This window comes from Acomys minous (genome assembly GCF_964271855.1).
Source record: "Acomys minous genome assembly, chromosome: 4".
NCBI classification, from domain to species: Eukaryota; Metazoa; Chordata; class Mammalia; order Rodentia; family Muridae; genus Acomys; species Acomys minous.
In genome coordinates, this window is record NC_140486.1 from 83,552,127 (window position 1) to 83,624,215 (window position 72,089).

General features: G+C 39.6%; 1 long non-coding RNA gene across 1 annotated transcript; it reads right to left on the reverse strand.

Annotated features, from left to right (window-relative positions):
* Positions 1 to 14,670: 14,670 nt before the first annotated feature.
* LOC311595921 lies at positions 14,671 to 58,449 on the reverse strand. Its single transcript, XR_014778617.1, has 4 exons — positions 58,348 to 58,449; positions 23,771 to 23,871; positions 18,695 to 18,886; positions 14,671 to 15,097 (listed from the first exon to the last, which is right to left on the reverse strand). It is a non-coding gene; the product is annotated as an uncharacterized lncRNA (long non-coding RNA).
* Positions 58,450 to 72,089: the final 13,640 nt, after the last annotated feature.

The window sequence follows — 72,089 nt, forward strand, 5'->3', positions numbered from 1 at the left end:
CTTCTGGTCCTCAGACTGTGTGTGGTGCTTCCCATATGGTAACTCAATTAGGACAAAATACGCAGCATCGACTAGCCATCCTTTGAAGTTGAGGCTATGAAGCCAGTGAAACTTAGAGTTGTTTTCTTGTTGCCAGTGTTCTAACACTGTTCAAGGGAAATACTGGAAATGTGTAGGTTTGAAACCTTCCTTTCAATGTACAGGTTATTTGGGGCTCTGGATATGAAGTGGGGTGTACCTGGGCAAGGATTAAAGTGGTAAGAAAATCCACTTCACTTTGGAGATTAAAAAACTCAATGCCTTTGCCCCCAGGAAAATGTTGTGGTTTGCTTTCATTGTGTTCTGTGGAGCTCCGTTTGCTTGCCTATGTACCCTTCCTTCTCTTTGGGCCCCGCAGCACCTAGGTGTGGGGCAGGCACACGGTGCAGCCTAACAAGGATCTAGGCTTGTGTTGAGACACTCTTAAGTAATCCTTGGGTTTCAGAATTTGGAGAACAACAATCAAAGAATAACTCCATCTTCCAACCACGCCTCACATTACAACGTTGACTTTGGTGACCATAAATAGCTGCTCTGTCTGCTCTTCCCATGACCTCTCCCTTTGAAAATTACCAGTTTGGGACAACCGAAATTAAAGATAGGTGCAGAGTGAATAGTAAACACAGATGGCTGATGCCGGTGTTTCAGGGAATGCCAGTCATTAATTTGGTTGGCACGGATTTAGGATGCAATTTGGTGCCACTCTGTGAAGTGGCTATTTACCTCAGGATTCCTCTGCAGGTTTCTGTTTTAGACTCATCACTCTTTGCTGGATAATACACATGTAGTTGAGAAATAAACCAGTAAGTTAAGACCATTGTTTTCCACATGGTGACTGTCATCTCTACCCATTAGGAATATTACGTTGGAGTACGTTCTAACAGAGTGTCTCTGGCAGTGAAAAGTTCTTCTTTTTCTTCAGTTGCAGAATGGCATTGAATATCTTATTGCTCTACACTTTAATGGGTTTCTAAAAGCTCTTGCTCTCGTGCACTTGTGCAGACACGCATGCATGCATGCAATGAAGGGAAGATAATTTTTCCTCTTGTGATGCTATTACATGTCTTTTTTTCCCCCACTGTGAATGATCCACGTGGCCCCGCATAAGGCTTTTGCCAGGCAATACAGAACGAGGCCAGCAGTGGAGGAGCCGACTGAAGTGAAAGGCCATGGGTAAGGGACGTCAACCTAATTATTGATCAGTTTACTGTGTCTATTTAGTAAGTCAGTCAGCTTCCAGATACTTTTGTAGTCTTTAAAGATGACAAATGTTCACAGTTTGAATATCCCTAAATATATAACAGATGAACAAGCATGCTTTGGTGTGTAAATGCTGCATAGATTCAGAACCATCAAAAAGCCCCTCAAAAATGGTTTTCCATCTGCTGCTTTTAACTACATATCGCACATCCTGGCAGCGCACTTCACAGTGGTGTGAAAGATAGGTTCAAAGCCAACCTGGCAAAATCTATTTATCTTTTTTTTTCCTTTCCTAAATGTGTTTCTTTGTGCAGCTAAACTAGCAAACATATATAGGAACAAGGTGCCAGGGTAAAGGAGGCACTTGTCAGGCCCAAATCAGTCAGGAGGAAACCTGTTTCATGTTCTGCCTGAAAACACTTGTACCAAGCCGCATCTTTTTTATGCAGTGAGGGCTAGAGAAACATCAGATCTGAGTTCCCCGCAAAACTCAGTTGTGAGCGGGATGATGCCAGTGTCCAGGGGGATTGGGTAGCATGCCCAATTACATCTGTGGATGAATAGGTTTGAAGAGCCCGCTGCCAAAGTGTGCATCATTTCCCTGAGAATAGAGTGACCCTGCTCTCACAGAAGTTATTGCATGCAGTAACTGCCTGCAAGTTATGAGAGAAATGCTCTGAGCTCTCTCTCTCTCTCTTTCTCTCTCTCTCTCTCTCTCCTCTCTCTCTCTCTCTCTCTCTCTCTCTCTCTCTCTCTCTCTCTCTCTCTCTCTCTGTGTGTGTGTGTGTGTGTGTGTGTGTGTGTGTGTGTGTGTGAAAGAGAGAGACAGAGACAGAGACAGAGACAGATGTCAACTTCAGACTTCTTCCTCACTCAGCCTTTAACTTACTTTTTGATACAGGTTTTCTTGCTGAACCGTGAGTTTGCTGATTCAGTAACCCCCAGAATTCCTCTGTCTGTACCCGCCTAATGCTAGGATTCCAGGTGCATGACCCCACACACCCAGCTTTTTATGTAGGGGTTGGATATTTAGCTGTAGACTGTATGCTGGCGCAGGAAGCACTTTACTGACTGGATTATCTCCTCTGCTCAGGAAACATTCTGCTTCTTCTTTTTATTTTCTTTTTTACAAGGTGGATCATGAGTAGTCTTTCTCAAGCACTGCTCAGAACTGTGCATTCGTAAGAGCCATGTGGCAATCCGTAGCGGTGCATCCCCCTATCCTACTAAGTCATTTTATTTGACATGGTAGAGGTCAGTTTCTCTAGATAACGAATGTTCTTACTTCTTGGGGAAACATCTCCAGAAAGGAAATGCTTATAGCTACCTTTCAGGCAATGGTCCAATTGTATTAGTAAATCCCATAGAACACCTGGGTCTGTTTTGTCAGACCTCCCACTGGTGATTGCTTCAAGGGGACAGGAGCAGAGATCAGGGTTGTAGAGCTGATGGCTCCTCCACTTACAATTTACCCAAGGGCAGGAGAGCGCCCCAGATGGGTTATGAGGAGTGACACGAGAGGAGCCCCACAGTGCATTTTAACCACCGCAGCACCATTACAAGAATTGTTCGCAGATGGTTAAACCAAACAGAGTTAAGGGAAGAGTAAGCTGATGCAGGAATTGTGAGGGATGGAGGTATCTTAGCAACCATTTTTTTCTCCAGTCACCTGTACTCTGAGCTTCATGTACTGTGGTTGCAAAGGATTAGTAATTAAGACACTTGGGGGAGATTGCTGAGTAGGAAAGTTGGTAAGTAGGCAGTATATTTTATGTTAAATATTTAGCATGCTTTTAATCTTTATAGAGAAACATTCAAGATCAAATAAGTGAACAGAGTATATAATTTGTCGTTATACAAAGAATACATAACCCATCAGTTTAATAGCAAACTCAGCCCTCCCACTTTATATCTTTGGTGGAAACATACGCCAGAAATGATAGTCTAAATGTGATTTTATAAGGCAGCCTACAGCCTCAGGTTGGGGGACACAGCAGAGAAGGTTAAAATTGTGTCACTTCTTTTTCAGCAGTGATATGGTTGCGACTTCGTGGATGTGGCTTCCCTGGCATTTCTAGAAGACCAGCCTCCTAGTAGGCATCTTGTTCCTCTGGCGCTTACAGCCTTCCCACGCCCCCTCCCACAGTAACAGACATGATAACACAGAACGTGGCAGTTTCATGTGGCCTGAACCCGAGAAAAGGAATGACAGGCAACTGAGGAATGTGGAGAGCTAGAGAAATTGTCTTTTCCAGAAACAATACCCCAATGGCTTATCCAATATCAAGGAGTCAACTCTGACACTGTGCAGATGTTAGTAACATTATATGGACTGAGCATTGTATTTATAAATTTACGTGAGTGTGCATGTGAGTGCGCATACACATACACACACACACACACATGCATGCACACACACACATGCATGCACACACACACCACATACCAAACTGACAAAAAATAAGAATGAAGAGGCCATATGCCATGAATTTGAAAGAAAGCTAGAGAATTACATGGGAAGAATCAGAGGGAAGAAAATGAAAAGGGAAAATGAGCTAAATTAAATTTTAATTTCAAAAAACAGTAAAAGAAAAATAAAAATGCTATAAAAATTGTACCAAATATTGCAAAGGACCCACCAAATAAGGCCAAACATTTTTTTAGTTCCCACTGAGATGTACACACTCAGTGTTGCTATGTTGCTAGAACATTTGGAAAGTTCAAAAGAAGTTTCAATCCATATTGATAAAGGATCTTGATAGTTTTGGGTATGCTGTCTGAATATTTTAGGTATTTTGCTGTCTCTGTATAGATCAAATTTAGCCCAGTTTGTAAGTAAATGGGATGTTGAGTCTACTTTGAAAGAATCCACATTTTTCTGAAGGTTGTGAGAAAACAAACTAGAAAACACAATATTTAGTTTATTTGAGGCAAGTTGTTACTATTAGCTATGGAAAATTCTGGTAATTATTCTAAATTCCAAGTGTGTAATGTAAAACCTAGAATAATAATGGTAGAAACAGAAGGTAGCAAATTTCACAAAGATGAGTTCATAGTGTGGCTCTAACACTCAGGAAGACATAAGTACTTCGAGTCAGCTGAGCTCTTCTTAGAAACATAAAAGTTATCATTGCTTCTATTTTGAAAAGAATGTCGTATGTCTCTGAGGTTTTTGAAGACCTTATCTAATTATTTTACCTTATTTTTCTATAGAATCATATCTATCTGTTGCACCTAAGATGTATATTCTTGTGATAAAAATAGACTAGTAATAGATATGACCATGATTTGATCAACTAACAGTTAACCTGTATAACTTATCTATTCTAAAAAGCCTGCAATAACACTTTCAAAGTATTGGAAGTAAACCTTGTATAATAATTGAGTTATATGGGTACAATACCTCATATTAGAGTAGAAATATATATATATATAATATGTAAAGAATAATCTTTTGAATTCTATACCAATGCATCTAAAATTAAACTTAGTTTGCATCTACATACACAATTCTATACCAGTGAATTAAAAATAACCTTGTGAGTTACGATTGAGGCATTAAGTCAAGGAGTAGATTCACTAATCTACTTTTTCTTCTACCTTCCCTATATATTTATATATTGTCCCTTCTCTCAGAGACATACAGAACATAGCATTTAAAGATGCTTTTATTAAATTTTAAAGATTCTTTGACAATGAGACATGTTAACTCCTGGCAACACCCAGCCTACCTCAAAGAGGATAATGAGCATTAAAGAACCTCCTTATGGAGATGGCTTCAAGTATGGCAAACTATCCACTGGGAAAAATGTCCTTGTTTCTACCACAAACAGAATTCTTCCTTAAAAAAGGGGGCAAGCTTGGATGCAGGCAGAATCAACAGCCAAACTCTGCCAAGACAGGGTAAGCAAGTCCTCAATAGTTTCTGACTCACAAATATGTCTGTCACATATACTGGGTCAGAAGGCTGAAGAAGATGCTCCAATGTTATAGAGAATTTTGGGTGACTATTTGGGTAGCAAACTGTCTCTGTCTTCTTCTCATTTGGAAAGCTACTATCTTGCACTCTCGGTATACTCTGGTAATCAATTTTATTTCTTCTCAAGTCTCTGATGGGGTTGAAGACCAGATAGCTTAGTTTTGCAATTAAGCTTAGTTATTTAGGGGTTAAGATGTTTTTAGGTCTAGATAGATGTTTTAAGTTGATAGAGATGAGATATGATAGATATTGATTTACATTCAGAATTTTAGACTCACCAAGATAGGAAAGATGTTTTCTTCAAGGTTGTTAAATACAAATAGACAAAAATACTATTAATGTAACATTTGTATAATTCCTAATGTTCAATGGTTCTTCTAGATGTATGTAGTTTATTGTATATATGTGTAATAGTATAAATGTATATGTAAAAAATTAAAAAAATATTTAATAAAAATAGAAATGATAAAAAGGAAAAGAGAACTGACGTAGGGAAATGAAGATGAGTTTGAATCCTCTGTCTGACTGTAACCTCCGCCCAGTCTTCAACTGGGACCGTGGCGATGATACCTTCTGAATGAGTGTAACATTAGGTGGGTGGTGAAAGTCAATGCCTGGCATTTAGTAGTGCATTAATAGATTGTAGATGTGAAGTTGCTGCAGTTTGTGGTTTTATAGCCATTGGTCTCTTGCACAGTAACACATGCACTCAGTTTTGTAAGAGTGGTTGAATGGCATAATTTATGTTAAATCTCAAAGACAGCGCATACAGGACCTCCAGAGATACTGGTTTTGGCTATGTGATACGAGACCTGCCATTTTCCCAGTGCTAAGCAGAGTAGCTGCATACAAATGTGGCTCTAGTTTAATCAAAAGTGCTGACAAAACAAGGCAGTACCTAATGGTCATAGTTTTATGGTTTGCAGAGAGGAATGCTGCAACGGGTCTGTGGATGGGACCTTTGCTAAGGACTGCTCTGACTTTCATGCCTAGTAAGGATCAAATTGCCAGTAGACTTTCATAGACCTAGATTTCACAGGATTTGATCCGTGTGTAAAGAACTTATTTAGAGAAACAGTAAAATGTTCCGTTTTAGAAATGACACTTCTAGAAGTTTCTACTTTGCAGAAACCAGATCGGCTATTTTGATACATATTTTACAACTATTACAAGATGTACTGGAAAAGGCTCTTTTCCATTCTGTCTAGACACCTTTTCCTAGACAACATCCTGGCATATAAGAGTAAGCACGAAAATGAACATATTACATCAATCGTGCCACAGAGAGGAATGATAAGTTTACAGTTTCCTATGTGGGAGGATATTGATGGTAATTACCTTGCCTCCCACCTCACTTCGCTTCACAGACTGCTCTCCTGTGGTTGGGAGGGCCTGGTCAAGCTTCACCACGTACTTGAAGAATGCTTTAATTGGTTGGAAGTCTTCTGTGGCTTGCAGGGAGGGGATGTTAAAGAGAATTAGCATTTTCCTTGGTGAGTAAGCTGAGCACTGCTCGTAGCTAGTACTCATGGGAAATTTATCCTCACCAGAATCTTGTGGCGATCCCACGCTTGACAATAATAGAGTAATGTTCAATAATAGGAAGAGTTCACGAGGATATGTAAGTAACTACAGAAGAAATTTATTCATCATGGCAGGCTTAGGTTTTTGCTTAGTGCATAATATGATTTTAAATTAGCCAAATGCAAGGTGATGTGGAAATTAGACAAGTGAAAGCTGACATGGAAATTCCCTGCCCTTCCAAGTCCTTCTTTGGCTGGAAGACATAAGATGTCAGTTGTCTGGACCCAGATTTTCTATGACTCTGGGAGGACAGCCCTTGAGTAGAACCTGGGGTCTTGCTAAATATTGAAAGAAGACAAGAAGTTTACACAAGCACTTAGACCTGTTCTTGAATCAATGCTTAAAATCTGACATTCAAATATTACGAATTTGAAAACCTCCTGTATACTGCATCTAACATAATAAAGATCTATGATACGTCAAATATCCTCCCCAAACAAATTAATGATTTTTTTAATCATACATTTTGTGTAACCATACATTTCTAATAATTTATAGGCAAATTAGTGATTTGTTTAATCATACATTTTGTGTAATCATACATTTCTAATAATTTATTGGCAAATTAAATTACAATTAGAAAAAAAGAATGGGGTCATTATTTACAATTTTTGTCGCTGAGGTAAATATAGTGGATATCTGAGGAAAAATATTGTAACTATAAAAGTTAACATATGGCATTTCTTTTATTGTTAGAAGAAGATCCATCTCTACATAGACACTTTAACTAATATGTTACTTATATAATGTACCTTTTTAAAACTTAACAACATTATGAAAGACTTTTTATCCCCACTTATTTCACATGTATAGAGCATATATAGATATGTATTTACATTTGGAAGATACAAGGTATTACATGTAAATCATACTTTATATCATAGTGATGATGAGTTAGAACTTAGCATGATGCTACTCATGTTCTAAACATCCAAGGATACTAATTATTTCAAGTAGAGAAAATACATGTCCACATGTCCTGTGTGTGCATGTGCGTGTGTGTGCCACATAATAATACAAGAGAAAGAGCCTGTCAACGTAAAAGTGGCAGGCTAAGAGCGGAGGGGGACAGGCTGTAGGGAGGGCACCTGGAAACAGCTGGAGGGCTAACAAGATATTATTCTATTTCACTCGCAAACATCTTTAAAAATTGGTGAAGAAATTTAGCTAGGCCAGGGCTGGTGTATAATTTAACACATCCACTGACATTATGTGTTTAGGGTTTTCATGCACATGCTTATCTACTGCCCCCTCAGCTCTCTTTGGAATTCATTTATAATAAAATGCTTGCTGCAGATCCTGTCACATTTCAGGTTTTGGTTCCATGGAAATTATTCTCAGCTAAAAACATATTTTTAGAGTTGTAGTATCCCTTCTATTTTTGGTGAATGTTGAAGCTCCTCCTGTGCTTGGCTTCACTTCATGAAAATTTCAGTGGTGGCCCTGACCATGTGCCCTGACTAGACCAGGTTCTTATGGCGATGTCACCTGTCCTAAAAACACCGATCCCTTAAACTTAACTAAAATTCAGTGATAGAGATTCTTGATGAGTTGAATTTCCTACCAGCTGTCTTGAACCTGATCCCAGGTTAGGTAAAGGAAGAATTCTTATCTGTGCATTCCATATCTTGAAACCAAATACCAGGCCAGACTCCCCATAGACCCCATCAGAAATAATCCCACTTCAGAAAATGATGCTTGGGAGGCAGGGAGAATGATATTTTTATTAGGTGGTATCTGGACATCTTTAAAACTGACTAAAAATTTTCACCCTTTTTGTTGAAGCTGGTAAAATCTCCAGGTTATTGTTATGAGTCATAAGTGTCTGTTTAATACAGAGAACAATGCTGAGTTTGTTTGTCAAGCAAAGTGTGTGAGGAATTAGCAGTGTCCACGAATTCAGTAATGACGAAGCCTCAGATGTAATGTTTCAATTAAAACTTAATAAGCATGCATGAGATGTATTTACAGTGTATGCTGAGCAGTGGTTAAAAAAAACTTGTTTTGCCCACTTTTGCAAACTGGTAGATAGAACATATTTGTTTACTCGTAACATGATAATTCCTGGAGGTGTGAACACTGGGGTATGGGAGAGGTGAAGAGACAAACATTGTAACAGGTATTCTGCAGAAGTGTCAAGAGATGCAGAATGTTTCAACACAAACAAAAGATGGCGAATCGAAAATGATCTGTCCAGGGGTTGAACGAAAGCTCTAAAAGTGGCAAATGATCACAACCATGTCGCTTGACTCATGAATTCAAGATGCATTCAAAGTGGAACGCTGGACTGGAATGTTTGAAAAGACGTTTGGTTATTAATCGTAGTGTTAGGGACAGAGAACAGGGAACACACACTGTCCCGTCACATGAACAAAATGACTAGCGGGATTCCACCGATCCAGCTGAATGCCTGTGCTACGCGATAGGTGAAGAGACCACGCATGTAAGTAACGCTGGCTTCTCATGCTGCAGTTGCTTAAGACATTAAATGATATTTGAATAGACAATATTGTAAAAATAACAAAGCCAGTACTCTTCCTTCTAATCTCAAAGGCTTTAAGAACCATAACTTCAAATGAACTGTAAACTGTCCCTTTCATCTTGAAACGCCATAGCCAGTCTCACCCATTACCTGTTTAGTAAAACACTAGACTCAGAACACTACGCCCGTCACTTCAGCCCACTGCTCTTTTTAGTTTTTCAGTGTCCTGAAATCAATTTCAAAAAGCCAACTAGTTTGGGGAAAGTTTTTACTTTTGCTTAAATTTCATGTCATTTTCTCATTTTGTGATGTACATCAGACATTTAATTTTGAAGGAAGAGCATATGTTTAAGAAAAAGGACAAAATCTTACTATTAAATAAGCATGTTTCAAAGATAAAAGGGATGTTGCAATATGCCAGGGAAGTATCTGATTTAGAAAGAAAATGCAGCTATTTTCTTCAACTAATTTAGTCTTGTGACAAAATGTTTCAAAAGACTAATACTTCAATTCGTATTTTACCTTAAAAATCCATGAAATTAATTCAGTTAATAAAGCAAAGATTTTATCACATACATGATCATATGCATATATGTCAACAGCAGAGTTTTGATATATCAACAAGATATAAGAAGTCAACAAGATTTTGTAATATTAAAGAGTATTTGTCAGGGTAATAAGAGTTTTAATATTCTTAGTGTAAATATTTGGTTATTTTGGAGTAATAATCTTAACCCTAACATTACCTTAAGCTATTTTAAAATTACATAAATATATTCTGTTGACAAACTATTTCAATGAAAAAAATCAAACTACCTACATGTAGCCAGACTACATAGACAGGGTAATGAATGGTTCCTCATCAGGCTTCTCGGCTAAACATGTTCAATTGTTTCAGTTAAAAAGTTTTGACATTTTGTTTAGTTGTTTCTTTCTCATTTTGATAACTTTTATTTTCTGGAAATCCTTAAGAATGTTCTTATAAAACATTACAAAAACAACTTGTTTAATTTTCAAAATTCAATATCAAAACAGAAAAGAACAAATCAAATGAGAGAGCAGTTAAATATTTTTAGAACAGTGTAGTATTTTACCATCACATATCATTACTGTATAATTACTGAGAAAACAGAAGAAACATTTAAAAATTTGCCCTAAAAACAAGTAAAAAGGATTTTGTATTATTAAAGAGTATTTTCTGGGGTAATAAAGATTTTAACACTATTCATGTAAATCTTTGGTTAACTTAGAAGAATAATTTTAACCTCAAAATTATTTTAAAATCTTTTAAAAACATTTTAAACAGAAATAGGTTAAAATTTACATGGCTTTTCATAAAACAGCCTCTACTATTAACATATTTTTCATTATTTTCAGTTTGATTTCATAAAGAACAACTTTTGGTGCTTTTCCTTACTTCTTGAGAATATGCACACATATTCACCCCAGAAGCATGCATTCACATGCTAGCAGCACAAGCTAACACCTAAAACACCATGTAACATGTTTCTGTATCTTTGCACACTGTTACGCAACATGTACTACTCTGGATGGAACACTAAAAATAAAATCAAATAAGTAGTCTGAACTAGGTAGAAACTTGTTGGTGATGCTGTTGCTTTGTCTTATGTCTATAACAAGGATATATTTGAGTGGGAAAAAAACAACCAATAGTTAAAGTCATAGTAAATTACAGATATGACATTGTCTTAACATTCTTACTGTTAACACGGAACATGCACTGTCTAAAAGAAATTCAGGGGTGCATCTACCATATGCTGCCATCTGCTAACGGTGACAAATATTTGGAAATATCATTTATTTTTAATGATTATTAGATTGAGGCAGCTTTAGAACAGCAGATAAAAACCTTCTGGTAAGTGTCATTGAAAAATTGATCCTATTATGCTAATAATTACCAGCATTCCAGGCAGTTCTCCACAACTCCATGCAGTGTCTGTCGTGGAAAGATGTAGTGTGAAGTTCTGGGCCACTGGAATCTTGGGGTGCCTATCCAACACCTCTCAGCTCACCGGCCCTGACATCCCTGAGCACTTACCAACAGGAACTCTTCACCAGAAGGTCCAGCTCTTACCTCTGAGTCAGGGTTACACCAATATTCCTAATGGGTGTTCTGTCTAATACCAGCGATAATGATCTTGGTTTAAGTATTAGTTTTACCATATTAATAAATGATAAATTTTGAAAATTAAAATTTACTTCTATATTTCTCTCTGTCTCTGCCTCTTGTGTGTGTGTGTGTGTGTGTGTGTGTGTGTGTGTGTGTGTGTGTATGCGTGGTGTAAAAGCAAGCACACATACACATGTGCATGGTATATTTGTGTGTGGTGTATACATGTGAGTGTATACATGTGCATGCCCGTGCCAGCACATATAGAGGCCAGAGGGGGATGTTTGGTGTCTTTCTCTGTTGCTTTCCTCCTTACTTCTTTGAGACAGGTTGGTGAGCTATGAAGAGATTTTTGCCATCTCTTTGTCATCATACAGATGTTACACGTGTGTGCAGTCATGGCCATCTTTGTATAAGCATGCTGGGGACTTGAACTCAGGTACACATGCTTTCACAGCAAGCATGTCAACCACTGGGCCATTTTCTTATCCTGGATTTTCACTTTTGAGTGACATTTTTAATAATAAGACCTTATTTAAGACCAGAGTATTGGTCTCCTTGCCTTGTCCCTGTGATAGGTAAGAGACAGTCGACTTCAAGAAGCTTTTTTCCTCTCTCCATAAACCACCCTAAGAAGCAACAAGAACACTAGAATTCTCCTCCTCAGAATGCTGTGTGTGACACTCAGGGCACGGAGTCGAAGATGAAACTACCTGATGTTTCTCTTGGACATTTGGAGTTCTTGGAAGCATGAGAAGTGAATGCTGGAGGGTTTTACTTTTTGCTGCCATTTTCTGTTTCAAAAATAATAAATACTAGACAATATTCATGAACAAAGCTTAAAATACGTAGCGCATACCTTATACTAGACACTGATCCAGGAGAGAGGCAAACAATTTTTTAGTCTAATAGAGCTAGAGACGATGGGCCAGAGGCACCAGGCCTGTTGTAGCTGTGTTCTTAACCAAGGTGGTGTTACAGAATTCTCAAAGGTGCTAATCCAACTGACCCATGAGAAGACACTCTCTGGAAAGACAGACCTGCCCCAGAAGTGTTCTCACAGAGCACTTTTCCATGGGTACAGTGGAGAACCCTGACCTTTTAAGAGCATGCGTTCTGGGGTCTGTTTTGTATGGGTGGCCTTGAGCACTGGGCAGTTTTTCTCTAATTTTCCCCAGATGATGAGCGCCATGGTCACTGGCTGCCTATTTTAGCTCTTTTAGCCAGTGCAGGCATTGAAAGCAACGTAGTCCTTGGTTGTACAGCTTTTATCGTGCTGTGTGGGACTCAGAGCGCACAGCTCCCACCACGGTCTTCAGCTGGAAGGCGACTTCTTGTGAAATCAGCAGGGTGGGCAGCTGAGGAGCGTGTGAATATTGTGCATCTGTAAATATCTGAGCACATCTGCTGAGCTCCCTCCTAACAGACCACTGGGGAAACCCGTCTTGCATTGTGCCATGCAACGCTGTTACCCTGCTCTAATTGTCAAGTCTGTTGAGTGTTTTCCTCATGCACACAAAAATTAAACATCACTCTCCTCATTCATGATTAATTCAGCTGCAGTGCCGCACTGTGTCACACTGCATTTTTTAAAGTAATTGTTAAATTCGACCTCATAATGAGAGCAGTTTTAATTAACTTTTTGTCAGTTAATCTTTTTTTTTTCCCTCATACATTTTCCATATCTGGTGTGTATACGGTGTGTCTCTGCCCAGGGGTTTGCAGACCCTTGATATGAATGCTTAAGCTGGGCGAACGCCAGTGGGTGTACCACATGCGGGTGGGGCCAAGAGAGCCTCCCAGGCACCATTGGGCTCAGCTTGTCTGGCCCTGGCTGCGTCTGTTCTTTGAATTAACCAACTCCTCTACAGTTGAGGTCATTTAGGATCCTCCAAGCTCAGCTTTATTCCCCCCTTCTCCTAGATGTGCTTTGTACATCTGCTAGAGAGTGGGTAGGCAATAGAAGTGGGAATGGTTGTACGCATCACACAAGGGTCAAGATCCAACTGCTGAGTAGAATGTGTCCAAAGCAAGGCATTGGCCATGTTGAAGGGTCTCTTCACAACTTCTTGTAAAATGAACTTTCCTCAGCCTGCTTCTTCAGGGGATCTTGATAACATAACCAAAGTCACTTATTTGAAGTGATTTGTTCAGTCTTTTTTTTTCATCAACTCTGTGTACTTAATCGGTGCATGTCTCTCTTCATCCACACACTTTTCTCCTACAATAATTTTTCTCCAATGGACATCCAATTCCATATTGAGTAATACATATCCATAATGTTTTCCTTTGCAAAATAGTTACATTTTATAGATTTTAATAATAATGCATAGGTTTTCCTGAAGGCTAAAAAAAAGTGGTCAGATTTTTCTAATAGTGCTACTGTTTCCACCTCTTTGAGCAATATCAGCCATTTTGGGGACATGTATTGGATATATTTATAAGTTATTGTTTCAGTTTTCCTGTGTTAAAAAGCATAGGATTGAGGAAGTAAGATCTGACAATTCCTGTTTTAGAATTTTAGGATAAGGCATTGAGAGGTTAAATAAACACATACTGACTTTGCTAATCAAGTATTTAAATAGAGTGCAGCCATGCCCTAGAAGAGGGTGCGAATCATCTTGAATTTATCAGTTGACATCTTGTGTCCAGTTTCTCTTTAATAACCTTTGCTATTCGTCAACATTACAGTGAAGAGATTCCAACTAGAGAGACACATTAGAAAGAGCAATCTCAAGAGACTGTACCTTGTATAAACCGATTTGATCTCCAAGGGATTAAAAAATCCACGTGATTCAGAATCTGTCAAATCTTGAATGCTGGAGTGACAAGCAGTTTCTATCCTGGACTGATGGAGAGACTAGAAGGACCATTTTTTTTCTCACCTAAAAAAATGTAGGATAATTGTTGTATATTACAGTGATTTTTCTAATATGAAATTATTTTAATGTATATAGCCCAGTGTAACTTATAAGTGTACCTTGGCTTGTCCTGTTCTGTGTGTCTGGTATGAGCACATTTTTGTCACTGTGTGACACAGCGCAATACAGTTGGAAACCTATTGCAGCTTTCGTCAGGGCCTATTCTCTGTATCTTCCAGGAGGAAGCACCTCTCTCTGAGCTCCTGGAGGACTCCTGCTTTAGTTACTTTCTCCTCTGACCCTAGCTCACTGTCCACATCATATGAGGGCTTAACAGATTATTGTCAAATTGAAAATAAATACACTGTTTTGTTCTTTTATTCATTAAGCACTCTTTACTGAGTCATTGCCTGAAAGAAGACCGAAGCATACACTGTTCTCGTCTTCAAGCGTTTTAAAACTTTCAAAAGTGAGTAAGGAAGGACCTACGTAGATAGATACTCCTTGAGCTTTACAGACAATGCCTATTGGGTTTCTCCAAGGTAGAAAAAGACTTACAAGAAGGCTGAAGTTACTTGGATCTTGAATGTGGAGTTTTACCCAGATTGATGATAATGCCAGTGAGCGTGTGTAGGTGAGGACTCTGGCACACAGCAGGGTCAAGACTAGAGGTCTGTGGCAAATGTCCCACCACCGTTCCACCGTCCAGTTACTTCTAAGTCCATGCTGAAATTCCTTAGCCTCGTGGGAGTCAGGTGGTTGTTTCACAAGAGGATGAGGTGGGAGAATTGAAAACCAGCGCCGGGAGCTCTTGGATAATGCTGAACGAACAGAGGAGGAAGTAATGAGTAGAAAGATGGGGGTGGATTTAAAGACTTAGGGGTAACAGGTTATGGCACAGCCAAGAAAATGTCATTTGCTATCCATAAAACTCGTATTTCCCCATGTTAAGCCTTTTGTTGTATGTGTACGTGTGGAACGTAGCCTTAATTCTGCTGCTTATATGGTTGAGAAATTCAGATCAGTGTTTATGCTTTCCCAGAACTCGCTTGCTTGCTCTTTGTCTCCAGTACAAAGTGGGATGGCTGTGTTCCAGTTCTGACTTGGAAGCCAAGTAGGATGGGAGCAGAGATGTCATAGCAATGTGTCCAAATTTGCTTTATCTTTGAAATGTCGCGAATCTGGTGCTTAAAGTGATTCATCGGCGCTGTACATTTTTTTTCCTGACATAGAATCATCTTATAATACCACTGTCTTAACTCGAGAGTCCTAATGTAAAACGTGCAAATACATAAACTTTGTTAATATGCAATTTCTTGCACCACTTTACTCTATAATAATGTCTAAGCTTGTCATTTGAAATACATATTAAAAGATACTACATAAAAGCTACTAGCCACTTATCAATACTTGAGAGCATTTGAATTTCCAGAAATTCCCTGTGGTGAGAAAATTGCTGATAAAGTACAGGGCAAATAGGGTAGAGTCCTAGTATTCATACCATTGAATTCCAAATTAATGTCACTGTGTCATAAAGTACCAAATAATTTTGTATTGCATTTGTAACCAAAAGCAAATGGCCATTTAATCAGGCTGCTAAATTTACAAAGTAATTTGTCATGAATTCACATAATGTAAAAATAAACAGAAATAAAATAAAACACACACTGCTATTTATTTTTACTATGTGCAAGTACTTCTAGGGAGCTGATTTAAGAACTATTTTTCAATGTTGGACATTTATAACCTGAGCTACTTTTAATTTTCATAGCTTATTAAAATAATTTTAATTATAACTGAAAAAATGAAAAAAAATGTTGTTTGTAGAGGACCATGGCCGTATATGACTTGACCACAAACTCAATAATAATATAAATTACCGAGAAAGACCTGTAAGGATATCTTTTTGGAATTAAAGCCCACAGTGTGCAAATGCACTTTGTAATTGAGTATTTCCAAACTAATATCTGGTAGCAAGGTTTTAATTAGTGAGCATAAGAATAGAATGTCTTTACAGAAAACTAAACTGGAATTTGAGGAACTCGATTTTAGTCTCTTTTCTCTCATAATCATAATGAAATGTGATTAACATGAATTTCATTATTGTTCCACTGAGAAGATATTTTTAATGTTAAATTTGTAAAACCAAACAAAGCAAAACAAAACAAAAGCCCTGCTGAAGCATATACGTGCCTATAAAATGGCTTTACATTGAATATTGTTTAGAGTGGAGAGAGCTCAGCTTAGAATCCAGGCTGCACCTCCTCAAAGGGGTTGATTCGGAACAAGAGCAAATGATACTTAGAATGTTCCTTCAATCCTAAGTTTCAGAATCCAACTTTCGCTCGGGCTTTGGACACTCGCAGCAGTTGAAAAGAGAGCAGCCTCCCTACCCGAGACATCCCCTTCCAGGATTGATTAAAAGTGTGTGAGCTGTTACTATATGGAAGTGTCAGCCAAGATTAGAACAGACAACAAAAATAAAGCAGCGATTGTTGGGAGAGAGGCGGATTTCAGAGTCAACTGTAAGAAATAAAAGGCTCTGCTGCTTCCTTCTGTATTCCACGGAAGGCACAGTTTGCAGAATTTTTATTGGCACCCTGCCATCCTTATTTTCATTTATCTGCCTCAAAGCGCCATTTCGAAAAGTGCAAAACCATGTTGTTGATAAAGTAGATTGTTTATAGCCGAATTGGAAATTTCCGAACAACGCGTATTGTCATAAAGTGGGGGAGGGGGTGCACGGAGAGTGCACCTGCAGCTGTTTGAAACCTCTGTCGGCACCACTGAAAGGAAAAAAAAAACCCAACAAGGAAGATGTGTTAGTTTGTCCTACAAAATTTAATAAGCAAATTTTTATAAACTGTATTAAGTGACAGGCATTACCAAAGCCATAAAGTCCTCCGAGGCTTTATTTCTTGAAACGCTTTCCCAGCACGTTGTCCCCATATTGCAGTCCCCTTTATGGTGTTGGGTTTTGTAATGTACTCAGCTTCACTGGGTGATTTCAATGATAGTAAATCCTGGCCTGATGTGTCCCCATGTGTACCATAGTCATTTTAATACTTCTGCAGTTAAGTACTGTGGGGCATAAATTTTAGCCCTAACTTCAGTTGCTTCGCGGTATATTTTCTTGTCACTGTTTTAACAAAAGCGTAGTCAATAGCTATGAAATACAAATATGCCTGAACAAACGAAAAGTCCAAGGGAATGCACATCCCGTGACTATACAGGGAAGCATCATAGCTGATGAAGGTATCATACTTAAGTCTTAGTAGGTGACTCTTTATAAATCATTAAAAATAATAACTTTAATAAAGTGGATTTCTCTGATCACTAGGACTCTACAGACATTAACTCGGATTATTGATAAAAGGAAGAAAAATGTGGGAAAGTCTAGGATGAAATGCATTTAAGAAGAACTGTTTGGTAGTTAGAGTTAGGCTTCCTGTGTGGCTGTGTGGCCATTTGTGTCTAATAAGCAGTGCCGCTCCCCAGGATCTGTCGCACACTTCTTTGTACTTGTTTTTCTGTTTTATCAATGGGATGACTTCATCAACATTCATCTGAAAATTCTTTTTCCTCTCTGTTCCTTCCGAGTGCTATCCACCTGCTGACAATAGGACCTCTATTCTCTGGGCCATTTAAACCGATTTTAGAATGTGTCTTCATGCATTTCCAGGGTCTTATAATTCCAGCTCTTTTGTTTTGGTTTTTGGGACAGGGCTTCTCTGTGTGGCCTCGGTTGTCCTGGAACCAAGCTGGCCCTGAACTCATGGAGCTTCACCTGCCTCTGCCTTTCCATTACTGGGATTAAAGGCATGCGTCACCACAGCTGGCAATTCAAACTTTTTAAATGTAATTATTTGTACTTTAAGTATATCCACTCTCTTTAGTGTTTGTTTAGATATAATGATCAGGACACTTAGTTAAATTTTAAATGTTAGGTGCAATTAAAAGAATCAGTGTGAGTCTGTCTCGTTTCATTACTTAAACCATTTTGGGTTTACATATATACATGCACATGTGTGTGTCTGTGCGTTTATCATATATATATATATATATATATATATATGTATATATATATATATATATATATATATATGAAAAGCATGATTACCTAGACCCCACCTCTATTTTATTTTATCATTATGTTCCACCTGATTATAGCATCTATGCTGCAGTTTCTTAGGTTTTAGTTTTGCTTTGGTTTTGGCCTCTGTGTTGCATTACCACTGACAACATGGATTAACATGTAAAATCTTACCTGGGTTTTGTAAGAAGCAAAACTATTGTTCGGTTTGTTTGCTTATTTTCCCATTCTTCCATGGCAGGGCCACCATGTTACTATGAATTGGAAAGACTAGGGCTCAAGAAATCACACCTAGAAGGTTCTTCATAGGTGAAACTGTGCTCACCTACGTGGGGGTCTGCAAATATACCCAGCTCTGCCCAAGGAGTAGAGAGGAGCTAGCTTGCTGTCACTCAGGCGTGTGGAGGGGGAACCACGGCCATACTGAAGAATCAAGACACTTTAGTTTCCTGGAATTCACGATGGGTTTTTACTTCGTTTATATTTATTTGTTGACGTGATCAAATAGTACAGGTGCCTGTAGAGGAAAATAAAGTAAAATATTTTGACATTAAATTGACATTTTCCAAGACTCCACAGTACTACCTTACAGGTTAATTATCGGGATAGGTATCCAAGGTGGCTTGGGAAAGACAAGGCAGGTTTATGTGGAATATGGGCAAACCACTCAACACAGCGAAATGAGGAAGCCTGCCAAGGTACGCAAGTACCCCTGCAGCAGATGAATTGGAAATTTCTGTTTGCAGAGCTGTCAACATAGACCCTCTCCTAAATACTAATTGCTTAACAAACAAGGTATTAAGATCTTTAAAATAAGTGTTTCTTTGTCATATATGTGTATTTATAAACATAGAAAGGAAATCTCTACATGCAAAATATTTAGAGTTAGATGCTGTTGTAGGTAATTAGTGAGCAAGGCTGTATGTTTTCTCATCCACCTGCTGGTAGAAGCAGATGGTAGCTTATTTCTGCCCATGTGACCTACAGATTCTTCAGGTTTACCACAATCCTGTGCCTATGGTAATAGCATTGTTTCCTTCCCAGGTATGGCTAAGATCCTGGTGTCTATACATAGTTTGCTTTCTTATTGGCCCCATCTCAATCTTCTGGGAAACAATATCACCAGCGAGGGTGTGGGTCTTGTCACATCAAAGGGCATTTGAAAAGATGTTTTTAGAAGCTTATTTTTTTTCTTGCAAAAACAGTTACAATTACTGCATTGCTGTTATTTCCAGTTTTACAATGAGAAGGACCCCTTTGTGGTTTACATCCTGTTTGATTTTAGCAAGAAATCAGACCCGCAGTGCAGGGCAGAACTTCCCTTTAAACCTCAACCGTTACACTCTTCCCAAGCTCTGTGGCCATGTTAGATGCTCAGCTTTTTACCTTTACAACAAAAGAGTGCACTTTATAAATGTATTAGTTTATTAAACCTAATTATAAAATGCTTATTCATCATGTTCTTAAGTTTTATTGGCATAAAAAACCCAACAAAGCAAAACCCCTCAAACACAGTAAAATTTTCCCTTTTAACTACCCATACCTGGTTGTGAAAATTGGTATTTAAGATAAAAGGTAATAAAAATTACAAATGATGTCCTACATCATTTTAGGGTAGGAGTTAAAAAATGTGTTAATGAAAGTAATAAGATAAACATAATTCATAAAATATACCAGGTGACAGTTCTAGGGAAATTTAACTTTTCTTTTAGACTAGCCCCTTTACTGTGTGAATTGCAGCATTTGAAGCTGCCACAACTCAACTAATTTTCCAGTTATTACTCAGGCAGCTCATATTTTCTTAAAGGATTTTTGCAGGTGATTTTTTTCTTGTTTCCAACCAACTCATCTGAAGTTTTGTGAAGTCCCTTGAGTCAATTCTTCAAGAGCTACCTAATCAATGGTTCTCAAACTACAGGTCAAGACCCTTTTAAGGGTCACATATCTGATAGTCTACATATCAAATACTTACATGATAATTTATATCAGCAGCAAAGTTGCAGTTATGAAGTTGCAATGAAAATCACTTTGTGGGTTGGGGTCACCACAGCACCAGAAACTATGTTAAAGGGCTGCAGTGTTAGGAAGGTTGAGAACCCCTTCTCAACTCTCTGTGATGCTGGTTTCTATGTAAGATATTTTATACAGGCTTCATTGTACTGTTGCTTAAGGCATACATTTTCTTCGTTTCACCAAGCTGAAGGATCCTCACCTGGTCAGTTGGTTGCACCACACAATTTCAGTGAAATGTTCTGAAGACCTAGTGAGTAACTTGAAGACCTAGTGAGTGATTCAATGGGATCGGCCCTTCACTCTCCTAACACCATGAGCACAGATATCCATCAGAACACGTCTGCAGCTCCTCCTCTGGAGATTGGTAAGACCTTATTTCCCTTTGATCAAGGATGGTTTTGGTAGAATCAGAACCAGTTCACACAAAAACCAAAGAGAATTTGAGCCTTTCACTCAGTGTCTCATCTTGGATCAGCAGTAGGGGCAGCACTGGGAGCTTGGTGCTCACTCTGAAACAGAGGCCCAGGCCAGACTTAACAGAATTGGACTTGCATCTTAGGGAAGACTGTGCATGAGTGTTAATTTTTAAGCACCGAAAGACAGCCCTTAGAAATGTGCATGGCGGTGCCCTCTTCGTTCAGATGAGGACTCAGCCTAATGGAGGCTGGAATGTGCAGCCTGGTTTGAGCTCAGGTCTGTTGGAAACTCAAATTCACACGTTTTTACCACACTTCGTTGCCTTCAGTGCACGTAGCCAGCTTTTTGAAGACGAGTGAAAAATTGTCACCAACCCCCTCCCCCTGTTTTTACTAGCTATCAAATATTCTGTCGATGGTGTCCAGGGGCCAGGATGAATCTGGATGGCAGTGAAGTCAGGCATTGCTGGAGGAGTAGTCCAAATTTGGTGAGAAGATCGATAGCACAGATTCTTGTGGCTTTGCACAGTTCTATTTTTGAACGTTTGGAGGATTCTATTTATTAGAGTGTGTTTGCAGAATCTGTCAGTAAACATCTTTTCCCTGTTAATATTTAACCCACCAGCTCTTTCAAGCTTCCATCTTTCTGAGCCTCCCGGTCCCACATGCTTTTTAATCCACTAATAGCACCAAACTGTCTCTCTGGTGCAATAAAAGTCTTCTATTTTATGACTTCCTTGAATTACTACCATAACTTATAATTTGCCAGATTTGTTTTGCCTTCAAATCTCTTACTTCACTCTAGCCACATGAAAAATGTCACACCCTAGCTTTTTTTCTCCCCAAACTCTACTGCTTATTTTTAATATACTAATAGTTCTTTCCGAGAAGAATTCCATCCTGCTGCCAGCCATAATGTTTTACTCACCGTTCAAAGGAACTTTTAGAAACTTTCCCTATAAATATTGGGAAACACTTAAAATAAATTTTAATTGTAATTAAAATCAAGGAAAGATTTATTTGATTACATAATTGAGAAAAGCATTCAAAATGTTTATAAAACTAAAGAAAGACTAGAGGAAAAATTGGATTCTCAATTTCAGTGGTTTCTAAGGTAGCTTTTTAATGACTCATTGTAACATGTCTGGAAGTCAAGACACAGGGCTTTCTTTCTTTCTTTCTTTCTTTCTTTCTTTCTTTCGAGTGGCAGCCATAAGTATCTTGATCTTATCTCAAACAAAAGAGTATAGTTTGAGGTGAAGATAATTTTATTTTCATTGTATTTATTTAAGAGCTATAAGGTGGGGTCCAGTTCAGTTTATAGCTTCCTGTCCTAAAAAGACACTGGTAAACTAATAAATACGAACAAGTGATTTTCCTTTTATCAGAGAACAAAAAACTGATATCAGGTATGTGTGCATGTGTATGTGTGTATATAAGTGTGAGCATGTGTACATATGTGTGTATATGTGTGCATATGTGTGTGCATGTCTGTATGTGTGTATATAAGTGTGAGCATGTGTACATATGTGTGTATATGTGTGCATATGTGTGTGCATGTCTGTATGTGTGTGTATGCGTGTGTGTGCATGTGTGTATATTAGTATGTCTGCTGTGTGTGTATGCATGTATGTGTGCATGTGTGTGTGTGTGTGTGTGTGTGTGTGTGTGTGCACACGCACTGTGTTTCTACAGAAAAACACTACACAGAGGGATGGATACTGCAGAAGATGTAGAGATGCACATCTCTCCCTCTTACTCATTTTAGAATGTCACTTGTGTCATTGTTGCACTCATCTGTGCCTAACAGGCTCTGGTCTCTGAATAGGAACCTATCTGATCAGTAACTCTTTTGTGATTGTCGGCATCATCAGAAATTCTCCCACATGACGTAGACTACCTGAGCAGTTGGTAAATTAGCATAAAATGTATGTAACTCTTGTATCTTTCACTGCAGAAGCTGGGAAGCCATACTAAATTGTACACAGTTGAACTAAACACAAACGTTCTTTGGAGTTCTAAGTTGGATGTTTCAGAGCATGTAAAGAAGTGAACTGACAGGAGGGAACAGCCAAACTTGCTCTCCCACATGTAAAGCAGCTGTTAAGTAACTGAACATAACATCATACAGATCCAATTACTGGGAGAAATGCTTGTAGCCTCATAGCTGGATGTATCAATCAAAATATACAAAGGAAAGTGGTGTGTCATCTAACTCAGTTTACTTCTGGAATGGAGAGGGAAAACATGAGACATTCATTTGGAGATGTCTGTTGACCAGCTATTGACACTGTTTCATAGAAACCTCTGTGGTAATTGATGTTTTGTAGGCTTAGAACCCACTGTGAAGCTTACAGTTGTAAGGCAACACTATTTCATTGTACAACATAGTAATGAAAATGTTAGACCCAATGTAAGATTTTTCAATATAAAATTTTGATTGCAGGTATTGACACAATCTTTTGAATAAGTCACTATCTCAACATCTGAGAAACCACAACTTGTAGGTGAGAAATAGTGTTTTTATTGGCGAATAGTATAATTCAAGAAGATAATTTTTACTTTGTTTCATTTGAGAGTTATAAAACTAACTTATTTTAATTTATCTTTATAATATTTGTTCTTATGAAAAGAATAACATGCAAAATGAATTTGTCTTACTCAGTGCTCTTTTTCTATGAAGAGACACCATGACCATGGTAATTCTTATAAAAAATATTTAGTTGGGTCATTAAAAATAGATGTTGAAGAAGTCTGCAAAGAGAAGGGAGGTAGAGGTCTACACACTTTTCTCTGCTGTCCCCCCTGTGCTAGGAACTTTCTAGAAAGAAGTAGCAAATGGGATAAAAAGGTGATCAGAAGTTTCAGCATATTGATGTGCTGTGGGGAAAGGAATAGAGTACAGTCTTCTTCCCAGTTTGTGTCCAGACTTCCGAAGGGCTATCTTCACTTTAAGTAAGAGAGAAACTCACCAGGGAGTGACATGGTGACATGCCTGCAATCCCAGCAACTGGAGAGTTGCCTCAGGAGGAATGGCACGTTGCTCCATCCAACTTAAACAGCAAGAGGTTGTCTCAAAAACAAAACAAAAAAATACATCACTCTTTTTCAGAACTGAACCTGGAGTTCAAATCAAATCCTAGTCCTAGACAGAATTAAAGTGATTTCCCATGCATACGTGAAAATAAATTCTGTTTAAATGAATATTGTTTCTATGCTAATATAATATTTATGACTTATTAAATAGTACATGATCAAAGAAAAATAAAACATTGATAATCCAGATTAAATGGCTAAAAACTAAGAGAAAACATAACAATCATCTAGGAGAAACCTAAATGCTGAAGCTACTAGACAGAATTGATAAAAAAAAAAAAAATAGCTACAAGTAATGGCGCACACCTTTAATCCCAGCACTGGGGACGCAGAGGTAGGGGGATTTCTGTGAGTGAGTTCAAGGCCAACCTGGCCTAGAAAGTGAGTCTATGATGTCCAGGACTACACTGTCTCAAGAAAAACTAAAAAAAAAAAAAAAAAAAAAAAAAAAAAAAAAAAAAAAAAAAAAAACTAAAAAAAAAAAATTACATGTAATGCAATAATGCATGAAAAACAACAGATATTAAGAATTTTACTATATAATTTGCATATTAAAAAGAATCAGATGGGCATTCAGTTCTTAAAAGAGGAACTGAAGTTATACACAGACATTTTTAGTAATATATCAGATGAAGTTAAATAAAAGAGAAAAAAAGATTAGCTCTCCTGAAGACAAGGGGACACAAAGCATTCGGAAGAAAACACAGAGAGAAAACCAAGCTTTATTCGGGGTTAGAAGTGACAGAGATATCTATGGCATCAAGGGGCATTCCATGTCTGGAGTCTCCAAGAGAGAGCAGAAAAAGAGGAAAAACACTGTCTCAGAGATAACAGCTGAAATAAAAGTTAACAGTAAATGAGTTTAACAAATATTCAGAATCCAAATGCAGTTATGAACAATAAAATCCATACTGGGGAAACACAATAAAACATCCAAAATCAAAGACAAAGAGAAAAAAAACCTTTAAAGTACATAGATAAGGAAGAAAGAATGAAGACATAATTTCATAAACACAGACCAGGAAGTACTTTTTCCCTTTCCTTTCCCCTTGATAGCTACAAGCTGAAGTTGACATGTCCTTAATCTTATTTACTTATTTAGTTTTTCCTGTTCTAATTCTGGTTTAAGGTGTGGGAAAAGAGAGCCCTAACCTTTACAGGAGAAAAATAAAATCCCCAGCTTTACTCTCATCTCAGAACTTGGTCAGCATGTGTTTGTAATGGTTGCCGCAGGGCCAGAAGCAGCGAAGGGAAGCAATAAACATGTGAAAATATGTGATCGTAAGAAAACTGGTCCCACAAGAGCAGGGAGAATTTCTACCTCTTGCTTTCTCTTCCCTTACACTCAAACACTTAACCCTGGACATAGGCACCATGAAGAGAGAATGAACTACCTATGGCCCCAATCCTGCTGAGGGACAAGAAGAAAGAGGAACTTTGGAAAAAAACTAGAAAGTAGAGGGCAGGGGGACAATTGGAAGAAAGAGGCTTAGGGAAAGGATCAATGTTACTACAGTCTTGGGGCCAGCCCTGAATTGTCCGTCCACAGATGTAAGCCCAACCCATCCGCTAAAGCCTTTAAAGAAAAGAACTAAAGAACCCCAGCACATATCCGTGCCACCACAGCATTCCAGACTAAGCACTGATTGGTACAAGCCAAACTGTGATGCGCTTCAGTCTCTGAAAACCATATTGACACCCTGAAATGGAAACAGGCTGCTCAGAGCTTGCAGCTTGATGTTAACTAGCCTTTGGTGTGTTAATACAAAGAAATTGGTATTCTTTGTGGATTTTACAAGTGCCCGGGTTCCCGTAACCTCAAACTTAAAGTATCGTGGATATACTTCAGAATTCCTAACTTACTAACCACGCAAAGAAGAAATGAGACTGGTATGTGTTTGTGCGCAGGTATAAAGTAAACGGAAAAGTTTTCACCGGGGTGGCAGTGCTTTCTCCGGGAGCCAAGACTATCCAACAAATATCACCATGTTTCTCACAGAGACTGGGAACCCCTCATCCAGTTGTTGGTTAGCGACATCCAAGATACCTTCAATTTCATTGCCATTGTACTCGGTTGCCTCCCAGAAGCCAAGGGAAAGACCCTTTAAATTTTTTTTATTTAAGTAATTTACTCAGATTACATTTCAATTGTGATCCCCTCACTTGTGTCTTCCCATTGCCCCCTCCCTCCCTCCTTCATTCTATTCCCCTCCTCTAGGTCTGCGACTGAAGGGGACCTCCTCCCCCACAATATGATCACAGCCTATCAGGTCTCATCCTGGTAGCCTGCTTACTCTTCCTCTGAGTGCCACCAGGTTTCCCCACCAAGGGGAAGTGGTCAAATAGGGGGTATCAGAGTTCATATCCGAGTCAGTCCTTGCTCTCCTCACAACTGTGGAGAATGAGCTGTCCATTGGCTAGATCTGGACAGGGGTTCTAGGTTTACTGCATGCATTGTCCTTTCTTGGTACAGTAGTTTGAGCAGACCCTCCCCCCTGGGTCTAGGTCTGGCAGCCTTAATGGTCTTCTTGTAGGTTTCTAGGACCCTCTGGATCCTTCTATTTCCTCATTCTCCCTTACCTTTCTAACCTGGAGTCCCAATAGCAAGCCCCACATCTGTCCCAATCTCCTGCTAAGTGAAGACATCCAGGGGACATCTCTGTTGGGCTACTGTCCAATTATAAGTGAGTATAGACCATGTGTAAATTTCTGGGTCTGGGTTACATCACTCAGGATGATCGTTTCTAGTTCCATCCGTTTGCCTGCAAATTTCAGGATTTCCTTGTTTATAATAGCTGAGTAGTATTCCATAGTATAAATGTACCACAGTTTACTTATCAATCTGGCACTTTCTTAGACAACTGGGAACAGGGCTACCTCAAGCCCCAGCTATTTGACTCCTTGGAATATAACCAAAAAATGCTCCACCACACAACAAGGACATATGCTCAACTATGTTCGTAGCAGCCTTATTTGTATTAGCCAGAATCTGGAAACAACCTAGATGTCCCTCAGTCGAAGAATGGATAAGGAAAAGACCATTTTACTGAAGACAACACACACTTCAGTCACAGGACTTAGAGGCGTCAATCTGACTGCAGATACAAGACGACCACAGGTCTCTTGCTCCAGCAGCCACGCCTTCCCTACTTGCAGCAATATCTTTCCTGTTGCAGCTAGTTTACTGCAATAATAAATCTTTTCTTTCTTCAATTGCTTTTCTTTGGTATTCTATCACAGCAATGAGGTCAGGGCATTAAAAACTAGTTATATATCTATTATTGTTCATTAATAATAAATAAGAATCTAAATGTTTTATGTATATCTTACGGTAGCTAAAAATTGGAGAAATATTTGTATATAAATGTACTAAAATGTGGCTACATTATAAAGTGAGGATATAGAAAATCAAAAGAGAGTTCAATAAGTCAAAGAGATATGCTATGTCCATGGATTGGAAAACACAAGTTAATAAAAATGCCAGTGTTTCTCAAGATAGCCAAGCAGAGTTGATATGACATTTTTACACAGATAGTATATGATATATATTACAGTACATATCCTAGCAAGCTGCTTTTTGTCTATATAAGTAAGCTGATTAATAAAGCCAAAAGGAACTACCTTCATCAACGTGGAAGGGGAAAATAAAGTGGAAAGAGTTGTACTGCTCAACATAATACTTATAATCAAACCGTATGGTATTGGTAAATGGATAGACATGGTATGGTCAAGTGGCCTCCAGGTCCTTCTATTCTTCCCCCCAACTCTACCACAAGACTTGTTGCCCTCCTCCCAATGTTTGGCTGTGAGTCTTAGCATGTTTAGATCTGCTGCTGGGTGGAGTCTCTAAGAGGACCACTATGCTAGGCTCCTGTATGTAAGCATAGCAGAGTATCATTAATAGTAGTGTCAGCGGCTGGCTTTCTCCGATGGGTGGGTCTCAGGTTGGACTAGGCATTGGTTGGACATTCCCTCAATCTTTTCTCCATTTTTATCCCTGCACATCTTGTAGGTAGGGTAAATTATGAGTTGAAGCTTTTGTGGATGGATTGTGATCCCCTCTCTCTACCAGAAGTCTTGTCTAGTGGCCCCTTCAGTCTCCATGAGCCCTGATATGAGGAGTCTCAGCTAGAGTCATCACCATATCTTCCCAGGAGCCTACCCTGTCTTAAGTCCTCATCTTGTCACAGAGATGTCCCTACCCATAGCTTGTCTTCTCCCTGTAAGCCCTCTGCACACACACTCCCCGCTCTCCCCAAGTCTGATCTCCACCCTCAGTCTTCCTTCTCCTGTGCTATTCTCTTTCTTCAATGTCCCCATTGTCTATTCTATTTCCCCTTCTCAGTGAGATGTAAACATCTTCCCTTGGGTCCTCCTTGTTACTTATCTTCTTTGGATCTGGTAACTGTAGTATGTTTATCCTGTACATATGGCTAAAATATGCTTATAAGTAAGTACATACCATGTGTGTCTTTCTGGATCTAGGATACCTTACTCAGGATGATTTTTTCTAGTTCCACCCATTTGCCTGCAAATTTTGTGATGTCTTTGTTTTTAATAGCTCAGTAGTATTAAATTGTTCAATGTACCACAGTTTCTTTATCCATCATTTGGTTAAGGGACATCTGAGTTTTTCTCATTTTGGGTTATTAGGAATAAAGCTGCTATGAGCATAGTTGAGCAAATGTCCTCATTGAATAGTGGAGCATCTTTTGTGTACATTCCCAGGAGTAGTACCGCTAGGTCTTGAGGTATTCTCAATTTTCTGAGAAAACACCAGATTGATTTCCAAAGGGGTTGTACAAGTTTGCACTCCCACCAGCAGTGGAGGAGTGTTCCCGTTTCTCCACATCCTCACCAGCATGTGCTGTCACTTGAGTTTTTGATATTAGCCATTCTGATGGGTATAAAATGGAATATCAGAGTCGTTTTTATTTGCATTTTTCTGATGACTAAGGATATTGAGGATTTCTTTAGGTGCTTCTTAGCTATTATAGATTCTTCTGTTGAGGATTCTCTGTTTAGCTCTGAACCCAATTTTTAATTGAGTTATTTCATTTGGTTGTATTTAATTTCTTGAGTTTTTAAAATATATTTTGGATATTAGGCCTTTGTCAGATGTAGAGTTGGTGAACATCGTTTTCTAATCTGTTGGCTGTTGTTTTGTTTAATAAAAAATGTCCTTTGTCTTAGAGAAACTTTTCAGTTTAATGAGGTCCCTTTTATTAATGGTTGATCTTAGAGCCTGAGTTGTTGGTATTCTGTTCAGGAAGTTTTCTAGGGAGGCTTGCAGAGACTAAGACACCAATGAAGGACCATATATGAACCTAAGCCCTCTACACAGATGTAGCAGACGGACAGCTAGGTCTTCATGTGGGTTCCCTAGTAAGGGGGGTGGTAGATGTCTCTGACCTGGACTGTGTTGTCTGCTTTGAGATCACTTCCCCCTCTGGTTGGGCTGCCTCACCAGACCACAGGGGAAGATGATGCACTCAATCCTGATGTGACTTGACTTGATGTGCTGGAGTGGGTTAGTTGGAGCTGAGGGGAGGGCTCCCCTTTTCTGAGAAGTAGGGAAGAGAGGACAGGAAGAAGAGGGAGGGTGGGAAGGGGCGGAGAGGAAGAAGGGGGCTATGATTAGCATGTAAAGTGAATAAATAAGTAAATAAATAAATAAATTTTAAAATGGCTCAGTACACAGGAATGATGCTCATCCAAGCACACGTAAGTTAAACTCATAAAAAACAAAATACTTTGCAACTTACTGAAAAGGATAACATTTTAAAATATGATATTATGAAAACTGAGCATCTATATTTAAAAGCAACCTTGACTTAATATTTTCTCCAGCTATAAAAAAAAGTAATACAAAGTAATCACAGTCACTGAGGCCAAATGTAAAACTTTAAAATGTACAAACTTGAAGAAATATTTAAAATGTACACATCCAACAAAGCAATTGTAGCTAAATATTTAGACAACCTGGAAGCTCCAAAGTGAAATCCAAAATAGCTCAAAATTTAGCAAAAATTTTGAACAGCTATTTCATTAAAAGTAGTATATAAAGAGCAAGTGAAAGGAGATTAGGCATTACTAGCACCTAGAGTATTTAAGTTAAAACCAAGATAAGACAACACTTCATGCTTCGTAGGACACACTGTTTAAAAAGATAGGACTGAACCCTTTGCTCTTCATTGAATGGAGGAACCAAAAATACTCAGAATTCAGGCATTTACTTTTCAGGAATGTAAACTTGTACAGCTATTGAAAAATTATGATGGATTCTTCTAAAGTAAGTTTTTCCCCCCCCAGATATGAACTAGTAGTCAAACACCTAGCAATTTCAGAAATCCTCTACCACAAATTTTCACATGGGTCTATCCATAGTTACTCAAACACAAAATAGTGCCAAGTAAAAGAGCAGGTGAATGGATTCATAAAACAGAATATAGTGTTTAGTGAAACAATGAAAAGGCTGCTGATGCACATACCCACACACACTTGGATTCATCACAAAAAACATTGTGCATAAAAAGAGTCTGCGCTATGTGACTCCAGTTTAATAATGTTCTCAAAATGGAAAAACTACAAGGATTGATGGAAAATGGATTAATAGTAAGAACATGGGAAGCTGTATATATTATCGATTAAAGTGCAAACCAATCTGGAAAAAGTTTTTAATAATTAATAGATAATAACCAGACCTTTTAATGCAATCGCCCCAATTCTAAACTTTCACCTAAAGAAATGAATGTGTCTACATGGACGTAGTAGACACACACACACACACACACACACACACACACACACACACACACAGAGAGAGACAGAGACAGAGAGAGAGACAGAGACAGAGAGAGAGACAGACAGAGACAGACAGAGAGAGAGACAGACAGAGAGAGAGACAGACAGAGAGAGAGAGAGAGACAGAGAGAGAGAGAGAGAGAGAGAGAGAGACAGAGAGAGAGAGAGAGAGACAGAGAGAGAGAGAAGCACCATTCACAAGAACCAAAAGTTGAAAAAACCCAAATATCACCATAAAGATACAGGTAACGTTTTGGTGTATTTATACCATGGAAGATTGAATAAAAGGGTCCTGGTTTAAAAAAAAGTGCACCCTATATGTATCAATCTATGGAGAGAGTAAAATAGCCAAATCAACTTAAGGCATTAGAAGTCAGCATAGTAGATGCCATTGAGGAGTGGAGGAGTGATGATGTCTGGGAGCAGAAGTCTGGATGTGTCCTAGATCTGCTTTATTCTTTAATCAGAATTGTGGGTACAGCATTGTGTTCACTCAACTTTTATTGAGCAGAAGAAATGATTTGTAGATTACATATTTTTAAAGAAAACAGTACTTTGATAAAACATGAAAACTAATCTATTGGGATGTAATTTCACACATAATCAGTTACAGGGATGTCCAAAAAAGGAAATTTAAGAGAAATGAACATTTAAGGCAATATATGGTAGCCAATTAATGACAATTCTCCAAAAAGTTGGAACTTTCTTCAGGGTATGAATCAAAAAAAAACTTTTATTGCAAGATGGGGCAGGATAATAGGGAAAGGAGAAAAGAACTTTATGGAGAATCTTAGGTCTTTTGTATTGTCAAAGAAAATGTACCAGATATTATTTAGGACATCGCAACAGAGATGATTACTGAAGAACGTGAATAAAGAGAAAGGAGTCTGCAGCTTCACAGCCCAGACACACAAGAGAACCTCACCTAAGCTGCACGGGAATAATGAGAAAGGACCAGGAAAGATCCTAGTTGACACACTGAACAGGGGACAGTATGTATTGACTCTCTGAATAGCAAGGGTATGAAAATCATTTACAGTTAGTCATTTCTGAGCCACCAAAAGGTCATGGTGTTATTGCTTAACCTCTGATTCCATTCTGAGACTCAGGAATCAGGTTCAATTAAATCTTTAATTTGATATTCAGATAGACCCTAATATGGGTCATCTTTATCCCTATGTCATAGAAAAGACAAAAGTTGACATTGGAAGGCACTGACTCAACCTTTTGAGATACTTAACAATTGGAAAAATTTCGTCTCAATCTCAAATCGCTATAGTTTATGGCATAGATCTGGGTAATAGTTAAGGACCAAATTTTAATTTACAATTTTTGTAGATGCAGTTAACAAGGAAATCTGGAATAATCATGTACAGACACATGCACAGAATACATCAGGCCAGGTCTTATCAAAGTTAAGAGAACCTGTGAAAGCCTGAATCAGGGACTCTTATTTAATTTAAAAGCCATTGTGAGAAGATGGCCTCTATGAAAAAAATTCTCAAGGAATTGAATATACATGAGAATGAGAAATTCAATTCCTCCCTGCATTGTGGCTGCTCCTAACTAGTGCCTGGGTACAGATAATAACTCCCAAATCTCAATTAAATCGTCCTGGAGGCCAAGACAAACTCCTCAAGGAAAATCATTGGCTCCTCAGTGATGGAAAAAACATAATACTCCTTAAGTCCAATGTGTGTGAGATGTTTGATTACATTTGTAGATTCAACAAACTTAATAGCCATGGTCCTGGCCCTGAGAACTCTCATCCTAGTGGTAATTATGAAAATACATGGCAACCCTAATACTAACAGGACAGTCAGTAGAGGCATCCACAATCTGCCTGGGCATCATGGTGGTAGATTAGGTCTACCTCCTTGTCAACTTTTCAGAGTGTCAGTGCTGAGGTGTCAAGCCAGCTCCCTGTCAATGTTTTTCAGAAATGTCCCTCTTCTGAGGAAGCTTCTGAGGTGCTACCATATTCCTAATGGGGACACTCAACTCTGGTAGTAAAAACTAAATAAAAGAAATACTGAGAAAATAATTAAATGCTTCAATAGCCTGCAAAGTAAGACAAAGTAAAAGGTTCTGTAGAAACAATTGTGTCAATAAAGTCGAGAATTGGGTTTGTCTGTAGGATGGAGACAAAAGAAGAAGGGTACATGAAATATATTACAATCCCAGCAATGCATTTGACACAACATTTATCAAAACTTGAGCGAGTAATGATGAATCCTTGGTTGATCGGTCAACTTTATAAATTTAAAATTCCATCTTTTCAAACAACGATAATAATAAAAACATGCATGTGGCAGATAAAGAATAATTTACAAATGTCCACTGGATTTCACGTCATGTTTTTATTGACTTTGAAGCTTAAAGTTGCCTTTAAAAAATCTAATTAACTCTCTCTACTCACTATTAGAACTAATAAAAAATTAAGTAACGCTCTTATAATGCTTTTAATTTATAAAGTCTATTACATTCTATACCAAAAGCTAAAGCAGTTGTGTGTACATTGAATATATATCTAATAATAAGGCAGAACTTAAAAAAAAAGAAATTCTAAAATCTTAGAAATATGTCTAGCAAAGACTTGCATTATGTTTAGGGAAAAGTAACAGAAAATTTATTTTCAAACCATATTATAAAAAAAAAACACTATGATAGTTCTCCACAATTAAAATTGTTAATTTTTCTCAATTTAAATACAAACATAATGGCACTTTATTTTTTTTAATAATAACACATTTTTATTGAAAATTAAAAATAATTCATATTACATCTCATTTTCTATCCCATCCCATGCATCCTCCCTTTCCTCCCTCCCTCCCACTTTCACTCCAATCCCCCTTCCCTATGACTGTGGCTGTGGGGGACCTCCTCCCCCTGAATATGGTGCTAGGGTATCAAGTCTTTTCTTGGTAGTCCTCTGAGTGCCATTGGGCCTCCCCAACAAAGGGACATGGCCAAATATGGGGCACCAGAGATCCTGTGAAAGTCAGTCCCCAGTCTGCACCTACCAGGAAACGGGGATAGAGGTGAGGACATCCTATTGAGACTCTAGATGAGGAAAATATAGGGGATAGACAAGTAGGGGGACCCAGAGGGTCCTAGAAACCTACAAGAAGAACATTATGATGGGTAGATCTGAGCCCAGGGGTTCTGCTTGATCTAAGGCACCAACCATGGACAAAACGGGCAGTCATCATCAAACCCCTACCCAGATCTAGCCAAGGGACAGAACATTCTCCACAGTTAAGTGGAGACTGGGGACTGACTTTCATAATGGCACTTTATATCTTTTCTAATTTTAAATTTTATCTGAGAAGCAAGCACAAAGTGCCAAGGTGTTAGTATAAAGATCAGGGTAGTCAGACTCATGATAATGCTTCAGTGGTAAGACATAGTACCTGATGGTTATGATTATGTTGAGTAAAAATTCATGAAACATACACCCATGCACATGGAAATTTTTTGAAAGACAAAGACAGTCTTTGAGCCAGTGGGAAAATACAGAGCATATGCTAAATCATTATGAAGGAGGAAGAAGTGTATTTAAATTATTAAATCACATGATACAAGAAAAATAAATTATGGGGAGCTGGAGAGATGACTCAGTGCACAGGGTTTAGATACCACCACCCGTTTAATTCCATAGTTGGGAAACAGAGAGTGGAGGATCCCATGCCCGCCAGCCCAGCTTGTTGGTGAGCTCCCGGGTCAGTCAATAAAAAGTATCCCATGCTATAAACCTGAACAGAAGGACAATCTAACAAACAATGATAATATGAAAATAGACTTGACCTTAGATTCACAGTTGTATACTTAACCAAGCAGTAAGAAATCTTGCTCCGTGTTGCACTTATCTGGATTAAAATCTGTGTCTAATCGCTACACACACCTTGGGGGTCTGCTCTTCTTCCGTAGGAAGAGGATGAGGAGTGAGAGCTGCTGCTCAGCATGGTAAATGTGGACTTGAGCTGACTTGAACCCTTGGTCTAGACTACTGGTTCTCAACCTCCCCAGTGCTGTGACCCTTTAATATAGCTCCTCATGTTGTGGTGACCGCCCTAACCCATAAAATTATTCATTGCTACCTCATAAGTGTCATTTTGCTACTGTTATGAATTGAATTGTAAATAGTTTCCACAATAGTGGTTTGTTAAAGGGGTCGTGTCCCAAGGGTTGAGAACCATGGTCTGGTTTAGACAATGCAGAATGGCTGTGAGGTTTTTCACAGGGCATAATTGTGCAAGTAACCCTAATTATATTTTTGTACCAAGTAGAGACTTACCCTGTTAGTCTTAGAGCAGGTAACAATGACCAGAGATGGTAGTGTAGGGGCAGTGCTGGGGCTAGAGGAAGGTATGGATGCAGACATCATCTTGTTGGTTACAGGCACTGGAGGCGGGGGAGGAGAATCGTTCCCTGAGGTGGGCAAAGTATTTCACTTTCAAACCTCCTTACACTTTTGAACTCCAGATTTCTGGGCATCATATTTCTGAGACTTCACTTCTATTCCCTTCTCTCTCAGGAGATTTTGATGTTTGCTTTAAAAATGATAGCCCTAGACGTCTGTCTTTGACACTTTTCATCATCACAAGCCAGTGTTCTTTACAGTTTTACTTTTCGTCATTTACCTTATGTATGGAAATAACTTTTAAATTTGTCTTTCTAAGCCAGTCTTCTACATATGCCATTTCCAACCAATGTAGATCTGAAACTGAATGCATTTTAAACTTTTTGTTTTTCCATTAAATTGTCCCATTCTTTCCTCCTCATTAAAAAACAAATTTATTGCCCTCTATCTCTAGTTTCTTTATGCTGGGAGTGTGTGTGTGTGTGTGTGATGTGTATAGATAGATAGATAGATAGATAGATAGATGTATATAAAGAGGTGGATGGACAGATGGATACAGATACAGCTGGCATCTACATACGTAGACACTGGACATATTATACTATTACTTAAACGGTGATCTCTTTTTATAAACATAGAGCCAATAACCTTACTTTACAGTATTCTAATGCTATCTCAGCATCAGCAAGAAACTTATTGCAGATACACAGATTGTGACGTTTTTCTGGACCCCTTGTATTATACACCCTATGACTGGACCTTGCAGCGTGTGTGTTTTGATCATCTCTCAGGTGATTCTGTGAAGGTTACAGTACGAGCGCCAGTGATCAAAAAAATGACCTAACCAGGCACATACACAGAGATCTAGGAAACATTCTCTCTTCTTTCCTGCAAACAGCCAAACTCTTTTTTGGTCAAGCGCCTCCAAACAAGTCAAGATTCCATAGTTCCCCCATTCTCTTCTTGGGCGCTCATTGGCCACCTATGTTCTCACAGATCTCTGTGATAATGGTCTAAAATGTCTGCCTTACCCAAACCCTTCTTCTAAAGGCCACAAGGGTAGTGTTTTGAAAAAGCTGTTTGTCCACTGGTGTGTTTTTGAGACGATGGCTTTCCTCTGCATCCTTTGCTGAGTAGAGACACACTACTTAGTATTTCGCTATGACTGACTTCAGACTACAGTCACAGGCACCTTTCTCTTGTCTGGTCAGCTTCCCTCTTAGACCTAATTTCTCTCCTTCAGACCTTCCTACTTCCAAAGCAGCAATGTGTGTGGAAGAGGCCGGACTCTGTGACGGAACACGGTGCGTTAGCCTGGAAACAGTGGTGGCTTCGAATCTGCAATCTAGGCTCATCTTCTCTCCTTTAAGGTATCATAATCTCTGTATGTCTCCAAGGAGAGGTCAGCAGAACCTCCTCCAGTGTGTAGCTGTAATATCACAGCAGGTGAACACATTGCGAATTCAGGCCTATTGTTGACATTACTTTTATTATTTTGTTAATTTTTTAATTTTTATTTATTTATTTTTTGAGACAGAGTTTCTCCATTTAGCCTTGGCTGTCCTTGACTGGCTGGGTAGACCAGGCTGGCCTCGAACTCACAGTGATCCACCTGCCTCTGCCTCCTGAGTGCTGGGATTATAAGTGGGCTCCATGAAGCCCGGCCATTGTTGACATTACTTTTAGACTCTCATCTTTCTCTTTCTATGGCATCTAGAAACTGGGTAGCTATTGGCATTGACATTGTTTTTTGTCTATTGCCTAGGGTGTACCACATTGGATTCTACATAGTTTACTGTCATATTACATATTTGTATTTTACCAGCATCCTTTCCCTGCCTTCTGACACTCTACACCAGATGCTGTAAACCACACCTAAAAAGTGCAGTGAACCAGGACTTTTTTGCTTCCCACTCTCTTAGAGAGCCAAGTTCCTAACCCTGGCTCAAGCCCCTGAAATCCTTGTGAAATATTTTAACTCTTGTTGCAGAGATGTAGAACTTCAAGCCCATATTCTTCATTTTGGCTAAGGATGCCTTCATGGCCAGGGTGTGTCCTGGCTTTCCTTCTCTTGAATATGCAACATTCTCCTGCTTCCTAAGAGCACCTATCCAAATTCTAGTTAATGGAGTAACTCTCCAGTGAATCTTCGGTCCTCCACAGAACCAGTTATAATGAGCTAACTAGAGCCAGAAGGACTGGCATTCTACCCTTTGCTTTAATTTGGTCTTGTATCTCATTGAACCAAAAGACACAGCCATAAACCCTTATGTGATTAAGGGGAGGCTCCTGTGAAAATGGCAACATTGAGGCTGAGGGGATGTTTACCTGGTAACATGCTTGTGGTAAAGGCATAAGGTCCTGTGTTTGATCTCTCATAACCTGGCAGCAGCAGGCTGTATCCAGGTATGTTTCTAACTTCCATAATATGTATGTAGGAAGACAGACAGACAGGTTTCTAGAGCTTGCTGACCAGGCAGTCCAGCTGAACCAATGAGCTCATTGAGAGACCCTGTCTCAAAAAATAAGATGGTGAATGACTAAATAAGAAATCTGATGCCAATGTCTGATCACCATGTTGCATGCAAGCTCACACACACACACACACACACACTCAGCTGTGCACACACACGTGAACACACACAAAACCCTGATGTCTTTATGTGTGCATGCACGCACGCCACACACACACACACACACACACACACACACACACTCAGCTGTGCACACACACGTGAACACACACAAAACCCTGATGTCTTCATGTGTGCATGCACACACACACACACACACACACACACACACACACACATTGCACTCTCTCCTACCCAGAGCTGCTTACACATACACCCACCGAAGCACAAACATCCCCTCTAACTAGTATTTTCAGCATTTGAATTGTGTGCACAATTGGTAGGAAAGACATGGCCCGTGCCTTTGGTTATTGATTTCTGGTTAATGTTAGTTAAAAAATTATTTTAAAAGCTGGGTTTTTATTTCAACTGAATCTAGGAGCATCATAACTATATTCCTTACTACAAGTTTGCACTTGCCAGTGATTATCAATTAGTAAAAGCAGATTTGAAGGACTAAAACAATAACATACAGTATTTATCCTCCAAACCACACTGCACATTACCAGGCCTTCCCAACTGGCCTCTAAAGGGCAATGTTGTTTTACTCTGTGTAGAAAGAGAAGACTTTCAGACGTGCACCATATTTTTGTCTCTTTTCATAATTATCCATGTATAAAGTGTTTCATTTCTTTTTTCAATATATTTTATTAATTTATTCATATTACAACTCAATTGTTATCCCATCCCTTGTACCATCCTATTTCTCCCTCCCTCCCATTTTCCTCTAACTCCCCTCCCCTATGACTGTGACTGAGGGGGACCTCCTTCCCTGTATATGCAAACTAGTACTGCCACTTTGGAAATCTATCTGGCGCTATCTCAGAAAACTGGAAATAAGACTTCCTCAAGACCCAGCTATTCCACTCCTTGGAATGGAATGGATGCTCCAGTACACAACAAGAATATTTGCTCAACCATGTTCATAGCAGCCTTATTCATAATAGCCAGAACATAGAAACAGCCTAAGTGTCCTTCAGTAGAAGAATGGATAAAGAAACTGTGGTACATATACACTATGGAACACTACTCAGCTATTAAAAAGAAAGAATTTCTGAAATTTGTAGGCAAATGGATTGAGCTAGAAATGATCATAATGAGTGAGTTAACCCAGAAGCAGAAAGAGTCAAATGGTGTATACTCACTTATATCTGGACATTAACCCAAGGGATATGTCCCATGAAAGTGAGACAAAGGGGAGGACATCTTACTGGGACTCTAGGTAAGAGAAGTGTTTCCTTTCATATTTATGCGTTTCTGTAGCATTCAAGAGCTGAAAAGGAAGATTGTTCACACTCATCCACAGATCCAATACTTGGTTCTCAAATTTTGTTATTGTGTCCAATTATTGTTGGTGGTAAAGACATCTTGTAAGCTGTTTTGGAAAAGGCTCTGTTGAAAAACAGTTCCCCTGCTATGTTTTCATGTGTTAAATAAGACACACCTTCTACAGTAATAGTGTTCACTGAGTGTTTGCTGAAACCAAGGTGATACCTGCGTTTTAATAACAAAAACCATAACTAATTCCAGTGATTGAAAGGTGCATATATCAGGCAGCATTTTAGGTAGGCTTGCTTTAACAAAGTAAAACTGTCCAATTCCATTTTGATCAATGGTCTGCAAAGATGCCTTATTGACTTTGCTGCTGTCAGTTTGCTCTAGTAACATGTCTAGTTTGCTATGCTCTGTTGTGGATGAAACCCATGATAGGTCACAAGCTTTGGAACCATCCCTGAAATAAGCCATAGAAACAGGTGAGAAGGGAGGGCCTGCCTCTGAGGTTTTGCATGCTCTGTGCTGCAGGCAGTGCACACAGGGCCAGCAATGAGCTGCCCTTCTGTTTTCAATCTGTCCTGGGATTCGATCTCAGGTATATCTCCTTCCCTTCTGCTCTGTGTGCACTTGCAGCAGGTTGAATGCTGTCAACATTTTCCAGAATTTTCCAGAGTGACATGACCGGAGGGGCTGCAGCCCAGGACTTTGGCTTTTGTAAACTGGTGAGAATAGTGGGATGTGCACCGTCTCTAGCTAATGACTTTCCCATCTTCTCACACAGACTCTTCTGCCCAGCCGCTCAGGAATAGGATATGTGTCAGACAACTGACATCTGGTCTGAATATCTATTAGGGCCATATGTTTTCCTCTGCTATTATCATCCGAGAATAGATTACGGGAAATCCAAACCAAATGGGGATTTGGGGAAATTTTCAAGGGTCACTTAATAAAGTAATTTTGGTTTTCCCTTTACAAGGAACATGGTACAATATAGAGACCCAAGAACAGCTTCAAAGCAGAAGTAACCTGAATAAATAGTCATCATTATCACTGCCATATTCCTTCCAGTCTTCAAATGGGAAATAGAAACTGTTAATTGTCACAGTTACAAATAGATAGATCCTGCTAGGGCTTAACTTGAAAGATGACGTTCTATGAGACAGGCTTATACTGCAAATGAAAACCAGTAGCCTTGGCTCTGCCACTGACTTCCCCAAATTCTTCCCTGATAGTATTTCTAGAGCTACAGTGGCTGCTCTTCCTCTGCCTCCTCCTCCTCTTTTTCTCTTCCTCCTTCTCCTCTTCCTCCTCCTCCTCTTTTTCTCTTCCTCCTCCTCCTCTTCCTCCTCCTCCTCTTCCTCCTCCTCCTCCTCCTCCTCCTCCTCCTCCTCCTCCTTCTTCTTCTTCTTCTTCTTCTTCTTCTTCTTCTTCTTCTTCTTCTTCTTCATCTTCTTCTTATTTCTTGATTCACGGTTATAAGATCTTCATGGCCAAATGACAAAGTCCAAGTTTTGATTGTATGGATGCAAACACTAATAAGCCACTCTCTAAGACCAAGTGCAGACCATTCAGGGTTGACTTTACAATTATAACATAAGCCACTGGACTTGAGAATTTATCTCACATCAAAATTTAACCAAAGATATGGAAACTGCCTTTGATTTTTAAGATTGTTTGTTTCCATTCTTTTCAGGCATTGGAATCACACAAAATTTAGAGCAAATGGTGAGTAGGGCTACAGCATTAACCACTACGATAGAATTGCCTCACTGGTGATTTACCGTCAACATCCTACCGAATAAAGAATATTTGCTTTCCTTCATCATAAAGAGGATTTAAAGTGGACTGGAAGTATGCTTTCTTAAAGTAATTAAAAGTTAAGTCTAAACAGACTGTGTTAGGTAGGAGTAATGTCTGTAGAAGTGGTTCATACTTCATTATTTTTAAGTCCACGTGCACTAACTGAACTCTTTAGCAGAACGCGACATGCACCGGGGGCAGGTGCTTGTTTTAGAAGCTAAGCTGTGCTCCTCACCTGCTGCATCTGACTTTACATCATGGGGACAGAGTTGGCCTAGAAACCATTTCAATGTGAGAGAGTTGTATTTGCCTGATAAAATGGTGCTGCTTTCCGTGCTCTGGGCTGGGCACTCTTGATTTTTTCCCTAATTAGAAATTTTACAGCTGATAGGATCCACCTCTAGTTATTAGAAAATAAAAATAGCTAAAATCTGAGAAATAGCTATGAGTTGTCAAAGCAATTAATCATAAACTTTAAAAAAATTTAATGGAGTATGATATGATACTACAAAACAGAAAAGAATTGAAATTACAATGGAGGTCAGGAAGTAAGAGTATGCAGTGCTTTGAAAACTTGATTTTCAAAAAATTTGGTTACTTTCACAATCATACAAACATTTTTGAATAATGAAACAAATCTGTACACCACATTGTGAATGTAATAAAAATGTCGAGAAAACGCTCAATAACAAGGATGAGCTTTGTAAATATCTTTCGAGTCCTAAGAAAACAAAACAAAACAAAACAAAAAAACCTTACCAGAGTCTTTGGGACACAACTAGGGTAGTTTGAAGCTGAAAGTTAAAAGTTATAAATGGTCATATTAATGAATAAAAAAGTACCAATAAATAAATAATCTAGTGATATAGCTCAAGATCTTAATGAACCAGAGCTCCACACTCTCAGGAAGCAGGGGTCAAAATAGTAAAGATAAGGACAGAAACTAAAAAAAAAAAAAAAAAAAAAAATAGTGACCAAACAACAGACTCCATCAAATAAAGACTTGGCTCTTTAGAAAACTAAATTAAGATCGACAACTCCCAAACCAACCTGAACAGCAGCAACAACAAAAAGAGATAAAGCTCAGATTAATAAAATTAAACAAGAAAGAGGAAAGAAAGCTACTACAATTTACAATGAAATGTAAAGAAGTATTAAGGAATATTTTAAAACTCAATTACTAAATTTTGGAAATGCAAAAAGAGATAAATTTTTAGACTCATCTGACTCAACAAAATCAAAAGGACAGAAATATTGATTCATATTCGTGGTTATCAGCATGATCGAAGCAATAACAAGAATCTTCTGAACAAAACAATGTCCCTAACAAAGCAGACCTGCCAACAAACTGAGCCAAAGAGTTAAAGAAGGACAAAAGCCAATGTTTCTCAAACTGCTGCATGAGGAAGGAGGAGAGGGTACAATCAAACTCATGATGTAATGCTAGAATTACCCCATACCAAAATCATATTAGAACACAGTAAAAAGTAAAACTATGAACCAATTTCCCTGATGAACATAGATGAAAACTGTCAGTTAAATCTCAGGAAACTACAAGCTGGGGTTGTAGCTCAGATAGTAGATGGCTTGTCTACTGTGTCATGGGGTAATAACCAGCAAGGTGGCAAACATCTGTAATGCCAGCATTCTGGAGAGGAAGCTGGAGGAAATATTTAACAGAGTGAAGGGACAGACTGCAGAATGGGAAAGATTCTTCACCAAGTACATATAAGACAAAAAAAAATATTTTCCAGGGTATATACAGGACTACAAAAATTAAAGACCAAAAAAAAAAAAAAAAAAAAAATCCAAATAGCACAAGTCGTCCAATAATTAAGTGGGCTAACAAACTGAAGTAGGCAATTCTGGTTTATAAATGGTCCATAAATGCTTTGAAAAGTGTTAAACATTCTTAGCCATTATAGAAATGTGAATTAAAACTGTGCTGAGCTTGTCTTTCATTCAATCAGGAAAGTGACCAAGAAAACCTGATAACAAATTTCAGAATGGATTTGGTGAATGAGAAACTCTTACTTGCTGCTGATGAGAGTGTAAACCTGTGAGGCCACTATGGATATTGATACAACAGTTCACCCCAAAAACTAAAACTACCATTAAACATGACACAGCTGCTCTTGGATACATCCCTATGACTAGGTAAGAATTTCATAGAGATACTTGCACACCTGTGTTCAGTGATACACTATTCACAATAGCCAGAAACATCTCACATGTTTGCAAACAGATAAATGGATAAAGAAAACATGATATAAACATTGAATTTTATGCATCTATAAATAAAAACTAAATAATTACATTTGTAGGAAGATAGATGGAATTAGAAACCAGTATGTTTAGTGAAGTAAACCAGACTCTGACAAATACTTCATGCTTTCTCTTGTGTATGTGACCTAGATTTAAAATTTGTGTGTGTGTGTGTGTGTGTGTGTGTGTGTGTGTGTGTGTGTGTGTGATGAAACTATCAAGAGGATCATGAAAGGTGAGGAAGATGTGTCAGAGGAGTAGCATAAGGAGAGGGCAGTAGGATCTTATGATAAAGAAAAAAAAGCAGAGGAGGGTGTTCTTAGGGACCTGCACACAATGGAATACTACTCAGCTATTAAAAACAAGGAAATCATGAAGTTTGCAGGCAAATAGACAGAACTAGAAAAGATCATCCCGAGTGAGGTAACCCAGACCCAGAAAGATGCTCATGGTATATGCTCACTTATAAGCAAATATTAGCCATATAGTATAGGTTAACCGCATTATAATTCACAGACTCAAACAAGCTGAGTAACAAGGAAAGCCCAAGGGAGGATGTTTGAATATCACTCAGAAGGGAGGATAGAATAGAGAGTGGAAGTGGCTGAAGAGAAGGAACAGGGTAGGAGAAGGTGTGGTGAGGAAAATGAGGGTGTAGATCAGATGTGGAGAGAGTGGGAGTGGGATGACGGAGGGCTTGAAGAGAGAGGAGGAATGGTGGGGTGCACAGGGGCATCTCTGACACAAGCTGGAGGAAGAGGCAGGCTGTGAGTTTATTGTTTTTCATTATCTGTATGATCAGTAGGCCTGGCTAGCAATCAATCAAGACACAGGCACTTCTTATATTTTAAAATAGCCTTAGCTAACCTAGGGCAGGGCAGATATCAATCCTCTAAACCACCTCCCAGAGTGGGGCAGGCATGGGATCCCTGCCTCAGTCCCATGCCATCTGTTCCTAATAACTTCTATCAAGCTACCTCCCATCCATAATCCCAAATACTTGCTAATGTTCTTCATCTGGGCTGGATTCTCCATCCATGCTGACCATGTGCTTCTCCTCCACCTAACCCATGGCTGCCTTCCTCTCCACTCCTCAGGGTCTTCCTCCTTCCTCCTCATGGCGATCTTTCTTCTTTCTCCCCTCAGGACCCTCTCCTCTGGTCTCTTCTTCTCTTTCCTTTCTTCTTCTTCTTCCCAGAATCCCTCTCTTTCCTAGACCCACCTATCTCCTTTGCCCTGCCCAGGTGGGATGGCTTTATATTAATCAAAGGGTGGGTCACAGAGACAGCAAGCAGTAATTAGCATCAAAATACATCATACCATACCCTAACAGGAGTTTGAGGCCAACCTGGTCTACAAAGCAGGTCAAAGACAGTCAGAGCTACGAGAGAAACCCTGTCTCAAAAACAAAACAATACAAAACCAAACCAACCAACCAACCAACCAAACAAACAAACAAACAAATAAGGTAGGCTCCTGGAAGGATATGGCTATGACTCTAGCTGAGACTCCTAGTGGTGGGGGTCATGGAGACTGAAGAGGCCACTTTCTAACCAAACAGGTCTCTTATTAGAGGGAGAGGACCACCAACCCACCCACAAAAACTTTGACCTAAAATTTACCCTGCCTTCAATATGTGCATGGATAAAGATAGAGGAGAGATAGAGGGAATATCCAACCAATGCCTGACCCAACCTGAGACCCACGCTAAGGAAGAGAGATAACCCCCTGACACTATTAACGACTCTCTGCCATACTTGCAGGTGGAAGGCGAGCATAGCTGTCTTCTGAGGGCTCCACCCAGCAATGGATTGGAACAGATGCTGATACTCACAGCCAAACATGACAGTGAGCTTGTGGAAGAGGGGTGGGTGGTATTGGAGAAGGAAAGGTAGAAGGACCTGGAGGGAACAGGAACTCCACATGAAGACAGAGCCAACTAACGTGGGCCCTGGGGGTCTTGCAGACACTGAAGCGCCAAGCAAGGATGACACATGGACATGGCCTAGGCCCCTACACATTTGTACCTGATGGGCAGCTTGGTCTCCATGTGGGTCCCCTACTAATGGGAACAGGGGCTGTCTCAGACAAGGACTCTGTTGCATGCTTTTTGATGACTTCCCCCTGGGGAGGGGTGCTTTGCCTGGCTACCTAGGAAGAGGATGCTTTCAGTTCTGATGTAACTTGATGTTCTTGGTGGCAGGAGTCCTCTTTTCTGAGGAGTAAGGGAGCAGGGCAGGGGGAAGAGGGAAGAAGGGAAGGGCGGGACCAGGAGAAGAAGAGGGATGGGGCTAAGATTGAGATGTAAAATGAATAAAGCAATTAATTAATTTTAAAAAAAGGCAGAGGGGGAACTACAAGAAAGAAAGAAACAGAGCGGGAAGCATGTGGAAGTGAGGCAGAGATGAGTGGTAAGAAAGTATAATCCCTCTCTCTCTCTCTCTCTCTCTCTCTCTCTCTCTCTCTCTCTCTCTCTCACACACACACACACACACACACACACACACACGCCATAATGAAGCCAATCATTTTGTACTCTGACTTAAAAATTTAAACTTCAAAATAAAACTACTTTAAAGATGCTATAAGGGACTGTAGTTAGAGATTATGAATTAAAAGTTTTCATTTCATTGAATGAACAAACCTTTGCTAAGTATATTTATTTAAAAGAAATAGCAGTAACCAAGACTGTGTTTTAGCCACATCAATAACGGTGCATGATCATTTACCTGAATATAATGCATGACAACAAAAAGCCTTACCTATGCTAAAAGTTAAGTCTTGTTTTATTCAGTTAAAAATGAAAGAAACACAGGATAGGAGATTTCAAAAATTTACAAAATCCTGGTGTGGAAAACAGGCCTATAATCCCAGGCTTCAGGAGCCACAGACAGGAGGATATCCCAAGAATTAGAAGTGTTAGGCTGCACTACATAACAAGTTCCAGGTAAGCCAGAGGTACTAGAAAATGTATCATCTATGAATGAAAAGTAAAGCCACCAGAGCTATCAGAGTTATTCTTTTCATAGAACTAAGAATATTTAAAGCTTACATTACCTCACTGGCCATGCTTTCTGACTTCTGCTTTTCTCTCAGACATCAGTGATGGTCATAATATTTTAGAAAAAAAAAGAGTAATAGAAATAATTTCTGCATGTTTTGTTTCAAAGGAGGTGTAAATGTCAGAATCATAAAAGTATTAAGATATCCTCATCCTTTCTTTAAAACATCAAGCCTTGGGGCTGGTGAGACAGTTCAGTGGGTAAAGGCTCTTGATGCAAAACATCCCTCTCTATGTCGTGTCTGGAACCCACATGGTGAAGATGGCGAACTGGCCCCAGCTAGCTGTCCTTCGCCCCTCACACACCCCTGGTTGCGTGTGTATGACCGTTCCTAAATTTAAATGTAATAAAAAGTAATATTAAACTTTTAAAATCCTTTCTGGAGACCAATAAGATGCCTCCATGTTGCTATTGATAAGGCTGATGACCCTAGGTCACTACCCAGGATATACATAATGGCAGGAGAAACTCAACTCATCAAACTTGTCCTCTGACCCCTACATGTGTTCCAAGGCACATCTACCTACACCCATATCCCCAAGAGTAAATGCCTAAATGAGTTAATAAATGTAAAATAGAACCCTAACCCCTCTAGAAAAGACCTCACATTAATATGAATGGACACAGTTATAATATGTAAATATATTGGTTTTAAACTGACTTATGTTATATTAACTGTATTTAGAGAGAGTGTTACGTGTTCATATTGACATGTTACTGTGCTGATTGGATAAGGATCATAGTGGCTAAAGGTCTTTCTATCATCTTAACTGATACTTATTTTTAATGTCAGTTAGGGTGATAGAGCATAAAACATGATATTCAAAGTTCTTTATGCCCCTATCATATGTAGCAAATGGCCTGAACTGGACTCTTGATGGCTGTTGCTGCTCCAACTACTACGCTGGAGGTTGCCTTTCTTGTGACGTAGTGTTGCAATTGTTTAAATAAAGACTGTCCTAGAAATCTTACTACATGGAAAATATGAGTCAGATTTCACTTTGAGAAAACACTGGAAGTGAAATGTAAAACATTCAGGTTATTTTAGTAAAATAAAAAATAGTGTACTTCCCCTTAAAATGTGGTATCTGAAAGTAAATATATAGCTTTTGGTTTTATTATTGGTTTTGAGTTAGCTACATGATAAATATACTCTTGAAATTCACAAACTGTAAACTCAGACTAATGTGTGACTGGTGGAAAAAGAGTTCAGTCACCTGACACTCTGCTAGACCACGTGATGACACACAGGAGAGCGACGCTTAACTGTGCCCTGGAAGCTGTGGGTAGAATAAAGAGACCTTCAAATGCTCGTACTATTCTTGACATCTGTGAAGGTGAGCAGCCTATGAACACTCTCTGTGTCGTACCTCTCCCAGATATGATGGCAGAGCCACTGACAATGAATATGAAAATGCATACCAAGTATGTGGTCTTTTTTCCCCTGCATGTAATGAATGTTAAATTTGGCGTAAACATGGAGTAATAAAATGAAAGAATTGGAGGAGAATACATAGTTTAGGAGCTATCACCATATACTCTCAAATCGCCATCTTGTAATTTCTGTTAATGGAGTTGGTGTAGGCATAAAGATATCATGTAATTCAAATGCTGATTCCTGTATGCCCCCATATCTGATTGCAAGCCTTCTTCTGAGAATCTCCTGTCTCAATGTTGTATAAACTCTGATCCTCATTCATCTCCTGCTATGCCAATAAAGCAGCTTACAGCCAATTGCTGAGCAGGGGAGAGAATAAGGCTGGACTTCCTGCCAGCCAGGGGAGGAGGAGTTAGGGGGGAAGTAGTGGATTCAACCAGGAGACTGAGTTATGGACACATGTCCAGGTCACATCAGAAGAGCAGTTGGATCAGGGAAAGTCACAAAGAGCAAGTATCTCTGTTGATGGACCCTGGGGGGAACCCTGATTAGTTTAGAGGGTTAAGAATAGAGTTAATTCTGCTCAGTGTTGTGCTGTGAATCTTGTTAAAATAATATAATGGAGTCTCTGATATTTGTGTGATAGCCAGGTTAAGAGAGAACAAACACAGTTTTATAAAAATAACGCTAACATTTTGGCACCACACATTGGGAACCACCTGTAGGCTTTGATTTTTTTTAATCCACCTGCTTTAGGTTGGAGAGAAAGAAGGTTAGTAGGGACAGGCGATGTAGAACGTTTTAGACTCAGCTCCTTGGGCTGATTCCACTCTTTGCCATTAGGATTCCAGCAGAAAGCAGCAACAAACAGCAAACAGCAAACAGCAGACACAAACAGCAGCAAGAACAGCAGAAAAATCATTAGCAGCTTTCTCAAAGTGTTTTCCAGAACATTTCTCTCCAGGAGCGCTTCAAAGCAAATCCACCCCCCACCCCCCCACCCCACCCCCCCGTCTCTCTGGGCTCCTGTTTATAACATCTGTAAGTTCGTACAAGGATGTTTTCCAGAAGGCAAAGACCACATGTCCTCTCACAAGGATGTTACCAGCTGACAAAGATCACATGCCCTTTCATGTGCCTATTATTAGCTGTGGATAAGCTGAAGGCAGTTACATATGCCGCACTTGGGATCAAAACAAAAACATGTTTACATAACATAACCAAAACCTCCACTATAAGTTGGTGACCCCTACAGGGTCGAATGTGGGCTCTTGGATTAAGGTGAGTGTGTACAGCTTTATTTCTGTTTCTATTAACTAATAATAGTTTAGATATATTTAACTTTTCTCACCTAGCATCATCTGGATAATAGATAAAGTCCACAGAGAATAGTTAAGAATTTGATAGGATAATCTTTGTAACATTTAAAAGCTTAGTATAGTATGAGGTGAATGTGATGTGTTCCAATATCACTATAAACAGCTCATGACTAATTAATAATAAAATGTTAGTTGCGGGCAACAAGGTGTATGTACAAAACATGAAAAATAAGCATGCTCGCCATTTATTATCCAAACATCCCCAAACAGTGTTGTTTTCTTACCATGATTTACAGACACAAACATATTTCCTTGGGCCACTCCACACTTACTTCACTGTTGATTTGCAAGTGGCTAGTGCATATAACTTTAAATGTGCTCTTTATTGTATCATCTTGGTTTTATACAGTGTTTGACTGTGACTAGGCATTCCAAGATGCTTTCTTACTAACTCTATGGCATATAGGAGCATATGCTAAACCTACTGCATTCAAGTAAGAGTGACAGAGTCCGTGGAGTGGAATAGCTGGGTCTTGAGGAAGCCCTATTCCCATTTTTCTGAGAAGGTGCCAGATAGATTTACGAAGTGGTTGTACCAGTTTGCATTCCCACCAGCAATGAAGGAGTGTCCCTATTTCTCCACCTCTTCACCAGTATCTGGTATCACTTGAATTTTTTATCTTAGCCATTCTGATAGGTGTAAGATGGGATCTCAGTGTCATTTTGATTTGCATTTCCCTGATGGCTAAGGATGTTGAGCATTTCTTTAAGTGTTTCTCAGCCATTTGATATTCCTCTGTTGAGAATTCTCTGTTTAGTTCTGAGCCCAATTTGCCAATTGGGTTATTTGGTTTGGTGGTGTTTAATTTCTTGAGTTCTTTATACATTTTAGAAATTAGACCTTTGTCAGATGTAGCGTTGGTGAAGATCTTTTTCCAGTCGGTAGGCTATCGCTTTATTCTGTTGACAGTGTCTCCTGCCTTACAGAAGCTTCTCAGCCTCATGATGTCCCATTTGTTAATTGTTGACCTTAAGGCCTGGGTGTTCTGTTTAAGAAGTTGTCTCCTGTGCCAATGTGTTCCAGGCTCTTCCCCACTTTTTCCTCTAACCGATTTAATATCTCTGATTTTATGTTGAGGACTTTAATCCACTTGGACTTGAGTTTTGTGCATGGTCACAAATATGGCCTAGAAGCATGGGAGAATAGGGAAATAGAAGGATCCATAGGGTCCTAGAAACCTACAAGAAGAACATTATGATGGGTGGATCTGGACCCAGGAGTCCTGCTCAAACTATGGCCCCAGCCAAGGACAATACATGCAGTAAACTTCGAACGCCTACCCAGATCTAGCCAATGGACAGGACATTCTCCACAGTTGAGTGGAGAGTGGGGACTGACTTTCACAATAACTCTGGTGCCCCATATTTGACCACGTTCCATGGATGGTGAGGTCTGGTGGCCCTCAGAGGAAGGATAGCAGGCTACCAAGAAGAGACTTGATACCCTATGAGCATATACAGGGGGGGAAGTCCCCCTCAGTCACAGACATAGGGGAGGGGAGTAGAGGGCAAGCGGGAGGGAGAGAGGAATGGGAAGATAAAAGGGATGGGATAACAATTGAGATGTAATATGAATAAACTAATAAAATATTTTAAAATATGTAAATCAAAAAAGAAATAAAAAGATATTAAAAAAAAGAATGACAGAGTCTTATGTGAATCTACAAATGCACACACAGTCCTTGCTGTCCTTCATGATACAAAAACACATATTTAGCATGTAATTCCATGGTGCACTTTTGTGTGTGCATATGTGTATGTGTGTAGACGCATGTGTTCATGTATGGGGGTAGATGTGTGGGCACATATGTAGTTGTGTGTGCATACATGTGGAGTTCAGGGGAAAACATTGTGTGTCATTCTTCAGGCACTGTCCATCTTGTTTTTTTTTTTTTTAAGACAAAAATCTTAAGCTGTCCTGGAGTTCGCCAAGCAGACTAGGATGGTTCAATGGTGAGACCTGGGAATGTGTCTACATGTTTCTGCCTCCCCAGCACTGGGGTTAAACATACACAACACCACAATTGTTTTATTTCTCTATGGGTCCTGGGGACCATAATCCTAGTGCTTACGCTTGTGCCACAGGCTCTTTACTGAAGGGAATGTCATCCCCTCAGCCTTCCACTGTTCACTTTAAACTTAGTTCAGTCAGTCACTCCTTCCCAAGCTTTGGTACAATTCACATGTGTTTAATCTCACAAAGACTATGCATACACATTTGTGCACTCTCTGACACTTACTGGGGTCATTATCTTCTCTTCCGTTGCTGCTGGCGTTGCTTCTTCATCTTCTTCATATATCTGTGTAACTTTGAATTTCCTTGTAAAAAAACACGTCAGTTCCTAGATCTTCTGTGGAGCATCCTTTGTTCCCCATCCCTTAAAATGGTCTTCATTAAACTTCAATATTGAAGATGTGCACAATGTACTATGTGTGCAGGTCCACTTCCTCTTTAACGGGATCTTTTTCTACAGTGGGTAATATTGGCTAGTTCCGGTTTAGTCTCCAGGAATGTAGACTGAGAGCTGCTCTGATTCACGTACCTTTCCTATCATCTTAAAATTTCAATCTTTTTATTTCCTTATTCAACCTATTTTATTCATTAATCACATTATTATTATGTTATATTATTATGTTATATTGCAACATAAGGTTAACAGGTTTCCAACAATTGTTGCAATTCGTATAGACTAAGTGGTACAGACAGTCAGTATGGATTAATTCATGCTGGAGAACAAAATGTAAGGGCTCAAGCAATCCTACTGGAACCCAATTTTCAAGTAAAATCGCTTTCCATTACTGCCTTAAGGAAAACGCAAGGTGCCATCTCACAAGAGAGGTAATCTAAGTCAGCGTCTCCTGCCTCTTCCATAGTATTCCCACTCCTGGGAAAGGAATGGGGTTTTTAAGTTATAAAGTAGACACAAAATGGAAGAAGAGAATCAAAAGAAATTCCTGTGATTTAGCCTGGTTGTCTTTGGAAATAACCCAGGGCTCTGAAGGCTGGGGCATCTGATAGAGAGGATTCTAATGAGGGTACAGAGTGCTCATTTTTTTTCCCTTACACATTTTGTCTTGTTTGTCCCTTACACATCTCAACAATGAAAACAGACCTTTTGTAACGTCACATGTTTGGAGATTGACAATACTGTCAATATAACGGTAGTTGGCCCAGTTTGCCAAAATATTTTAGCATAGCTTTGTGAACAGGTATTTAATGGAACAACGGCTATAACAATGGATATAGATCAGCACTGAGAGGATATGATATCGCTAGATTCCCATCTACATATGAAGACAAAATCTATTTTTTTTGAGTGATGCTTTTTAACACAAAGTAGTTTTGCTTCTAGCAGGGTGTTTAGTGATATGTGTAGACATGATTTTTTGTTACATCTGGGATAGAAAATTGTTTATGCTTATAGAGAAGACACTGGGAATGCTACTATATGCCCTAAAATGTATACCAAGCACAGCTGCCACCCCAGCCTGGAGTGGTGACTGCATATACTGGCTTCAGGTTTCTTTAAAAGTGTAAATTTTTGGTGGTGCTTCAGCACTGGGGTATATGCTTCCTGCTAACTTTGAGAGGAGAGGTTGCTAAATATCCTTTCAGATAAGATGTTAGAAAAAGAGTTCCTCAGGAGCTAGATGCATTTCCTGTTCTTACAGAAGGTTACAAAACATTCTCCTCAACCTGTTGGATGTAGGATAAGAGAGCTGCCGTGCTCTCCATAAATATTCATCACTATGGAAACATTCCCACATCCATGCACTTCTATAACCTTACATGGCAAACACAGTCCCTCCCCCCGCCCCGCATGGTGAGAAAAGAAGTAAATAAAGTCTTCTATGGGCATCCTTTGGAACACTTGTCAATTCTGGACCAATGTGTTCAGCCCAGGCTATTCAATACGATCACAACGGAAACTAACAATTCTGGTGTTCAGGCTGCCAACCTGGAAACAATTCACTCAGAAAGCGTGGGCTAGGACCTAGATGGTACCTTCCCAGTAAATGGAAGGTACAGTAATGGCTAAGAATCATTATGGGAACAAAAAAGGCTGGTCAGAATTTTTATACGTAAGAGCCAAGTAGATGGACCGGTCACTTAATATGCTGAGATCCATGATGGAGAGGCTCCGTCAAGGTGGACCTCGGGTGGTTCCAGGCTGCTGCTGGACACTGCTGCTTAAGCGTTGCCGAACAGGGAGGAGGCAGCCGCGGTCTCCACCAACCCTGTGCCTCTTCATCACGCGCTAGAAGAAATGAAAGCAAAACGGTTTCTTGCCGTATTTCAAGGGCATCACCGGGTTTTGACAAGAATAGAAGTATAAGACACACACGGCAACAAGGAGGCAAATTTGAATCCATCCCTAAAAATTTCTACGAGAAGAGGAAATGCTGTAAACAAGCCATCTGTGTTGTGATGTGAAACACATTCGCTTGTGGTGGCCCTTGCGGGGTGCCTTGATCGTGTTCAAAAAATGGAGGGGAGCTTGCTGCGGGACCGAAGGCAGCAAGAATCCTGGACGTCTTGTTTTCTAAATCTGCACACAATCTCTCCAGCGAGGAGACGAGGCATTCAAAAGTCAGGCGATGGGTGAACTAATATAAATCTAAGAATTAAATAAGATCCAGTATTGGCAAAGCAGAGCTTTGCTGCTGCTCTACATAAACACGAAAATGAACTGTTATATTTAGAAGCGAACAGATTCCCAGGCAGTTTGTCCTTTTTCTATCTACAGCGTGGCTCACTCTCATCGTGCACTGTACAATTGATGGCAGCATGTGGCTGTGGCAAATGTCCCCAGGAACCGATCCAAATCAGAAGTTCAATTTTCTCCAGGCTCCTAAAATTGTTCCAGGGGTGTGAAGTAGACTGTGTTCCTCCTGAATTCTCATTGTCTTTGAAACACTGACACACAGGGAATGGAGTGGGGGGTGGGGTGGGAGCATGAAAAAGAGCAGGTTTGGCCACAAATTGTTAATGAATTTTTGAGAAATTACTTGCTCCATCTCTGTAAAATTTCTTTCTAGTTTTCCTCTTAAAATAAAGTATGTATTTTTTCCATTTCTGACTTATATGTTGTTCTTGGGTTTGGGAGTTATACAGGGTCCAGATGCTTTTAGCCAGGCAGCCAAGCAAACTCATGGATCCTCAGTTCAATAGATATGAAATAGTAAAATTTACTCCTAATAGTGAGTGTAAGGATTAATTCTGATAACGAGACACTTGTTAAAGTAACATTATCCAGCAATGTAAAGGACATGTTAAAAATAAAATACCAAAAGTCCATGTTATATTATAGGAAGGAGATCAGAGCAGAAGGAACATCTATGTCTTTGCTTATTATATCAAGCAGAACTGTAGAGGCCTGAGCGACACCAGAGTGGCTGCCAGAGACTAAGGTCAGGGTGGCAACTCCCTAGGAAACGTCAAGAGAGATCTTCCTGGGAGGTGGTGACCGTGGTTAAAATTGTACATTTACCAGTTCATGGAACAATGCAGCTAACTGGCAATTATGTAATCGATAAGCTTATGAAAGAGGTTTAAAACAAATATAGATGTTTAAGAAGTAACACCGCTGTGAAAGCGCCTGGCACGATTTCGGTAACCCCATCTCTACCCTTGGCTTTCACAGCTACACGTTTTACCTGCCGTCCATATGTGAGTGTAATTCCTGATCAGTTCTTTTCTTTCCCACCTGTGGTTCTTGTCTCTCACAAAGACCTTAGAGCCCATTTATTTCCTGAGCCTGGTTGTCTCCCCCTCTGAATTGTGGGATAGTACCTATTCTTCCTGGTACCTTGGCCTCCTAGATTTGAGGACCGACCCGAGCCCGCAAACACAGCGATTCCTCAAAGTCATGCATTGCTCTGGGTTTCCTTCACTCCATACGTTTGTACCCACTCCCTAGCAGGGAGACCCGGTGGCACTCAGAGGAAGAGGAAGCAGGCTACCAGGATGAGACCTGATAGGCTGTGATCATTGGTGGGGGAGGAGATCCCCTTCTGTCACAGACCTAGGGGAGGGGAATAGGGTGAAAAAGGGAGGGAGGGGGAACGGGAAGATACAAGCAAGGCGATAACAATTGAGATGCAATCTGAATAAATTACTTAAGACAAAACAAAAGAAACTTCAGCTCTCCAAGTCCAAAGTCAGCCTCAGCCTCGTGTTTCCAATACCTCTTGAGTAGCTCTGACTCCAATATTAGGAAGTCTTTCAAATTAAAAATAAACGCCTCGGAAGTATTTATTACTAACACAGAACTCTCTTAATGATGCAGGCATTTCTCACGCACCACATTACAGTGGGCATGGGAATATTCACCACATAGAATGTCTGTTCTGTGGCAATTATCCACTATATCTGAGCAGACATCTCATGTTCCTCACTATGATGGTTCAATTTATTTTTATCCTCGATAATGTGAACTTCCTTCATCACTTATTTTTATTTTTTCTGGCTATTTTCATTTGTTTTTTTTTTTTTCTTTAAAAATTAGCAGTATTCTGAGAGGACTTCGTGAAGACATTATGGCTGTATTATTTATACGAATTAGTTGGAGGGCCATGGACATCTTGACAATAGTTGTTCCAGTAAAAGTTTTGTACCTATACCTATTAAGTCATAGGTTGTATTCTTCAGGAAAGTTGTATAACTAGTTCCATGTTGGGTCGGCTCACTGCTTAATAAATCATTCTAACAGCTTCTGTTTTTCTATTCAATCCCTAAAATTCTCAAAATTCTACAAGAATGTGAAAGTCATCAGAACCCAGACTTAAAGCTGAATGAGCACTGGGAAAATCAGGCATTTTTGAACAGATATCGCGTTATGATATTAAGCCATTTGAGTATTTGAGACAGCAAACATCAAAAGCTGTATGTCAGATGCAAAGAGAAAATCAAATATTTTAACACACACACATATTCAGGAAGTTAAGAAAAAAAGACATGGAAGTTGCTAGAACCATACTTAAATCTACTTTTTATTTATTTATTTATTTTTGGACAGAGTTTCTCGGTGTAGCCTTGGCTGTCCTGGACTCACTTTGTAGACCAGGCTGGCCTCGAACTTGCAGTGATCCGCCTGCCTCTGCCTCCCGAGTGCTGCGACTAAAGATGTGCGCCACCATACCTGGCAGTTCAAATCTACTTATTGACAAGTGTGAGTCTGAGAGGCACCACCTAGACAGTGTTAGAGAAAGGCAACACAACTATTGATGATACTATGGGCATCAGAAAAGATTCATTGCACTCGCGGTGAACCAGAAGGTTTTGGGAACACAAAGAGGTTTGTTTAGGATTTTTTTTCCTGGAAGACCTGTTCATAGTTATTATGAAAAGTGTTTTTATAATTATGTCAGAGAAATACTTCTTACAAAAATTCCCGGCATTTGATCTCTCTCATTCTAGAAATTAGCTCAGACTTTTATATCTAAGTTATATTTTGTATATTAAAAATAAGTACATTTCACAAATTTATTTTTATTTTTAGGTTAATTCCCAATACTCCCACCCCACCACCTTAATTTTTAAAAGATATCCATGTGGAATAATAGTCTCTGTTATAAAGAAATTTACTTTTCGGCAACAGCTCCTAGGTTTCCTGAGAAAATGACGACCTCCTGGCTGCTAAATTATTTTTTAATATTGAACAGTCTGTTCTGACTGGAGTAAACACATCTTGCTTTTAAGGGCCTAGCCCTTCCTCAAAGTATACAGCAGGAGCTACTAGAATGTTCTTCCCGAGTTACCCTACTGGCTGTTTCATGCATTACTTCTGAAATATGAAAAAGGCAGTTAGGAAAACTTTAGAAAAGATCTGCCACAATTTTATACTGAAGAGTTGTACATAAAGACTCTATCTTCCTGAAATTCTTGTTTATGCACTATCCTTGTCAACTTATGGCATTTAGATTACACTGGCCTGGTTAGCTGGTTAGCCAAAACCTTTCTTAATATGTGAGAGGCACACATTTTTCTGTGTTACGTGAAACTTTGAAAGGATTCTTCAATAAAATTTCCTGGACTTGAAACTTTGTTAGTAGTAGTTCCTTGAAGGCCATAATTTTCATGATTTTTTATTAAAATTTTTGCTTACCTAATTCAGCTTTATCTTGTTTTATTGGTTGTTTTTAAAGCTGCATGGCTATAAAAAAAGTGTTCTGTTAGGTTTGCAAAAACATGTCGATAGTGATCTAACCAATCACAAAAATGTTAATAATTGTGCTTCCTACAGCTTTATAGTTGCATGTAGTCAAATCCCAGGGTTCTCATGAGCTATGGGATGTGTGAAGTATGTCATATATTTATGCTCTAATTCAACTAAAAACTTAAAGTTTTCCCTTCAAACATACTTTTCAGCATATGTATTGAGACTTGTGTTAGCTACCTGATCAGTTTGAATGATTTTAAGGTTTAAATTGACTTCCTTTATCTTTTTCACCTATTTTTATTTCTTAGCCTGTTGGCATGGACCTTCAGATATTTTTTCTCAGCAGCAGCATTATGCAGTTCATCTGTTTATGTTTTCTTAATTTTTGTTATTTTGTCTTCAGGGATTAAATACAGATTTAAATTACAGCACAAATATAGATTTATCATATGGTTTTTATTTAATACTTCGCCCTCATCCTCCAACCAAAATCTGTTTGTTTGTTTGTTTGTTTGTCTTTCAGTTCGAAATCTGTTTGTTTTGTTTTGTTTAATTTGGGTTTCTTGGAGGGTGCCGGGAGTGACTCTGCTTTCTTCCCGCAGGTATGTGTATTTTGTATCTTCTCACTGGTACTTTTTTTCTTTGTGAAATAATCTACTGTTCAGTAAAACAGCACAGATAGTCTCAATGTAGTGTATTTATTCGCTTTCACTTGTTTTGTTTAAAAGGGCCGTCTGCCATTCCAGATGAGTGGAGAGGGCAGGCACATCTTCATAGACTAGCATTCATTCCGCCATCTTTCCTCATGCTTGGACTTGGCTTGTGTCAGCCAAGTTTCCTCTGTCAGAACTGCCACACACCCTGGCTCCACGTGCTGTGACAGCGGCTGTGCTTTCCTCCTGCTTTCTTTCCGGTGTCACTGGTGTCCTGTCGCAGGAATGAGCTTGCTCCCTGGTTCTCACACATGTTCGCCCAGCGAAGCTGAGCTGCAAGTCCCTTCCTGTGTGTCCGGTGGGAGCAGCTCTGTCCTCTGCTTTCTCATGCCACCCTGCACTTCCTCCCTTAACTCACACAGCACAGCATTTCCCCAACAGCCTAAGTGTGGATTAATTCCAGCCTAGCCGCCTCTGCCAACCCTTGCAATCCTACCTCCTGCCACCTATTAGTCATTTTCACTCAAATAGTCCACAGGGAATTTAAAGTCAACATGTCGTAAGTGTAGCCCACTGTCCCCTCAACTCTCCTTAACACTCATCTGCTCTATATTTGTTCCCACACAGAAGGGATGACATCACCAGCTCTCCAAAACCAAACTGTCTTTGATTCACCCACCTTTCTCATCTCGTAGGGTAAGCTATTATGAGCATCCTCTCAATAATTTCCATCTACTGGCCGTTTCTGAGTGTTCATTAAGCAGTTTGGGCCGTTAGTAGTTCCGATTACGACAACGTCTTAGGTGCGTGCTCACTCTGTATTCATCTTATCCCACATTCCAGGCAGGAGACCTTCTAGAGTAGGGCACTGGATATTCAAGATGTTGACTGGGTCTCAGGTCAGCACTCAGTCCATCTGGAACATTGTCGCGTACAACTCTGGGTGGCATCAGAGCCAGTGCGTACTCCGAATGAATAGGAGTTACCGGAGCTCCCCAGACACCAATAGAATGGAACTGAGATGGCGAGGTTCATACTTAACACTCATCACTGGCTGATAAAATGCTCACTTTTTTGCTTTGCTCTGTAGCTTTGGACTCTTCTGTGTAGAGACTTTAGATCCTAAAGAAGCAATGGTCCCAACAGAAGACATGTACGTCCTTCTACTGAAATGAAAGTAAACGTTTCTATTTAGACTTCTTGGAATCCTCGTCGCAGCAATGAAATGGAAGAAGTAAATTCTTAAAAACAGTAACGCGATGACAACTCTACCTGCTTTCCCAGAGGCCTTCTGGCAAAAGGGACACCAGGTAAGCCCCCTTCTCCCAAGCCCCTGCTGGCCAACTCACCTGAAAGCACCTCCAACAGTGATAAACTGCGCCCCATACCTGGTGCTCCATTTCCTGCCCCACAACTCAGCCTGCTTTCCTGGAGGACTGTCAGCAACAGAGGCATCAGGTAAGCCCCGCCCCCAGCCTGACACATACCTATCAACTCCCCTAAAAGCATCAAATTTTACTCCATGCTCTGAACTCCTGGAGGCCTGCAGTCACCAGGGACAAATAGGCAGGGGCCTCTTAATCAATACGAGCAAAACTCATAGGAACTCACAGAAACAGAGGCAGCATAAGACGTGGCTGCATGGGTCTGGACCAGGTCCTTTATGCTTATATTATGGCTTCCCATTTAGAGGTTTTAATCCGACTCCTGAGTGTGCAAATGAGTGGTCTCTGATTCCCACACCTTATCTTGGGCACTTTTCTTTCTGTTTGTTTGCTTTGTCTGATTTCAATGTGTTAGATTTTGTTTTACCTTCTCTCATTTTTTAAGTTTATCTTTTAATGTCATTATTATTGTAAGCACCTTGAGGGACACAGTTGGCCAGGCCCTGCCCTCCAGACACCTTTAATGAACACAATAGCCCTAACGGCCATTTCCAGCCCCTCAAGATGCAGGAGGCTAAACTTCACCCTAACAAAGAATTAGGAGACCCCAGATAAGGTCACAAAAGTCCTACTAATCTCAGGTCATCCTGGAAAGCTCCCACATCCCCAAGAATCCCTGTAGAAGCTTGGCTCCTAGTCAATTCTTTGCCGCTTTCTCTTAGGCAGAGGCAGGCATCCTCTGTGTCCTTCCCAATAGATCTCTTCTGTTAAGTTTGTTGTGTGATGTGACTCTGTGGCATTCCTTGACTCCTGACTACCAGGGTATCTTCCCCTCAGAGCGGTAAGGCTTACCCTGATCAAGGGGACGTGGTCAAAAAATGGGGCACCAGAGTTCGTGTGAAAGTCATTCCCCACAGTCCACTCAACGGTGGAGAATGTCCTGTCCATTGCCTAGATCTGGGTAGGGGTTCGAATTTACTTCCCGTATTATCCTTGGCTGGTGTCATAGTTTGAGCAGGACCCCTGTGCCCAGATCCACCTGTCATAATGTTCTTCTTGTAGGTTTCTAGGACAGCAGCCTACCAAGAAGAGACTTGGTACCCTATGAGCATATACATGGGGAGGAGGTCCCCTCAGTCACAGACATAGGGAAGGGGAGTAGGGGGAAAGTGGGAGGGAGGGAGGAATGGGAAGATACAAGGGACGGGCTAACAATTGAGATGTAATATGAATAAATTAATAAAGTATTAAAATAAGAAAAAGAACATCTCATGATCAAGAATAAATAAATGAAAACAAGAAAAAAAAGAAGCTTGTTTGTTTTCTAATGAGAGACAGAAGGGGGTGGGTCTTGATGGGAGGGGAATCAGGGAGAACTGGGAAGAGTGTCGGGGGGGGGGGAGGGCTATATTCAGGGTAGATTTTGTGAGAAAACTAGGAGGACGACACAATTAGAGGGCTGGGAGAGGGTTAGTGGGATTTGTTTAAATTTAGGAACCTAGAAATAAAAGGATTTCCTTTCTTAGGGAATTCCACAGAGTCTGAGAAAGGCCTCCACGTGACTGGGGAAGTTAAGGTGTCTGTCTTGTCGTTTTTGGTGGGATGTGCTCATTTGGCTTCCGCTTGTCCAGCATTTTGAATTTTTAAAGATGAGAAAAACAATAACATAACCACAGTGGCACTGGACTCTTAAAGGAGCAAGGTAAAGCAGCAGAACTGGGATGATGGGCTCAGGGGATTTCTTATGACGTCATCCTAACTCAATGTCAATGTTCTGGTTGTCTGGCCACTCTTGACCTCCATCTTTCTTCTTGGTTCCTAACGCTACAGCCTGCTTGGTCTCCATGAATTCTTTGACTTATTTGGTGAAGAAATGGTACCCAGAAACATGAAGCAAAATAGGGCTTACTCTTGAAAGACTGTACGAGGGAGTAATTGGCTACAACATTAACTTTTTAAAAAGAGCATCCCTAACTTACTGTGGCCACAGAAACAAAAGCTGATGGATACCCATCAACTGAATAGCTCATCCCTCATAAATACAGAACACTCTGCAAAGAAGAAAGCAATGCAGAAATGACTTACATTTTTAATAATGCAAGTATCATATAAGTTGTCCACTCTGGGAAAATGCAGGAAACTTAGAAACCTGGGACTTGTGAGGAAATTTTCCTGTTCAAGTTTTCATTTGTTCCCAGATAGAAACTTGTCAAGATAAGTAAATTGAAATTTTATATTAATAAAACACCCTTGTGCAATTTAAATACTTCTAATGATCCATGCACATGACAATCTTATATCTCCAAACTTATAAAAGAACAGTTTTCCAAATGACAGCCAAATACTTTTTAAATCTTTTACCCTAAAATATTACTATTCGATTTCCATTTTTTCTATTTTTAAACAAATAACGTATAATCATATCCTTAATCCAGAGAATGACAAAATATTATATGTCATAAACAAAATCATCCTGAATATTTTACAATTTTATCCTCCTCTAAATTATTTATGGTGTAATATGCAGAATAAGATGTGTGTAAATGAAGTTTGACTAAATATTCACAGTTTGGGAATATCTGGGTTCATTTGACAATGCTTTTCAAAAAATTCAAGCATAAAAATGCTGTACATTACAGTTAAAGGACAGCGGTGTCCAGAGGTCTTGCTGGAGCCTGCACTGTGATGGATAAGCCTGTGGGTCTTATCCAGCATAATATTCATCCATATTTAAGTGTCAGGACAGATCTGGTTAGGAAGTCATGAACAATAATGGTCTGAAGGAAAGGAACTAAGTTATAGTAGCATCTTCCAAAGGAAATAGACCTGCCACATAGGTGGCTCACACTTAGGAGCACAGAACACACACTATTCAGAGCAGAATGTAAGATCCAGGATAAAGACAATCAGGGGTCATAAACCTGCAGCCATCAGTGGCGTGTGGCTTACAGTTGTGATGCAAATAGACGTATTAAAAGTTAGAAAAGTTCAGTAATATTTTAAAACAATACTTGTACTATAGGAAAATTGTACATGTTGGAACCCCAGCATCCAGTATTTTTAAAATACATCCTTATTTGGAGGTAGGGTGCTTACAGGGCATGTTGAGTTCATAGTGAAGTAGGGAATGGCTCAAATCTAACATGCCTGCCTTCCTTATAAAGAGGGCAAATATAGACACAGGTAAGCATAAAGAGACAATGCCTTGTGGAGATGAAGGCAGAGACTAGAGGGAAAGGGGGTGCTTCTAGAAGTGAATGACACAGAGGTTTGTTACCAATCCTCCTGAATCCATGTATAAAGCACGAAAGGATTCTCACTCACAGTCCTTTGTGGACATCTCAATATTGGACTCAGCTCTCTAAACGGAAAGAACCAAGCTCTGTTATTGAAGCCAGTCAGATAAACCATGGAGCCATGCAGCCTTAGGAAACTGCACAACTTGCATAGGAAAGTACAGAGTTTTCAGCATCCCTGAGTGACATGCTGCTGATAGGCTGGGAAAGAATAGTGACTGCCCCTTTCCTGGGACGTCGCCTAGTCCACTTGAGACCCAGTCAGTCTTTTCTAATCATTTAAGTTGTCTATGAGAGAGTCAACCTTGACTAAAAACTCAGTTGCCAAAAGACTAATAAAGCCCAGTTCTGCGAGTGTCAGTGAAGGAGTGTCTGTGGAGACTTAATAAGAGGAGGAAGACCCACCTTAAAGGTTGGTAAGGGATGAGATAAAGCCAGGTGTGTTAGGCAGTCTTCCTCTCTCTTTCCCATCTGCCCATAGATGAGCTCCTTTGTTCCACCATGTGATCCCAGCTATGATGCCCAGAAACCATGAGCCCAAATAAAATGGCCTCCATCAAGGTGTTTTCCTTAGGTATCTGTTGTAGTATCTAACACAACTTCTTCTATGACTTACAATACTAAAGAAAAACATATTAAGAGCTTTGGGGAAGTGTATAAGCATACATATTGGAACAATATATTGCTTTAGGATCTTCAAAAGTAAACACAGCTACAAGTATTTACCAAAGGGGGGTGCTTTCTTAAAAGAAAATTTCCTATCACCTCTGAAATTTTAAAATATATTTTATTAATTTATTCATATTACATCTCAATTGTTATCACATCCCTTGTATCCTCCTTTTTCTCCTTACTCCCCTCCCCTATGACTGTGACTGAGGGGGACCTCCTCCCCCTATATATGCTCATAGCGTATCAAGTCTCTTCTTGGTAGCCTGCTAGACAGGACATTTTCCACAGTTGAGTGGAGAGTGGGGTCTGACTTTCACACAAACTCTGGTGCCCCATATTTGACCATGTTCCCTGCATGGAGAGGCCTGGTGGAAGTCACCTCTGAATTTTAAAGATGTTTTACAAAGGGAAAAATAATAATCAAAGCAGAAACAAGTATAGACCATTGCAACTATATTCATGAAGACGTAGACCCTGAAGGCTGCTTCAGTAAAGAGGGATACAGGAGAGAACTGTTAGCTGCACGGAAAACTTTGAAAAATGGTGTACAGACACAAAAGACAGGACTAAAGACAAACAGACATCTGTTGAGCAGATACTCTCCACTTTGAACATGCATAAGCCATGAAATAGAAATAAATTACATCTCCAGACTCAGAAATGTTGATCACAAAACCAGGTGAATACCCTTTGAGGATAGGAGAAGATCCAAAAGACTGAAAATGGATAAAACAAACGCACTTCCCAAAGAGAGACCCATGAGAAATCTTTAGGTGCTTCAGGCCAGTGCTTTTGATAGAAAATTTAATAGATAATCACAGAAACATATTTGATATATGGAGGGAAAGATGGACATTAGAATTTTGAATTGATTCAGAACTGAGGACAGGTTTACTGAGAAGGTAACCCACTTATTGCCTTATTATCCTGGACCATCCCCCAGAGTTTTCCTAGCTACATCGGCCTTCTGGTTGCTGTTGAGTCCACCCAAGGATGCTCATGCCTAACAGTGTCTGGGAAACTGCTCTCCCGTTCTGGAAAGCCCATCCCAGAATAGTCCTTGTACTCTAGGTCTTCAAGGCTCCAATCCAGTGTCTTCTCTTCCTGGAAGCCTTTCCGGGAGATTTTATGTAATGTCCCATCCATTCCCCTTCGTGGCCTGCTCTAACTGAAGTTTAGTTCATAGCAGGACTGTTTCTTTAATATAACTACATGCAATGACCCATGACCATTACTTCCCTAGAGACCTTTAAAATGCCGGTTCAGATAATCCCAGCAATGCTGAGGTCCTTGGAGACAGCGGTGCAGTGGTTGGTAGTTTTTCCCTTTCATCCTTATGTTCTTGGACTAAAGACTCATGATAAATCAAGATAATTTTTGAAAAAACCTATTGCCTATAGCTAAGGCAGGAAAAAAGGAGGTGGAACATCCAGGAGGCAGAAAGAATTCTTGGATAGTGCCATTCTACACAGCAGTTTATTTTTGCTTTATTTTATGCTAGCCCTTATCGGGTGGTAGATGGTAAATAGTCAACATTCTGTTAAATGAATATGATATAAGTGCAACAAGAGCCTTGAAATCAGAGTCTTTTCTTTAGGGAAAGACACCCTCGTTGTCGATGATAGGAATGGGTGACTATTAATCTTTGACTCTGGAACCTGGAAGAATGTCTGACTTGTGTATTGAGAAAACAGAGGGGAGGAGACAGCTGGCAACAGGAGCTGGAAATGCAGGAGACATGTTGGAACAGGAAATAAAATACTCCAGTGTCTCCAAACTGCCGATAAGGGAAGTATGTCCCATTGATAGAGTACTCCACTGTGAACAAAAAACACAGAGACTGCCACTGACGTTTACAGTCAGTGACAGCCTCTGAGCCCAGAGTAAAATTGTCACCAAAGAAGATGGAGCATTAATTGCAAAATGAGCACCAAGTATAATCCATATTTAGTCACCTTGACAAGTGCTAGAAGGCCAGCAAAGAAGGATGGGAAACATATCAGCTCTGAAAAGATGAGTAACATGCCAAGGAAGGACTCAGTAGTCAAAGTGGCTTTAAGCACAAGTAGAAAAACAGTTTTTAAAAAAAGCACAACGAGATGACTGATGGCATTGAGTTCCCAATGACTGCTGTGGGGAGGGCAAATGCCTGCCGTGAGAATTGGGATCACAGTAGACTGGCAAAATGCAATTCTGGGGAGCTCTGCGTTCAATAACAGAAATGTGTGTATTCATGATCACAATCAACAGAAGAGAGGGTTACTAGCATAAATGAGTGAAAAGAGGAAGAATATTAATACAAATCAGGATTTGACTTCAACATACCCCTACCTAGTGCTGTTAGCATTTGAAAGAAAAAAAAACATTCAGATTTCTATTCTACCGAGGAATATTAACATAATGTGGTTTTGAAATTTTTAAAAAGACCTCATAATTAATTTAATCACCATTTTGCATAGCACTCCCACTTGTGATCTGCATTCCTGCTTTAAGACTCTTACGATTTAGCTGTCATTCTGAGCTAATGAAATGCCTCTTACTTAGGAAGAGAGGAAAATTTCGAATGTTGCGGCCACACAGACATGGAGAATGAAACATGTGTCTGTCGCTGCAATTTCACCACGGTAGACTAATTGCAGAGGCCTGTGGGTATGGCTGGATGCTGCTGAGTCGTCAGGCTTTACTGCCATTGCTTTCAGGGAGATTTGCATAGCATGGCTCATAGTGTTTTATGATTTTTCTTTTAAAAATAATTCTACTTGTTAATCACAAAGTCTGCTTAACCCTTGAAGTGCTGACTGGCATGTGGGGTGTCTCTGCAGAATGGATACATTTATCTCTCAGCTGGTGAGTTTGGAATAGGGTCTGTAGCTGGTGCCCACTTCAGGCTCTTTTTATCCTTTGCAAAGACTGCTGTGATAGACTGGATTCCCTTGGAAGCAAAGAGTGTTGGTTATGTGTCAGCTTGACTGGGTGAAAAGATGCTCAGATAGCTGGCAATAGTATTATTTATGGGTGTCATTGTGAGATTGTTCGCAGAAGGGATTATCTTTGCAATATGGCAAAGATTGCATGGACAAAGTCCAATGTACTGAAAATCTGATCTGAATAAAATAATCAAGCAAGGGATGCACCACTCTTTGGTCTGAAACAACCCTCACCTCTGGCCCTTCGCATCAGCAGTCCTGGTACTTGTGACGTCAGATGCATCCTGGACTCACTCTCTGGACTCTCTTTGCTGTCAGGCCTCCATACTTAAGATGCATCACAGCCCCTACTAACTTCTCCATGATTGTAGCTTGCAGAAGGCCAACCGCGGACCTTCTCAGCCTTCGCACGAACCTCTTCGGCATCATGCGTTTCCTTTATTTGTCCACATAAATGCTACTGATTCTATGCCTCTGGTAAACAGTAATATTCAGATCCACAGTACTGAGGAGATCAATGGATTATTTACAAGGCTGATACATATAGACGAGAAGAGAGAACATCCAGAGCCTTAGAGAGCCTTGACCACAAGGCAGTCAACACGGAGGCCTGAAAGTAGCATGGTGTGTCTGACTCAGTGCAAGCTGAAGTGGAGGGCTTGGCCTTGATAGCCACACACTGCCAGCTTGCTGGGTAGGAGATGGCCTAACAAGGGTACACGATCTGTGTGGCGCACTTCAGAAAAGGGCTGAGGACTGCCTATGAAATATACAGCAGCTCAGAATATAAATCCTTTATTCCCGAAGATAACATGAGCATCTCATTAAGTGTCCCCTCTTGTCGCAGTGCTTTTAATGGTGGAAGCCTCGTGAAACACCATGCAAGCAGCATGTTCTATGTGACTTTTGTGGAAAGTGTTTCAGTCAATTGTTCTTGAAGAACCTGTTCCTCTTGCTTTATAATTGAACATATCTTTATTCATCGTAGTAAGTTCCCTAACTATGAGTAACTTAAAGCAGATCTTGTTAGTGCTATTCTTTATCTTAAACCCAAAACCAAGGTCAGCTGATCACACTGCTACAGGCTTGTATAGAAATAGATTGATGTTTTCCTATTTCATTGAAGCTTTTATTTTGAATTTTGGTGTTTCAATAATAGTTTGGTGTTGGAGCTGATGGGTATCTTTCAAGGGACATAGGACTGGTCAAATTTGAATGTGTGTTTCTTTGCACTTTTCTGAAGGGAGCTTTGTATATGTTCTTCCCTGTAATCCTGTAAACTATCCATGCACTTACCCTTTTAGGATGTTTCTGAAGAAAGCATTAGGAGACAAGTTTGAAAATGCCATATCAGACAGAGAGACACTGAATCCTAGTCTGGCGTGGTGCACAAAAAAGGCATGTGCTTGCTTCGTGGAGCACTGGCATGTAAGTCAAGGGGAAACATCTAAAGTGACACAGAGGATGACTTAGAATGCGGCTCAGATTTAGACGCAAACAAAAGGGTACTCTGGCTTGGCACCGCCTGGCTACTGCAGCAGTGTATCTGAAGGTTATGTTTTATGTTTATTAGTTCCATCCAGATGGTGTTTTATGTCCTTAATAACTTTTTCCCTGACTAAACCATGGACCTACCATTTGACAAGCACAGTAGGAAGTATCTATCAGCAAAAAAAAAAGTCACTTCATAATCAGAAACATCACTTGGAACATTTGGACAACATTGTGAAAGGGGTTGGTTTCTTTCATGTCAATGCATGTGGTTGTCGACAAATAAAGACAGCTTTTCCAAAACGAATCTAAATTCAATGAGCTCCTGGGATGCCATTAAAAGGAATACAATTCAATACTCATATTTATATAAATAATAACTTCATTGTAGGATATCAAATTACTTCGATGCACATTTATTTTTAGATGACTGCAGAAACAGTGGATAACATGTCCTAATACTCCAGGGTTTTAACCTAGAAGACGGGAGGGAGGGATTAAAGTGTGAGGTCACCCACAGGATTGCCTCCAGCCCTGCATTCTCTTAGGCCTCTCAGGTCAGAAGTCTAGGTCCGCTCACTCACTAAGTGAGTTTGAAGCTCCTTCTGCAGCGTAGGAAGTGGCTTTCTCGTGATGATCAGTTGTGCTGTGGACTAAATTCTGCTTCTAAATTCCAACCCTCTTGAGGGCAGCTGTTGTCGTTTAGTCACTGAACATAAATCTAAAGATTCTATTGAAATCAAACAATACTTTTTGACAATAAATTTTATTTAAAACATTCCAATAAAAACTAACCAAGCATTTTGACTATGAAGGAGGACACAAAAGTGATCTGCATTAGTTTTCTTATAGATCTCAATCTAAGGCAGAGATCTTTGTCTAGAATTTCATTCCGAGAAGAAAATTAGAGAATAATGAGATTTAAAATTCTTTACTAATTATTTTTACTTAATTTATTTGAGAATTTCATGCAATTTAAACAATTCATAGTTCTTTGTCTTCCACATACAACTGCTTCCATAACTCCCCTCACTGTCAAACTCATATTATTATTATTATTATTATTATTATTATTATTATTATTATTATTATTATATGTGTATACATATACATGTGTACATACACATAAAATATTGAGCTCCTTTTAGTGTTACGTCAAGATTAGGGGAATGTACTATCATTTTAGTGATTTTAATTTTAAAAATTTAGTGTGAGTAATGAATACCGTATCTTTTCACTTTCACTTTTTTCTTTTATCATTCATTCCTTTCTCTCTCGTGCTCTGTCTCTATTTGTCTTTCTTCCCCTTTTGTATTCCCCCTCCTTTCTTCCTTTCTGTGGTTCATCATTCACTTTGTTTGGACAAAGCCCATATTTAGTATTGCTTCTACTGAGAATCCAGATTCCAGGCAAACACATAATAATTTAAGAAATTCATGAGTGAATCTGATTTTATGTTGTATTATAACTATAAAATATTGCCTTTGAGATTATTTTATAGTTGTGTATACTTTAGACAGTTTTGCCTGGAACAGGTGATACAAAACCAAAAATAATTTCTATGGCAACCCATTCTCCTTAGAATAAATATCCATTCACACATCCAATCAGCCAAGGCTAATCGTAATGCATCTCAAAGGCTACCGACAGCTGGCTTCCGAGGGGCCGACTTACAAGCAGGAGGGCCTGCATGCTGCCCTCGGAATCCATGTTTAAAAAAAATGGGTATGCGGCATATTCTTGCATTTTGTGTGCTGAGAAGCCAAAGAAAGAAGGGTTACGATGGCCATTACTATATTGGTGAGTTCTAGACTAATACGAGAATGCAAAACCCTATCTTAAAGAAAGCAGACATGTGCACCAGTGTGCACACATCCACAACTGCAGGAATAAAGTTTTGCTTTTTGAATGTAGAAAGTCTATCTCTTTCCCTGACTCAAAACCAATGTACCTTTCTCTCTTTCTTCTCCATCTCCCTGCTGCAGGCAGTTGCCAAAGTTTATAGTTTGCCCACCTGTTTCTTGTTTTTTGTTTATTTGTTTTCTTTCTAACCCCAATACAATTGTATTTTGGCTTCCTTCTGACTCCACCCCTAAATGTTTTTTATTAAGGAACTAGGAACCCTGAGAGAAGAGCCAAGACTACCTGGTAACAATACAACGTGTCATTTTCAACCAAACAATTGTGCCTTTTTACTGAATTTGGAAGTAACTGAGTTGATCAAGAAGTCTAACGGGACCTGGGTAGGTAGCGTTAGTGTAATATTTTTGGTCACCAATTTGACTTCATTTTGCCCACGTCTTGAGAACCTGAAAAAACTGAATTTGAAGACTACAGCTTATTTGTTTGACGAAGGAATTTTCAAGAGAGAAGAGCATTCAGGCAGGTGCTAAAGGAGCAACTGTATCTCTTACAAAGAACAGTTAAAGCGAGATCTTGTTCTTGAAGAGCAGTGGGGCAATACGACGGGTATGTGGGCACTCTATCTTGTGAAAAATTCAGACTTCTCATTCACAGGAAGAAATTTGAGGATTATGGGGTTCCCCCGTTTTCAAGAACAATTGCCTAGGAAAGTGTTTTAATTGCCTAGGAAAGTGTTTCTCCAGGATCGGTATGCGGAGAACCCGTTTGTGATCCAAGATGGCCGGCTCCATCCTGAGCTGGATGGAAGCCGAAATCTGGAGGTGTCCCGCTCATGGCACTGGCTTTGGAGGCACCAAAGAAGAGAAGGTGGGGGGAAGGGAGCTGGCTTTTGCTCTGTGGTTTCAGATAAGTGAAGGCAGGCTGAGCCCTCTGTCAAAACAGTAAAGCTGAACCCTGTGTTGACTTGGAGATTCCAGGATGTTAAAGATGTTACAACTAGAGATTCCGTTCCAAGAGGAACTGTTGGCAGAGAGTGAAGCCAGTGCCGAGGAGAAGCTAGGTGGTCCGGTGAGGAAGGGCCGAGACGATCAGAGACCTTTGTCACTCAGCAGATTGCATTACACTTAGCTTGTAGACACGGCGTTGAATAATTTGGTCTCTTCCGTTTAAATTTTGATTTAACTATTCTTTTTATTCTCTAATCCTTCCCTTTTTTTGAATAGAAATGTTTACTGTGTGCCGTTATATGTTGGGAGTAACTTGCTCATGAATTATAGAGCTTGCTGTTAAAAGATTGCTTCAAGTCTCAGGTGGATTGTTGAATTCGGATGTTTAAACAATGCAAAAAAAATCTGTTAAAGACTATGAAGACTTCTGAGGTTAAATATATTTGAGGCTTTGGAGATAAGAGATGAAGGTTAGGCCTAAACACACACACACACACACACACACACACACACACACACACACACACTGTGGAGCTGTGATAGTCAAATTCAGTTTTCAAGTTGATCAGAGCTTGACTCACCAGAGGGATGAGGCCCTGAAAGTGCCTGCAAGGGATTTTTTTAACTAGGGTAGAAATGCTCATCCACCATGGGTGGCGTCAATACCTTGGCAGAGCACTTGAGCTGTATATAAAGGAGAAAGTTAGCTGAGCATAAGCACTCAATGAACTCTGCTTCTGACCTCTGTATAAAATGTAACAAGCTGCTTCAGGTTCCTGTTGCCTTGACTCCCCTGCTATGATGAGCTATATCCTGCGACTGTGAGCTAAAGTGATCCCTTCTCCTTTGAAGTAGAAAAAAAAAACCAAATAATTAAGTGAAAAAATGGATAGCATGTGAATTAAGCACAAAGTGGATCAGAAATGTCGTCCAGTATAACACTTAAGGAGCAGAACCCAGCTGACAGCGGAAGCTCTTTCTGCACAATAGAATTCCTTGTGGGAGGGATACCAAGGCACAGAAGTGCCCATTACATCTCCCCAGTCACATATAAATAACGGAGAATAGTAGCACATCAACTACTCTCCAAATTCTTACACTAAGCAATCGAAGCCCAAAACTTCTTTGACCCCAACCTGTATTGTGCTCATTTCCCCCGTTCTTAGAAAGAGGTCTGTGTTTACAAATAAAAATGGAATAATAAGACACAGCCACACTTTTCTGTCCCCAAGAAACTAATCTGAGTTTGGGCTCCAGAAAGACATAAATGGATTTAAGAACGTATCTTGGGGTTAGCAGATTTGAAATCTAAATACCTACTCTGGGCAAATAACCTTTGCACAGCATTAGAGAGAGGAGGGTGGAAGCAAAACACCAAGTCACTCCAGGTAATGGGACAGAAATATTTATTCTTTTCAAATGAACCAACACAAGAAACGAATGTCAAAGGTTTGGCCGAGAGCTGCAGCATGTGTGCCGTGCCCAGACTCCTTCAGCTTGGGGCATTCTGAAGGTGGCTTTCAGAAGGGACAACAGAGGGAGCTTTGGGTTCCAAATTCAATCTCTTGATGAAATAAAGTCCAGACGTTTATTATCCGTGCCTCAGGACCCAACCTGAGCTCATGGGTCACTATGATGTTATTTAGAAATGTTGGGTTTGTCACTTTGCTTTCTTTTAATGTTAATGCAGACACTATAAAAACTATTTCTCCCAGGATCCAATTCTTAGTAGGTCCCTTTTCCCAAGCACTACACTCTTGGTTTCTAGAAAAAAATCTTTTGTCAGATAAAATGATGACCAATGTGCTTTTCCCTACATTGTTTCAGAATTATCCAAAGA